The 72,089-nt window shown below is 35.6% G+C and overlaps 3 protein-coding genes across 3 annotated transcripts; 1 reads left to right on the forward strand and 2 right to left on the reverse strand.

Moving 5' to 3' along the window:
* The first annotated feature begins 10,916 nt into the window (after nt 1-10,916).
* LOC122610222 lies at nt 10,917-12,152 on the forward strand. The gene is made up of 3 exons (XM_043783215.1): nt 10,917-11,397; nt 11,547-11,748; nt 11,810-12,152. Exons 1-3 carry the CDS (start codon nt 10,917-10,919, stop codon nt 12,150-12,152), a joined length of 1,026 nt encoding a protein of 341 aa, XP_043639150.1.
* Nucleotides 12,153-20,424: 8,272 nt separating this feature from the next.
* LOC122579762 lies at nt 20,425-23,710 on the reverse strand. Its single transcript, XM_043751990.1, has 3 exons — nt 23,572-23,710; nt 22,259-22,322; nt 20,425-20,709 (listed from the first exon to the last, which is right to left on the reverse strand). The coding sequence occupies exons 1-3, from the start codon at nt 23,614-23,616 to the stop codon at nt 20,483-20,485; spliced, it is 336 nt and encodes a 111-aa protein (XP_043607925.1). The 5' UTR covers nt 23,617-23,710; the 3' UTR covers nt 20,425-20,482.
* Nucleotides 23,711-25,047: 1,337 nt separating this feature from the next.
* LOC122609763 (GTPase Der) lies at nt 25,048-35,052 on the reverse strand. Its single transcript, XM_043782705.1, has 9 exons — nt 34,598-35,052; nt 34,264-34,504; nt 33,682-33,906; nt 32,041-32,300; nt 29,734-29,951; nt 29,377-29,502; nt 28,154-28,327; nt 26,229-26,366; nt 25,048-25,514 (listed from the first exon to the last, which is right to left on the reverse strand). Exons 1-9 carry the CDS (start codon nt 34,719-34,721, stop codon nt 25,176-25,178), a joined length of 1,845 nt encoding a protein of 614 aa, XP_043638640.1. The 5' UTR covers nt 34,722-35,052; the 3' UTR covers nt 25,048-25,175.
* Nucleotides 35,053-72,089: the final 37,037 nt, after the last annotated feature.

Consider the following 72,089-nt stretch of genomic DNA (forward strand, 5'->3'; position numbering starts at 1 on the left):
TTGTTAAGCACACCATATCCTTCAGTTTTTCCACTACCATCATTACCAAAAGTCACTGTCGGTCCATTTTGGACAGTGAACTCTTCCAGCAGGGGCTTACATCCTGTCATAGTCCGTCCAGCTGCGCTGTCCAGATACCAGATATGCTTCTTTCGATCGCCCTGCACACCCATAAAATTATTAGTTGTTTTTGTGAACCCATCTTTTCTTGATGGGTTCACTGGACTTCACTTGAGAAGTCACAGCTGATTGTTGAAGGGTGGAACTGGAGGTTGAATCTGGAGTTTGTTCGATTACTTCAGATCCATGAGTAAAAACAATTGGTACTTGGTATTTACTTCCCTTTCCATTTTCAGTTATGTTTTCAGATACAGCCTTTTGTTTTTGTTTAGACTTAGAAGGGATTTTTACATTTAGTTTCTCAACTGAAGGAGAAGAGGCTCCTTCCAGATTTTTGATTCTGGCAGTACAACTCTGAACCTGCCTAGACAAAAGTTGGAGTTGACTGTCCAGTTTCAATAAAATGTCATTTTCTCCAGACACCTGACCCTTGGACTTGGGTTCAGTTTGATTCTTGCTCTTAGGATTCTTGGGCTCCTTTGACTTTTGAGGCAAAGGCTTTTCACAAACAACCTTTTTAAGTGGAGCTTTAGCCTGATTAACTCCAATTTTAACCTCAACTGGGGTGATTTTAACAGATTCAGTTTTGAAATTCTTAGGTTGATCATAGGGTATTTCAACCTGAAGAAATGAAGGTAATGCATGGAGATCTGGTATGGCTGCTGCCATTTGAAGATCTCCAGATTTCCATGCATTCTTTTGGGCATCAATGGTTCTTGAAAAAGCATCATAGTTCTTCTCAGATGCATTAACCCAGGACTTGATAATCTTTTTTTATTTCTCAAGATCAGATTTCAAACTTTGATTTTCAAGTTTTAATGCTTCAATTTTCAAAACTGATTCCTTTAAAGCCAATTGGACACTCTGCAAATCATTCAACTGGGGTTTTACATTGTTTAATTCAGTTAAAATTGTTTCCAGATATCTTTCACTATCAGTTCTTACAGTTTCAACAAACAATAAATCACCATTGAGTGATTCAGCAATGTCCAGTTTCAATTCAGGGTCATCCTAAATGTCGTAATCTCATACCTTTTTAAGAATGATGTCCACCCATCTTCCTGCAATGACATCATCTTTCACCAGATGTTGCTGTTGATCTTCGAGTGCCATAAAACACATATCCCTAATCTCTTCTTCATCATCAGATGAGTCATCAGAGAGTTCCCACTTCCCTTCAGTGTCTGCCATCATGCATTTATTCTTTTCTTTTTCCTTTTCAAGGGACAAGAGGGCAATTTGTGCCTTAAGCTTCTTATACTTAGTTTTATAATTATCATCAAACACATTGTAAGTTGGGATAAGGGGACCAGATTGATTGTTCATTTGACTAGACCTGCAATCCTTCATAAAATTACCTTTCTTACCACACTTATAGCAGGTTATTGACCTTGTCCAAAGAGTTGGAGCTGGAAGAATTGTTGGAACCATTGAATCGATTAGATTTGTGCTTAAACCTATTAAAGGTTTTGGCAATCATGGCTACCAGGTCATCATCGTCAGTTTCATCACAACCAACACTGGTCTCAGTGGTTAACCCAGAGTTCAGTAAGTTACTCAACATCTCCTTCATAGAATGTAACTGGACATTCTCCGAAGAAATTAAAGCAGCACAAGGTTGTCCAGTAAAACTGGTTCCCTTGGAACTTTGAGCATGGTTTATGGCATCCTGTTCAGCCACAAGTCTTGCAGCATTGTTATCCTTAGTGAATCTAAAGGCTCCATAGAGAGATGCAAGAGTGTGACTGTGCAGGGTTTTGCCTTGTCTTAGGACAAGAATCATGTTTTCCCATTTGGATGGAAGAACATCACAGAATTTCTCAAGAAGAATGTCTTTGTCTTTTTCAATACCCAACCCTCTTAACTAATTGATAAGACTAGTGAATCTGGTGTAAGTGCCAGTTAGACTTTCATTGGGTAAAGCAAAGAAGGATTCATACTTCTTGTTCAGAGCAACCTTTCTAGTGACAATGATGTCCTCACCCCCTTCAAACTGAATAACTAATTCATCCCACATTGCCTTGGCACTGGGAAACAACACAAGTGTTGGAATTAAGTCTTTAGGGACAGCAGCAAGAATCATGTTTTTAAGTCTGGTATCCAAATCTACCAGTCTGCGATCCTCATCTGACCAGTGGTCTTCTGGTTTTTCTCTAGACCCTCTTCTTCCAGTTGGATCAAGAAGAGGACTTACCCCAAGAGACATGGGTATATAGGGTCCATCCTTAAGGATTTTTAACATATACCTTTCAATCCCTCCAAAATGAAGCAGCATTCTGGCCTTCCATGTCCCAAATGTTTCACCATTCCCATCAAATTTGGGAACAGGAGAATTTGAGTAGTGAACATGGACATGGTTTGGGGCATTGGGAGGGGGAGGAGGAGGATTGTTATTAGCATTTTGATTAGGTATGGTATTGTTAACATTAGTGTTTTCATCATTTCCAGGACCATTCTCACCTTCAGTAGTAGACATCTTAGCAGATCTAGGCAATTATGTTAGCCTTCTGCTCTGATACCACTTATAAGTCCCAACTCAAGAGATGGTACTAACTGAAGACACCTCTATGTCAATGGTGAGAGTTCTTTGCAATATAAACACTGAACTGGAGACGACCAGTTGCAGTGATTGTATACCAAGTCCTTGAATAGATTACTTAGGTGAGAAATAGAAAGACAATGCAATAAGTAATTAAGTATAGAATAAAAAGGTGAGACCAAGTTGTAATTTTCAAATGTATTTTATTTATTGGTACTAAATAAAATACAAGGTTGTTGCGGAACCAAGATAATACATAAATGTAAATATCCTAACAACCTATGAAATACAAATTATCTATACTCTAAAATTCTCTTTCAACAATCGAAACACTTAAAGTTGTGAAGTGTTCCCTTTTACGATTGAGAGAATATTGCACAAGTACACCAAGAATATTGCAAAAGTCTGAATATGCAAAGTTGTTTTCTTGTTGTGCAAAAACCTCTATTTATAGACAAAGTTGTCATTGGGAATCCAACTTTGTCGTATAAATATGGTTGACAGCATTTAAGGAAACTCAGTGAGTTCCTTTGAAATGCTTGATAAGGTAAGTCAAGACATTACTTTATCTAACCTGCTTTATGCACTTTTGTACTTTAATCATAGACAAATGATATTGTTTGTATAAAGCTGCAGAAAGTAAAAAAGGTCTTCCTCGTAATCAGTGTAAAGCATTGTAAAGGCATTTACACTGAAGGATCTCCAGTTGATTGATCTGGTGAAATGTCAACTGGGCTTCGCTGCCATTGACATTTCCTTTCTTCCACTTGTTGTCTTCGACTTCAACTGGAAGGTCTTCAGATTTAAGTCTTTAGATCTCAACTGGAGGAAGTCATCAGTTGCTTAAACTGTACAATGCAACTGGACTTCTAATATTTCGGACAATTCTTCATGCTCTCCAGATGCCGCTGGAGAGCTCCAGTTTATAGCTTAAACTGGACCTAACAGTGTTAATTGTCGTGGACTTTGATTGTGCTTGTCGTGCTCGTCCGTTATACTTTCATAACACTTTTCAAGTGAGTTTCGTAGCCCCTCTTTTTACAAGTTTTGGGGTGGAAAGTATACTTATTTTTCAAACAGTTTTGTCGATTCTTGTTTATGTTCAATACGGAGCCTGAGCGTATAGAGTTACTTGTGCCATTTGACGTGCTTGATTTTGTTTAGATGTGTGTGATTTATGTGTTTATTGTTGTGATTTATGGTTTGGACGTGCTTATTGTATGAGTTTGAGACTTGGACTAAGGCAGGTACCGTAAGGCCGGACTTTGATACATTGGCACTTTGGGACATTGAGACTTTGAGACATTGAGTCTTCGAGACATTTACTCTTCGAGACATTGAGTCTTTGAGACATCGAGACTTTGAGACATGAGACATAAGGCATGAGACTTTGGACATATTATGGCGTAACTCTGCTCATTATGTATTGAACTAATACTTGTTTAGACTTTAAAGAATCGACAAAAGACTTATTTCTTTGACCAGACTTTTTGACTAAAACCTACGAACTCACCAACCTTTGTGTTGACACGTTTTAGTATACTTTTCAGGTGCTCAGGCTAATCAGGGATAAAGACTGCTATGCTAGGCTGGATTTCGGAGATTACTGCTCCTTATTAATTGTCAGACTTTAAGGCTACATGCCTTGTATTATTTCTTTTTGAGCTTGGTTGTAATAAGCTATTTTAGCACTGTCATGACTTGAACTCATTCTTTTGGGAATATATTTATTATATTCTATTTCATTTAGCAGTATCTATGTAATTCCATGTCGTGCTATACTTTTCATGACACCTCATGTTTCTGCCAACAGTGGGGTGTTACATTAACTGCCAGATATGGGTCGAGCTCGACCTGGTTGAGGTCGACTTGGTCGAGTTAGACCTGGTTGAGTTCGACTATGGTTGAATTCAACCATATACAAGCCTATATAAACTTGATCTTTCATTCCATCAAAAGGGTTTACACACATAAGATTTCTTTCTAAGGTTTTCTTTGAAAAATACCCTTTCTTCACAAAAAATTCAGATTTCATAGACAATAAGAGAAAAGAGTTTGTCTTTCAAATCCTCTCTTAAATCAATCTCTCGATTTCGGTTCCAAACGCTTTCAATCAATTAAGGCTTCGATCTTTTATCAAGAAACAAGTTTATATTATCATTCTCTTCATCAAAAACTTGTGTAAGTCCTGTTCTTAATCTCTCCAATTCGTTTTTATATATATATATATGTTTACTCTTTCGGTTCTTATCAAAAGCTAAGCGAATCATGTCTTTGATTGTTGATTTTGCAATTTCGGTTACATTTGTGTCTAAGAAACGAAATGAACCTTGATTAAGGCTTTGATTTGATACATTATGCACTCATGTAATTTGGATTTTGTGCAAGTACAAGAATTGAAGATATCATTTACTTGGCTAAAAGACTCTAAAACTAGTCGATTCCGTATCCAAGATTAAGGTTGTGCAATTGTCGATCACATGATGTATGAAATCAGTAGAACTTCACCCTTTTTGTACTGATTTGTGACACTTTTGTGCAATCAAGACTCATGGGTATGAATTGGCTAGCCTTAGATCTAGTTATTTTAACTAAATCGCTTCAAAATCGTTCGTTTTGCTCAAATCGCGTATGAATCCGAACCCGGCCAAGTCTAGCTCGACCTAGGCTAGTCTAGCTTGACCTCTACCTGGTCAAGCTCGACCTCTGGTGGTCTAGGTTGACCCTCTGTTGACTTTTGTCGCTTAAACGGCTCGTAAGGTTCCTAGTTTGACCCGAAATGACTTATTTTAACCCTCGGACCTTTAAGACTTAGAAAAGAATCATTTTGAAATTTTTCCAGGTAAAACTAAACCTTCCATGGTCGAGTTCAACTACTTCCCTACTCATATAATCGATTTCATTAGCCTATCGTGTCCATACGCGCTTATTCGGTTCTTAAACTTGACTAGTTTTCTCAAAAGGTGTAGTTTTGGTCCAATTGGCTAACATATGAATAAAAGATTTTAAAATAACATATTTGGGCTTTAGTTGGTCGAGTTCAACCATTAGGTTGAGCTCAACCTCTTCTCTTTTCAGTTTCGTAAGCTTTTCGGTAAAATCTCCGGTTTCGTCTAGTTTTGATTAAAATTCGAGTGAAACTTATTTTGAACTATAAAATGATTTCAAATGAGGTTGTATTGATATAATAATGTGTTTGAACTTAATAAAGGACTTTGTTGTCAAATCCAGACTCTTGTTCGGTTTATTCGAATTTTGTCAAACGTCGTTTTAGAAGTGAAATAAAGACATGTGCACTTAAAGGCATTTCTAATAGGCTAAGACTTAAGACCAAAGACTTTCATTGTGACTTGTCATGTATTATTGGTAGGTGTTGATTGTCGTGGACTTTGATTGTGCTTGTCGTGCTCGTCCGTTATACTTTCATAACACTTTTCAGGTGAGTTTCGTAGCCCCTCTTTTTACAAGTTTTGGGGTGGAAAGTATACTTATTTTTCAAATAGTTTTGTCGATTCTTGTTTATGTTCAATACGGAGCCTGTGCGTATAGAGTTACTTGTGCCATTTGACGTGCTTGATTTTGTTTATATGTGTGTGATTTATGTGTTTATTGTTGTGATTTATGGTTTGGACGTGCTTATTGTATGAGTTTGAGACTTGGACTAAGGCAGGTACTGTAAGGCCGGACTTTGATACATTGGGACTTTGAGACATTGAGACTTTGAGACATTGAGTCTTCGAGACATTTAGTCTTCGAGACATTGAGTCTTCGAGACATTTAGTCTTTGAGACATCGAGACTTTGAGACATGAGACATGAGGCATGAGACTTTGGACATATTATGGCGTAACTCTGCTCATTATGTATTGAACTAATACTTGTTTAGACTTTAAAGAATCGACAAAAGACTTATTTCTTTGACTAGACTTTTTGACTAAAACCTACGAACTCACCAACCTTTGTGTTGACACGTTTTAGTATACTTTTCAGGTGCTCAGGCTAATCAGGGATAAAGACTGCTATGCTAGGCTGGACTTAGGAGATTAGTGCTCCTTATTAATTGTCAGACTTTAAGGCTACATGCCTTGGATTATTTCTTTTTGAGCTTGGTTGTAATAAGTTATTTTATCACTGTCATGACTTGAACTCATTCTTTTGGGAATATATTTATTATATTCTATTTAATTTAGCAGTATCTATGTAATTCCATGTCGTGCTGTACTTTTCATGACACCTCATGTTTCCGCCAACGGTGGGGTGTTACAGAATGGTATCAGAGTCATGGTTGTAGAGAAATAGGTAGAAAAGCCTAGACTATAACCTAAGAACCCCGTATAGCATTTACGATAGGAATCATAGATGCATTCTAGACATGCTAACGTCGCTTACATTTGAGTTCATATTCTGTTTAGACTGATTATCCCTGTGTTAATGTTGACTATGGCTATCATTTGGTGACTGTGTGCTTTCGGTGTTATTGTGACTATTTATGTGTATTAAAGCAAGATGAAGTGATGGCGTTAACTAGTATCGCATAGCGATAATCAGAGAAAAGCCTGATCAACTGTTCTATGATTATCGCCATGCTCTGCGACAGTTATTGACATCACGAATTGCACTTGTAGTGAGAGTGTGGTAGCAACCCTGGTCTGCTTAATGGGTGTTGGTTAGGTGGAGGGTTAGCCGCTGGTACACCCTGTATACATACCAAGCCAATAACTAGAGAGCATACCAGTACCGCGATCCAACGTTGCATTAGATGTACTAGGGGTGTGGAGGGATAGCCGCTGGTACACCCTGTATACATACACCACTAGTGCAACGGATGTAGGTGTTGGATTCGGACCACATTTTAACTGCGATTTAGGGCTATATAGTCTTAGTATATATATGTATATGTATATGTATTTCATTGACTTGGACTGCATGACTAGTTTAAGTTCTTGATAGCATCCCTTAGACTATTAGACGAGAGAGCTTACTGAGTGTAACATGTGACATAGGCATTGACATTTTCGAGTGTTTCTTCGCGAATAATGTTCCAAAGATATACTAACGTGTGCGGAATAACGGTGAGATGAGAGCTACTGCAAACATAGACGATTGCCGCAATTACTCAAGTCATCAATGTTGTCCTGACACGAAATGCGAAGAATGAAGGGACGACTTATAATGAAGCTGAGGATGCACAGGATGAGGAAGCAGTGAATGAAGAGACTAGTGAATACTATGAAGATGCTGATGAGAGAATTCATATAGGAAATGTACTAAGAGAGACTAGAAGTGGTGTCAGATGTTTTACTTACAAAATCGTCAAGGAATGTGGCATGCAAGATTATGTGGCAGAGGTGGAGCAGGCATATTTATTCAATGATTAGATAGACGGAAGCTGTGATTGACATTAGTGAGTGTACACCTGGTCAAAGGTTCAGATATACAGGGAAATTTCTTTACCTTGGATGCGTTGTCTTGGTGGAATGGTCAATGTTGAGCCAGAAGCAGAGTAGTGGCCAAAGCGATGTCTTGGTAAAATTTTAAGGAGTTGCTGACGAGAAAGTTCTATACGACAAATGAACTGATAAGCTTTATCAAGAACTTTTGGAGTATAAGATGATTGGTGCTGATCATGTTCGTTACGCTACATGTTTGAATGAGTTGTCAAGGATGGTTTCACGATTGGTTAATCCGAGAGCAAAGGCATCGAGAAGTATCTTTGTTGATCCCTTGGGTTACGTCGATTATGGTTCTTGTTCATCAGCTTACTCTAGAAGAGGCTATATTGAGATACTAGGCTATGACTAATGAGTTGATTTAGTGTGGGACTCTTACTGTTGTTAGGACAAAGACAAAGGAAAGTAGTCGGGCAAGTAGTAGTAAGAAAGTTTGGCGGTCTGATGGGAAGAGACAGAACAGGGGCAAGGTATTCGCAGTGACTAACGTTGGCAAGAAGGAATATGTAGGTCCTCACCCTTAGTGTACAAAGTGTAATCTTTATACATACGGAGAATCAAATTGCATGACATCTTTCAACTGCCATAAGACTAGGCATTTTGCAAGTTACGGTAGGGAATTAAGAATTCAGAGGGCACCGTTCAATGGGTTATCATTGAATCAGAGGAGACTACTCTAAACACATGTCCTCAGAGGCAATCAAGTTCTAGTTGCTAGAGGTCATGCGTATGTACTAAATGCAACAGAGACTCGTAATGATTCGATGGTGCTACTGGGACTTTCTTCTAAATGATCTTTATGCTAATGTTCTTTGACTCGAGAGCTGACTATAGCTTTGCCGCGACTAGTTTTGTTTCCTTATTGAATACTAGACCGAGTCTTATGTATATATATTTTGACGTACAAATGGATACCTGAGAGCTAGACAGACGAGACCGGGTCATTCATTCATGCATATTAGTTCTTAATGACTATGCTTTCTTTATTGACTTAGTACCTTTTTAAAAGGGGAGTTTTGACGTTATTGTTGATATGAACTGGATGTCATTGGTCGATGCGACGATACTATGTACTACAAAAATTAATATAATTCCCTTTTAACTTTTGATTCAGAAGATTAAGTTCCAAAAGGTCGTAACTTTTACCATTTCCTTATCTTTATCATGCTCTATGAGATATCAACGCTAAGGTTTTTCTTTATAACCCACTTTCTTATTCCTACCTAATGGCAAGATACTGGAAGTTAAGAGCGAGAGATCTGAGTCTTTTGAGGGTGGTGTCATGAGTGCATCTATAAATGAGGTTAGCTTGACCAATGTCCATGTCGCTCGTGACTATCAGGATGTTTTCCCTGATGATTTACCCAACTTATCTCTGTCTCGACAACTTGATTGTTGTATTTTTCTTGTTCCTAACATAGCTCCTGTAGCAAAATTTCCTTAGAGACTAGCGACGACTGAATTACAGGAATTGGTCGTACAACTAGAAGAACTTCAAGACAAGGGATTTATTAGACCTAGTCAGTCACCGTGGAGAGCGCATGTTTTATTCGCACGTGTATTGACTATCGTGAGCTGAATAAGCTAACAGTGAAGAATCTTTATCCTCTTCCTAGGATTGATGATCTATTTGACTAGCTCCAAAGTGCAAAGTGTTTCTCAAAGATTGACTTACGTTCAGGGTATCACCAATTACGTGTACATGAGGACGACATACCAAAAACCGCTTTTAGGACAAGATACGGACAATTCGAATTTACAGTGATGCCCTTTGGATTAGCTATCGCTTCCGCAATGTGCATAGACTTGAAGAATAAAGTGTGCTGACTGTATTTGGACAAGTTCCTTATCGTGTTTATTGACGAAATTTTGAACTACTCAAAGACAAAAGAGGAACATACTGAACACTTGAGAAATGTACTGGAATTGTTGAGGAAAGAAAAATCGTATGGAAAGTTCTCTAAATGTGAATTCTAGCTGAATGAGGTACACTTTTTGAGACATGTTGTGAGCAAGGAGGGAATACATATAGATCCTAGCAAGGTTCATTTAGTTAAGAATTAGAGAACACCTGAGACGCCGACTGAGGTTTGACAGTTCCTTGGTCTGGCGGGCTATTATAGAAGTTCATTGAAAAATTTTCTAAGATTACGCTACCGCTAACGCAATTGACACAGAAAGACAGACCGTATGTTTGGGGCGAGAAACAAGAAAATGCGTTCAGATTTTGAAGGATAGGTTGTGTAGTGTATCGATTTTGAGTCTACCTGAAGGGTCAGATGATTTTGTAGTGTACTATGATGCATTATGTCAAGGATTAGGTTGTGTACTCGTGCAAAAGAGCAAAGTGATCATGTACGTTTCACAACAATTAAAGGTCCATGAGAAGAATTACACAACTCATGATTTGGAGTTAGGAGCGGTAGTCTTTGCACTACAGTGTTGGATGCATTATTTGTATGGGACCAAGTGTGTAATTTATAATGAACACAAAAGGGTGCAACATATCTTTAGGAAACAAGATCTGAATATGAGGCAAATAAAAGAGATGACTTGAGTTACTTAGTGATTACAATTGTGACATTCGTGATCACCCGAGAAAAGCGAATGTAGTGGCTGACGTTCTGAGCCATAAGGAAAGGGTTAAGCCTAGACGAGTACGTGTTACGAGTATGCAGAGGAGTGCTAGAGATCAGATCATAGAAGCACAGTCAATGGTTGTTAATGATGAAGAACTTCTTAAGAAGGAATTACGAGGCATAGGTTGGAAAAGAGAGACGATGGCGGTTTGTGTTTTGTGGACAAACTATGGGTTCCTTTCACTGGCGAAATGCGGTCATTAATGAAGCATATAATTCAATGTATTCGGTACATTCGGATACTTACAAGATGTACCATGACATACGTGAGTTGTATTCTTGGACTGACATGAGAAAGGATGTTGCTGTGTTTGTAAGGCAATGCTTGACGTATTTACGAGTGAAAGCGGAACACCGGAAGCCTGTTGGGTTACTCGGACAACCAGAGATTCCTGAATGGAAGTGGAAGTGTGTGACTATGAATTTTATTACCAAATTTGCCAGGATGAAGGAAGGTCAGGATACGATTTGGGTGATTGTCGATAGATTGACAAAGTCTGTTCATTTCTTGGTCATTCGTGAAAAAGTCTCCACAGAGGAATTGGTGAAGAAGTATGTAAAGGAATTCATGTCGAAGCATGGTATACCAGTTCCGATCATTTCAGACATGATACTCGTTTCAATTCTCATTTTAGGCGAAGATTTCAGAGGTCTTTCGGAATTAGGATAGACATGAGTACGGCGTACCATCCTCAGACCGATGGTCAAAGCGAGTGTACGATTAAGACTTTAGAAGACATGTCGAGAGCGTGTGTGTTATGCCTTGGTGGTAACTAGGATGATCACCTACATTTGATAGAATTCTCTCACAACAATAGTTATCACACAAGTATTAAGATAGCTCCTTTCGAGGCATTGTATGGACGGAAGTGTAGATCACTTGTCGCGTGGTCTGACTATGGCAATAGCCAATTGGTTGGGCCTGAGCTTATTGAAGATACTGCCGAGAAAATAATTCAGATTAAAGAGCAACTCAGAGTAGCACGAGAACGACAAAAGAAGTATGCTGACGTCAGGCGTAGACTTTTAGAATTCAGTGTCGGAGACCGTGTACTTCTTAAGGTTTCTCCTTAGATTTGTTGTGAGCGGAAAGCTCGGATCAAGGTACACTAGACCGTTTGAGGTACTGAAAAGAGTTAGTAAGGTGGCTTATCGATTGAGACATTCGGGAGAGCTTGAGGGAGTTCACTGTGTATTTCAATTGTCACATCTTCGAAAATGTCAAGCCGAAGAGGAACGTCATGTGCCTATGGACGAAATCCAAATTGACAATAAGTTGAATTTCGTTGAAGAGCCTTTGGAGATTGCAGATCGTAAGGTGCGGAAATTCAAGAAAACCAAGTATACCCTTGTTAAGGTTCGTTGGAATTTAAAGCGTGGGACTGAATATACTTGGAAACGATAAGACTATTTTAAGATCATTTCATGGCAAAATACCCCCAGTTCTTTAATGAGATGAATGCGAGTTGAATTTCGGGACGAAATTCTTTTAATGGGGTAATGCTGTGACAACCGTCACCTAAGCGTTCGTTTGCCTATACTTTTCCGTTTGTAGAAGGTCATTAACTATCAATTTAAGTCTTTAGACGTGTGGCTATATGGATTAGAGTATGAATAAGACAAGACATGTTTATTGAGTACTAGTGCCTTTAACTTTTTAAGACTTGGAGCAAATGATTGAGGAAGACTAGTTGCCTCATAGAAATGCCAAATAAAGTTAAAATGAACTTTCAAAACATTAAGCGAATCAACGGATAACATTTACCTTTGCCGTATATGGCGTCGTTTTAATTAATTAAACGAATCGACAACAGAAAAACGTATTGATTTTGTTTTCGTCATAACTTTCAAACCGTAACTCCGTTTTTGACGATTCAAGCGGCCACGTTTTCGTAAAAGAGTCTAGTTTACAGATATGGGTCGAGCTCGACCTGGTTGAGGTCGACTTGGTCGAGTTAGACCTGGTTGAGTTCGACTATGGTTGAATTCAACCATATACATGCCTATATAAACTTGATCTTTCATTCCATCAAAAGGGTTTACACACATAAGATTTCTCTCTAAGGTTTTCTTTGAAAAACACCCTTTCTTCACAAAAAATTCAGATTTCATAGACAATAAGATAAAAGAGTTTGTCTTTCAAATCCTCTCTTAAATCATTCTCTCGATTTCGGTTCCAAACGCTTTCAATCAATCAAGGCTTCGATCTTTTATCAAGAAACAAGTGAATATTATCATTCTCTTTATCAAAAACTTGTGTAAGTCCTGTTCTTAATCTCTCCAATTCGTTTTTATATGTATATATATGTTTACTCTTTCGGTTCTTATCAAAAGCTAAGCGAATCATGTCTTTGATTGTTGATTGTGCAATTTCGGTTACATTTGTGTGTAAGAAACGAAATGAACCTTGATTAAGGCTTTGATTTGATACATTATGCACTCATGTAATTTGGATTTTGTGCAAGTACAAGAATTGAAGATATCATTTACTTGGCTAAAAGACTCTAAAACTAGTCGATTTTGTATCCAAGATTAAGGTTGTGCAATTGTCGATCACATGATGTATGAAATCGGTCGAACTTCACCCTTTTTGTACTGATTTGTGACACTTTTGTGCAATCAAGACTCATGGGTATGAATTGGCTAGCCTTAGATCTCGTTATTTTAACAAAATCGCGTCAAAATCGTTCGTTTTGCTCAAATCGCGTATGAATCCGAACCCGGCCAAGTCTAGCTCGACCTAGGCTAGTCTAGCTCAACCTCTACCTGGTCAAGCTCGACCTCTGGTGGTCTAGGTTGACCCTCTGTTGACTTTTATCGCTTAAACGGCTCGTAAGGTTCCTAGTTTGACCCGAAATGACTTGTTTTAACTCTCGGACCTTTAAGACTTAGAAAAGAATCATTTTGACATCTTTCCAGGTAAAACTAAACCTGCCATGGTCGAGTTCAACCACTTCCCTACTCATATAGTCGATTTCATTAGCCTATCGTGTCCATACGCGCTTATTCGGTTCTTAAACTTGACTAGTTTTCTCAAAAGGTGTAGTTTTGGTCCAATTGGCTAACATATGAATAAAAGATTTTAAAATAACATATTTGGGCTTTAGTTGGTCGAGTTCAACCATTAGGTTGAGCTCAACCTCTTCTCTTTTCAGTTTCGTAAGCTTTTCGGTAAAATCTCCGGTTTCGTCTAGTTTTGATTAAAATTCGAGTGAAACTTATTTTGAACTATAAAATGATTTCAAATGAGGTTGTATTGATATAATAATGTGTTTGAACTTAATAAAGGACTTTGTTGTCAAATCCAGACTCTTGTTTGGTTTATTCGAATTTTGTCAAACGTCGTTTTAGAAGTGAAATAAAGACATGTGCACTTAAAGGCATTTCTAATAGGCTAAGACTTAAGACCAAAGACTTTCATTGTGACTTTGATTGTCGTGGACTTTGATTGTGCTTGTCGTGCTCGTCCGTTATACTTTCATAATACTTTTCAGGTGAGTTTCGTAGCCCCTCTTTTTACAAGTTTTGGGGTGGAAAGTATACTTATTTTTCAAACAGTTTTGTCGATTCTTGTTTATGTTCAATACGGAGCATGTGTGTATAGAGTTACTTGTGCCATTTGACGTGCTTGATTTTGTTTATATGTGTGTGAGTTATGTGTTTATTGTTGTGATTTATGGTTTGGACGTGCTTATTGTATGAGTTTGAGACTTGGACTAAGGAAGGTACTGTAAGGCCGGACTTTGATACATTGGGACTTTGAGACATTGAGACTTTGAGACATTGAGTCTTCGAGACATTGAGTCTTTAAGACATCGAGACTTTGAGACATGAGACATGAGGCATGAGACTTTGAACATATTATGGCGTAACTCTGCTCATTATGTATTGAACTAATACTTGTTTAGACTTTAAAGAATCGACAAAAGACTTATTTCTTTTACTAGACTTTTTGACTAAAACCTACGAACTCACCAACCTTTGTGTTGACACGTTTTAGTATACTTTTTAGGTGCTCAGGCTAATCAGGGATAAAGACTGCTATGCTAGGCTGGACTTCGGAGATTAGTGCTCCTTATTAATTGTCAGACTTTAAGGCTACATGCCTTGGATTATTTCTTTTTGAGCTTGGTTGTAATAAGCTATTTTAGCACTGTCATGACTTGAACTCATACTTTTGGGAATATATTTATTATATTCTATTTCATTTAGCAGTATCTATGTAATTCCATGTCGTGCTGTACTTTTCATGACACCTCATATTTCTGCCAACGGTGGAGTGTTACATTAACTGCCAGTAAGAACCACCACGGACCACCAGTAACAAAAAAAAAAGTAAGCATAAAAACGAGACAAAAGCGTTCTTATTGTCAGAATAAAAGCCACTTTCATTGTGTGTAATTAACTCTCTTATATTGAAGGCTTTTTGGTAGGTCTCTACACCATTGTCGCCGTCATCACCTCCTTTTGAACACCGCCTTCTGCCGACCACTTCCTTACCGTCTCAACTTCATCACTTCCGGCTGGTCGTTGTCTTCCACCGGCCACTTTCTTACCGTATCAAATTTCAAACAAATAACATCTACTGCTATATTATACGAGTAATCATTAACAACAACGGTTCAAAATAATTGTAAGAAGAATCTGGTTATGAAGTGGTAGCAGCAACATTGTTAGGTGGTGGTAAAAAATGGGATGTTTAACCAAGATTGAAAAAAATGGTGAAGGAAAATAACTGAAATCAAGTAGGACTGATAGATATTGATATATACATATATACAAGTAGGACTCATATATATTGATACATACATATATACAAATGGATATAAAGAAGATGATGATCAATTATACTATCAGATTTTCCTTTGTAAGTGATTCAGATCTAAAGGGGTGAGTATGGGTCGGTTTGGGTCGGTTTTTGGCTAAAACCGAAATCCGAACCGATCCATTCGGTTTTTAGAAAACCAAAACCGTTGGATTCGGTTTTTGTTTGGTTCAGTTTGTCGGTTTTCTGGATCGGTTTCGGTTTTTGTTTGTTTTTTTTTATAATTTTTTTTTTACTTTTTTGTTTATTATGTTATAAATTTAATTTTTAATTGGTAAAAAGAAAAAGTATGATCTTGTAACTAAAATATAGAGATGTTTTTTATTAACTAATTATATACTTTTTAGGCGTTAAAGTTGATATAATTTTTATAAAACGAATTGATACTATTATACGTTTTTATATAAAACATACAATTTATATAGATTTGTACACTAAAAAGAGAAAAACTTTAAGTAATAAATATAAATATAATATGATATAAATATAAAATAAATTAAAATATATTTGTTCGGTTCGGTTCGGTTTTTGATCAGTTTTTTGGCATATGAAACCGAAACCCGAACCGATCCGTTCGGTTTTTAGAAAACAAAAACCAAACCAATTGATTTCATTCGGTTTTTTCGGTTCGATTTTGTCGGGGTTTTTTTTCGGTTTTTGGTTTTTTGGTTCGGTTTTTGCTCCCCTTATTCTAAACATAAAATACAAAAATTTGGAGAAAAAGTTAAAAGTAAAGAGATATACTCACTAATAAGATAGTCAAAAGAAAATGAGAAACTTTTATATAAAGAGAGTCAAAGGGGTAGACCGGTAGTAGACAAGCCACATAATTTTTATCACCAGATACATATGGTGGAGAAATAAACTGGGTTTTAATGAGGGGGAGGGAGCCGAACCCTCCAACCATTTCATCTCCCTTTCAATAACCAATCAAATTACTCCACCTCATTTCAACCCTCCAACCTTTTTTCAGCCTTTTTTTAGTGACAACCGAAACTCCCAACCTTTTTTCACATTTTAATAATTTATCCTTAACATTATAAACTTTACATAATTAACCCTTTTAAATATAACTTACCATATATATAAAGAAAACACAGACATTTCATTTAACTATTAAAAATTTACAGATACAAAACATAAAATAAAATAAAAACACATACATTTTATTACGAATAAAAATAACTTAATAAATAAATCTGCAATCTATGTTGGTTGAGCCGCCGGGTCGTCGAGACGGGATAAATTTAGTCTCCACGTGCTCTGTAAGATCATATCTGGAGGGTTGCCGAAGATATTTGTTCGGACGACGATGATGATGAAGATGATGAAGATAATGGATCCATATGATGAAAATATGTTAACATTTGTGTTTGAAATGAGAAATATAGAGTAAAAATGGTGTTTGGTTGTGTTTTTTGTAGTATACATTCGGCCCTTTATATACAAATTTAAAAAAAAAAGAAAAGTTTCCCAGACTTGTCACAAATGGTCCCTGGAGCGTGTAAAGTTGCACCGACAGTCCCTAACGGTCATATGACCGTTTCAAAATTTTACACTTAGCCCCCCTCCCGCCTAAAGGTTCTCTTCAACCTTCAGCGAGATGCAAGCTCGCTCCGCCATCTCGCTTCCTATCTCGCGCAGCTGGCACCCGAAGCCTTTCCATCTCGCGTGAGCTCGCCACCATCTCCCTCCCATCTCACGTCCGACTCCCTCCCCCCCTGAGGTTTGGATTCCACATACAACTATTTTAATGAGCCATAATGCATATCGGTTATCTTTTTTAAAATGCAATTTTTTTTCAATGCATTTATAACTTTATATCATAGTAATTAATAGCTGATAAACATATAAATCGATCGATTGTAATATGGTTTTTAACTTTTTTTTTTTTTAATAGTTGCCTATTTGTTTAACCATTTGTTTATAGTATTATGATTATGATACCTATTAGCATATTAAAATTTGTAGTTTGGTTGTTATTAAAAATGATAACAGTTAATTAAAAATGATAAGGTCGGTCCTTATATCGGCATCTAACCCGCGACCGACGTCAATCCCCTTGCAGACGCTAGTAGCACGGGCGGCGTCCACCCTACGTCCTGATCATTTGTTCCAAATATAGATGTAGTTCTTGCTTACTAGTGGGTCCCGAACTCAAATTTTTCTTGCTTTTAAAATTGAAAAAAAAAAACTTTTTGTAATTTTGTATGGAGTGTATGTTAGTGTGTGTGCAGAATATATATACATTATGTATGTAGTGTTGTGTAAGTGTATGTGTGTGTGATGTGTGTGTAGTATATATATATATAGGTATGTATATATATATCATAGGAATAAGACTATGCTCAGTATTACTCATATATTAATATATATATATATTAAAAACAAATGTACGGAAATGCGTACAGAGAATAGTAACGGGCCATTTTATTTCTTTGGGTCCGTTTTTACTTTTTTAATGGGCCAACTTTATTTTCTTTTGCACTCATCTTATATTCATAATTTTAGGCTTGGCAAATTATGTTTTGATCTTTTAAATTGTTTACTGTTTGATTACAATGATCACTTATTTTAATTGCATATTATTTTTTTTTAAGTTTGTAACATTTTTAAGATTATCTCATCCTATTATAAGTGAACTATTACATATATATATATATAAATAACAGTAAGGTGTATGTTTTGAATATATACACCTAACTATCTCCCAAAAATTTGTTTGCAATACTTATTAGTTTCAATGTTATTTCGGTTGATGTTTTATTATTATGAATTATTTTGTTTCACTTTCTATTTTCAATGATTTGGCAAATTAGCTTTAATTATGTTTGTATTATTATTTTGTATTTTTATTTTAAATATTCTACTTTCATACTTATTATCTTTTAGAATTTATATATAATATTAATCTATTATAAAATTATCCTATCGATTTTTTTAATTTATAATTGGTTACTCATTAAAAAAAAATCAATATCAACTCAGGTTTGAGCAATATAATGTTACCAAAAGTATGTAGTAATTTTTTAAATAGTACGGAACACAATAAATATAATGTCTCTCGGGACAATGCCAGGGTAACGTATTTTGTTATAATATATATTAAAAACAAATGCATGTATTTGTGTGCAAACTACAGTGATGGGTCAATTCAAGTTTTTGATTTTGGGCGTTGATCTGCTTGAGAATTTTGTTTCTAAATTTGGGCCTCAAGCCCTAAGTGCCCATCTTTTTAAAAATGTACGTACACACGTTAAAAGTACTACCATACTTTTTCATTCTGAGATGTAAACATTTTGAATACTTTGCATCACAAATAAAATCACTCAACATGTGAACTACATAGTATTTTTTTTCTTCTAATATTTATAAAAAACTCTTTTAATAAGTTGTTATATTTGTGTTTATGGTTGTTTCTAGATTTTTCTCATTTTTACGAATAACGTAAGTGTCCGGGACAATGCCCGGGTGACCTAATCTCGTTATATCTATAATTTAATATTTATTTTAGTTTTAACCCCCCAACTTTAAGTTATTTACTAAATAAGTTCTATAATTTTAAAATTTTACTTTTAAACCCTAATTTTCTATATGAGATTTTGTTTAAAATTATATAAAATTTGATATTATTATTAATAAATGTTTTACTTAATTTTTTTTTTAATTTAGTTTAATTTTATGAAAAAGAAAAATGGAATAATAAAATAATGAATGAATAATGGAAAAAGTGGGTAGTATAAGAAGAGAGGTGTTCTAAGAGAGAGAAAGCTGATGAATAATGGAAGAAGTGAGAAAGAAGTTTCGTATAAAGAGAGGCCTTACAACTTTTTTTTGTCAAATGTATTACCTTTAAATGCTTTTGAACAAATAATTCTTACTAGGCTTACGTGTTTTAAACAGCGGAACTTTCTTTTTCATTCCAATACTACGTTAAAGAATTCGTAACCGCGGCCTAGTAACCATTATTAGCCGTTTTGAATACATAAACAAAATATAACTCTCTATTGTTATCTTGATTTAGGATTTAATGAATCTTGTAACCATAACGTCTAACGTGGAATCTATTTCAGGCTTTGTTTATGGATATTGTTCCTATGCTTCTTAAGATTACATAATGAATCGTTTGGTTAATTCTTTGTTTTTATGTTAAACGGCAGCTAAATGGTTCGAACCTAACATCCAAGGTGGTCATGCTAGCAGTACCCACACCCACAATCCTTGATCTTATGTTGAATCTTTTTATAGAAAGCACATTGTTAATTCTTAATGTAATCCTCACTAGAATCTTGTCCACTTGGTTCCTATTTTAAAGGAAACCAGTATATCAGTGTCATGGCAAACGAGACGTTGAGTCATCTTTGGATTAAAACTAGAACTAAGCTCACTGACTTATTTGGGAGGACCAGAAAGTTTTCAATGTTTCACTTGTTTGTGTCTAGATGTGTTTGGAGCTTCTGATTATGAATGGATGTTAATTGTAAATGTACTCTATTGATCCTAGTTTTTCCACTAGACCTCAGTTAATGAAATTATATTGTTTGTCGCTACAAGAAAAAAAATATTCACACTTTTTAACTTTGGTTGGTGTGATCACTAATTCACTACCATATAACACATCCCATTGGACGGCACAGATTTAGTAATAACACTCTACGTTCTCGAACTAATACCTGAACCAAATCTTGATATGAAGTCCGTAGATAATCCAGACCAAAGATGGCACATTTTTAACTATAACACTCTCTACTTTGTAGACAAAACTTCTGAACCAAATCTTTACAATAAGTTTGGCGGTTCTATTTATAAGATACTTCGCTGACTGATGTACCTATAATTCCAAGTCCTGCAGTTTCACCAACAATCATATACCTAGTTTTCATCATTAAATTAAGAAAATAACTAAGATCTTAGAAAGTATCATGTATTTGGTTCATGGTAGCTTCAACAAAACCCCAACCATCCTCAATATCAGGTCCCATCCAGAATCCAGATATCACCCTAGGAATACAAGATACATAACAGTCAAGATGAATAGCTCCACAATATGTCCTCGAATGTGCTACAGCATGGTTATGATGCCGCTTCAAAGCACGTTGTTCTTCACCCCATGATTTGGAAGCTCGGAGAGGGTTACCTTAAACATAGTAATGTCTATTATAATAACCCCAGATATGGCAAATGAAACACAAACATAATGCATAGAGGAAAGACAATACTTCAAGAAAAAATTGCTACGGTAATTCTGTATACGAGCGATATACAGGAAAACTGTTATTAGTAAGTATTACCAACGAGCTGGCCTGTTGCTTAGGAGTATACAAGGTGCATCTACAATTACCCAATCAACCAAGTGGTTATCAGTTCAAGTCCCTACTGGGACAAGAGTGAAAGTGTGTGAGTTCATCCCACAAAAACAAAAGCCAGAATTACAAAATTTTCATCAACCATCTTTTTGTTGCAATCTTTTATTTCTTTTCTTTGCAGCAAAATATTGTTCTATTTATCCTTGAAGTGTATACTTTTTGGGTTGAGACCCACTCAAACACAAAGCAATCACATATCAAAACTAAGAGAATACAAAGAAACTAAAGTCAAATCGCCTATTTATACAAAGGGATAAGGACCTGAGAATGTAATGAACTATGCACAAATGTTTATGTTATGTAATGAACTACTTGATGTTTATTGTATGTAATGAACTTTCAAATCCAGGTTATTGGATGTATTTGACCAATCAAAAACTTACAAGTGACAGCTTATATGGTTGCCACATATACCCAGGTACATCCAATAACCGGGATTTGAAAGTTCATTACATACAATAAACATCCAAGTAGTTCATTACACAACATAAACATTCGTGCATAGTTCATTACATTCCCAGATACTTATCCCTTATACAAATTAAAACAAAACACAGGCATTAGCCTGCAGATTATTTGCTGACCAATTAAGATGACATATGACCTGTGATCCGTAAACAAACCGAATAAACCCAACATACTTTAGAACACGTTAAACATGGGATTTAACTTAACCATTTGTTGGTGCTAATCTTATACGACAAAATAGAAAATCATTTAAAAATGATTTGATTCATTTATTTAAATGTCAGAGCTGTTACCGAAAGAAGGTATACAACAGTTATGATTCAAACATTTATACTTGGAATCTCCGCATACTAATCTTTAACATGTGCAGTGTTCAAACAATTACGTTTCCCTATTCATATGAACACAAGATCAGATGTATATCCTTATAAATACATACATATTAATACAAATATGATCTGCGTGTATGTAGTATACCCGTATGAAACAGTATGATGTGCATTTTATGTTCATGTAAGTTCATATACACCATAGACAGGGAATAATAATAATAAGAGCAAATGCAGTATCATAGATGGAACATGGCCACCAAATACGAAGTGTGTCAACTTTGTTTCAGGATCCCTTGTGAAACAAGATCCAGCCAATTAGCATGGTAGAAAATTGGGGGACTTAATCATATTTTTCATATTATTTATTTACATTATCACACAGACGTCGTGCTTAATTGCTAACGGCACAGGACTCAAATTTACGGGACAATGTCTTATAATATATGCCCTATATATATATATATATAATATTACATATGCAAACAGTAGATCACTTTGTAGAAAAGAATGAAGGACATACCTCGTAAGCAAGTTGATGAACTTAGAAGCAGCCTGCAACGCCCTGTTGTCGGCGCTTGTAGATTCTTGGAACATAAAAAAAAAAAAGAATTTAAATCAGGCGCCCTTTAACATCAGATTGAGTCATCTATGAAATGAGCTGCTGTGCGCCTGTGCCTATAACTCATGATGCAAGATACTAATGCAGCCCAGTATCTATTTCTATTTCCCGGAAATAGATTGTTTTATGAATATGTAATTGCTTTCAATGAATTAACAACTGGATTATTGATAAGCTATGCATTCTTCAATGAAAATTTAGTACTTCTGTTAGGATGAAGCGGAAATTTTCACTATGGCTAGAACCTAACACTGACTCTCGGAAAAGCGTAGAGTGCATATGAATGCCGAAAAGTTTCTCTAGTTATTCAGTGTTCATGAAAACAAATATACTTTCTTCATTTTTAGAAAACTTTTGAACTTTTACAAAATTCATCAAGTTGTTTCTATTTTCAACTTTGGTGGGGGATTTCTATCTTTGAAATAGAAAACAATAAAGATTGAGTTTTCCAAAGTGCACTTATAACTTACAAAAAAGTGAAAATTTTGGAAAAATTTTAATTGATCATGTTTAAAGGACCAGAAATCAAAGGTTCGATCCTCACTCTTTGCAAGGACGGACGTCCTTTTCTAGCTTAGGTAGAACATGGAAGCAGCCTCTCTACATTAGGTAGGAGTTAGGTTGTTTACATCTTAGTCTCTTCCATACACCGTTATAGACGATATTGAGACCTAAAACCTACGAAAGACAGCACTGGGTGTTACTTACTTTATTATTTGAACATGTTTATCTTTTACAATGCCGGGGATCCTTCTGATTTTTGCTGTTGGGTGGGGGTAAGATTTTCTATTTTTCACCTCATTTAAGGCGAGATTGGTATCGTTGTAGTTTTTTCTTTAACAAGTTTGTTTTTAATGAAAATTGCCATCTTTATGGAAAACACTTACAGTTATCTACAACTAACATGTCCTCCTTACGATTTTCATATTAACAAGATTCAATGATACACAAAAAAAATGGGACTAGTAAATAACATTCATGTAAGCCAACTCTATTGTGAATCTAATTTATTATAATAATCATCTTATCTAAATAACTAATTAAGGATTATGGCGATCTTTGACAATCAATTTACAACATTTTGCATCCAACAACTTCCAAACTCTTATAAACTTCTTAAAAAACAATTAATCAATTTAATTGATGTAGTCATATAGATATATATACATAAGTAACAGGAAAAAAAAATAGATAGAGAGATATATGATTATTACCTTAATAATTAATAATGTTTGAGGTGAAGTGAAAGACGCCGCCATTGAAGTCTCCGATAATTGGTCGCCAAGGTTTAGTTGAACTTTAGAGGCAGGGTTTCGGAGGTAAATTGGTAAAACAGTAATAACATTACTAGATGCTCGAAACTTCAAAAATTTTTTGTTTTGAACAACATTCATTTTTACCCTCCGGTCATAAAGAGATAACATTCGAAAAATGTAAAACGTTTAGTTATCATATATACGAGTATCAAATAATAATAATACTGTATTAAACTACATTGACTCAAAACTTTAAATGAGAATGTTTTGTGTTTTGATTTAATTTCATATATATCCCTCCTAAAGCATGAAATATCATATTTACCCAAACATTGTTTTACGACCATTGTACATCTTACATTGAAAACTTGTTTTCTAAGAGGTTCGAGTTCAAATTTGACCATAACTACATAAGCATTTAATTAATTTAAGATGTCTATGTTATTGTTATTGGATTAGTTTAATGAAACTTGTGAAATTTGTGGTTAAAAAAACGGATTTTATTGAGCCTAGAATCAAAGTTATTAAACATACTAAAGAAGGCCCAAGTTGAATAAAGCTACCAATTTTATTTTATTTTTCTTTTTCATATATGTTAAATAAATAAAATCAAATACATAAACATAAGACATTTCAATAAAAGTTAAGAATACCTTAAAAACACATGAAACTTAAAAAGAACTTAAAAACACTCTATATAATACTTAATTATAAAAATCCTTTAAATTAAGATTCCTATCAAGACAGAAACTCAAAACAACTAAAAATTACGTGTTTTTGAGCTAACACACGTTTTTGGTCAAGAACGTATGCCAACATAGCGTTGTCGAGAATGTAATCATGGGGCTACATAAAAAACTTTGTGCTCGTTGTTTGTTCTTACCCGACAACTTATTAGTCAATCAAATTTCTCTATTTCCCTAGATTGGACCTTGCTTAGTTCATTAATCTTTTTACAATTTAACATAAAAATCCTGATAATCTACTATATTACTAAAAGAGAGTTTTCGGTGATAAAAGAGCTAATTAGGCGACATATGAGGCTTTCCACATCTCTTATACTAATACTAATATGTATACAAATTCGTATATACAGTAGGGACACGGGTTTTAACGTATGTATATGAACTCTACTTTTCGTTACGGTTTTGAATTTTGAGCGGTTTGTTCGAACTTCAATTCTTTGCTATTGCCCCGAGTATATAATTGATGCTTTCTCTTTTCATCTCCCACATTTCCCAAAAATCTAAATGCATTCTCTTCCAAAATCTGATACATATTTATCCGTTTACAAGGAGCCTAAAATTAATGGTTGTGTACAGATAATTATTATACAGTATATACATTAAAGCATTTTTTATGCAAAATGGTCGTGTACGGATCATTACCTCTAAGAACATAGTAGTATACTAGTATGCATTGCTAACCATCATGTTGAGTAAAATAAATGACAAAATATCGACTGAAAGGGAAGAAATGCCTACAAAAAACGTTGGAATAATTCTGTAATATCCATTTCTAATTTTCTATGTACAAATGATTCTCAAAAGAAAAAAATTTCTTCAATGCTTCAAACTTGTTTCCACAGTGAGTTCCCTCTTGTCAGATGTCTCTTCTGCAACATGTTTACCAGTATATTTTCTGCTTTTGTTATTGCTATTACTATTTCCACTGGTATTTGTATCCTTTTTCTCCACAGTACGCTGCAATATGCGAACAGGAATCCCACCCATATCAAAATCTTCCTTTAAAGATCTTGCTAAGAACCTTAAATCTGTGTCTGAAAGTCTAGTCTTCCCAGTAACAAAAGCAACAAAAGTTGGTGGCCGGGCTTTGACTTGAGTGAAATACTTGACTTTGGGCTGAGCTGCTAGATCTTTCCAGGAATGTCTGCTCATAACCTATGTCATATTCATTAAATTTTATATTATATCAGAGAGCTTACTTAACATTAATAAATTGTATAACATCCATTACTAGCCTGCATTCAAATTCTTACAGTGTCCTGGGGTAGTATATTATCAATAATTTGTCATGCTATTGTCATATATAAAATATTTAGCTAGCAAAAATACAGATCAACTTGATTAAGGTCACACAGGGAAAAAGTTACCTATCCTGCATTCAAATTCTTACAGTGTCCTAAACCGTTGTATATTGCAGAAATTATTGTACTACTGAAAAAATATAGTTCTGTTATCATCTTTAATGCAGCAATACTTTACCAATTTATAGACTACAAAAAAATGGCCCTGCAGGACCCGGTAGGCGGCACATCAGATTTTGACCAGTAAGTCAGTAACTCCAAACAACCATTCATTTCACAACTCCCTTTGCACAACATCCACTGCATGGTAGAACTCATTAACCAGAAGTCCAGAACTATTCTGAAACTTTTTGTCGCATCTCTTGGAAAGGATATACACCATTTAGAGACCTCAGCTTAAACTCGATGCCAATATATATGTTGTTCAGTATGATACATATGATATCAGTTGTCTATAGCCTGTACTAACTCCATGTTTTACATGATTTTTCATTGTATGATTCATAATTAACGGCGCTAGAATAACACAAATACAAGGAACTGCCAAAATAAAGAGGTGAGGGTTTACCTTGCGTAGCCAACGGTTAAGGCGAGCTGTTGATAATCTCAAACACCACTTCTTGTATGTTTCGATTACCTGCTGCATCACATCTATTCTACCTTTTCCTTCTAGCGCTGACACGAATACAACAGGTACCCCTATCACCTGGCAATAATAGCTATATGTTAATATATGGGATAAAATTAACTATTATTCTAGATTAACATATTGCTAGAGAATATCATTAGACATAAAACCACTCAAAATGTTTTTACTTTAACTCGGTGTGCATACTCTAACCATTTGGCCCGTGTATAATACACGGGAGTATGGGACTAAAACCTAGTTCACACTGAGAGATATTCATTGTGTGAAAACAAGAAAGGCAGGGCAGTTTTTGCTAGAGTTTTGGTTGAGTTTAACGCATTGAGAGATATTCCTATGTTTGCTGAGGCTGAGATTCTAGATTCTGTGAGACGGTTCAGACTTGAGTATCATTGGCTACCCCCCATGAGTTCAAACTGTAAGATTTTCGGGCATAAATTTGATGATTGCAGTGTGAAACCAAGGACACAGAAAGAGATGGAAGCCCGGATGGCTTCTGCAGCTCCGGCATCACAGGTAGGTCCATCAAAGACCAAGGTAGACCCAACAGGGGCCCAACAGGCTACTCCAACAGAGGTTCAGGATCAGAATGGGTTTCAAAAGCCCAAGAGACGAAAGAGGAGGCCCAAAAAAGCCTCTATGCCTAAGCCCAAGGTCATATATGTCCCTAAAAAGACAAATGACTCAAAGGGTAAGGCTCCCGCAACAGCTACTTCTACTCCAGCCACTACAGATTCATCAGCTCCAGTCAGATTTCCTGTTGCTCCAGTTCCACAGAGACCACTCCAGATTCATACAAATACAGTTCCAAACACTTACTCAGGTACACAGGCTCAGACAAATCATGATTCTATTCTTACACCACCTGGTCGTGCTGTTGAGACTAGGAACCAGTTTGATGTACTATGCCAGATTAACAATGATGATGTTAGTATTCCCTCGGTTGAGCCTTCTTTTCATGCTACACATGCTGCTGAGGATGATGATGATATGTATGCTGAAGAAGATGTTGAGTCAGATGAAGGTTTTGGTGTATACATGAAGATGGATGACTAGCACTGATAGTTCTACTAGCTCTGTGTTATACTCTTATTGTTTAGATTGCTAGTTTGATTATTTATTGGGTTTCTGGGCCTGTCCAGTTACCCAGTTGGTTCATTTCCTGCACCATGGGTCCTTTTTATCTTATAATGGGGGACCCGTGGGGGCATTACTTTGTAAATGTTTATTGCATTTATAATACGCTTTCCTTTATCCAAAAAAAAAAACCTAGTTCATATTTTGTGCCCTAATAACTAAATCAAATGCTATTAATTAATAAATGCAACTGCAACCTGTGTGTCAGTTAAAGATGAAATGAAGTATCAATTTGATATTACTTCCAAAAAACATATTTTTATACCTTTTCACATTAGACCAAAGGGTAACTTCTTTATAGATAAAACAGCTAACAAGTAGTTTTTTAATATTAATGTTAGCTTTTTTTTCTTAATTTAAACTACATGTATAGAAAATAATATTGAAAGATAGACAGAAAGAAAAGTTAGCGGTTAATTTATGTAGTAAGATCTTTGCAGTGTAGCTATCTACTGTAGCACTGGATATTAGTTCTTCCACTCTCAGAAGTAACAAATTGAACCGTTTAAATAATGGGTCAATGTTGGTTATGAATTATATCTAACAAGTGAAATGGGTTAAACCAAAGGATCAGTCACCTAACGAAAAAAAAAATGGATCAGATGGGTTGAAATAGTCAAGCAGGTTAAAGTCATCTTAAATGTATTCAGATATAAATACCTACTAATCACTTTATTTTAAAAATATAATGAGTTTCGAAAATAACAAACCTGAGGGATGATTGACTTGATCTCTTCTGGTACAGCTTTGAGAACCCGTTCATATAGTCTTTCTGTTAAAAGATCCATTTTATTCACAACAACGACCAAACCCCGCCCTTCTTCTATAGCTCGTCTTGCTATCACTACTTCATCATGCGTCAAGCTTTTTCTAGCTTTCGAAACCTGCTTACCATTATAAATAGCAAACAAAGGCATTAAAGATACCGAGGCACTATGAAATAAAACTCCAATCAGTCTAAAATAGAAAAAACATAATATTAATAAATAAATCAGAACAAAATATTTGAAGTAATGGAAGTGAATCAGGAGACAATACAAGTAGTATGGAAAACTATTAGATGACATCCAGTTTGATATGGGTTTATATAATATTTTGAATGGGCCAAATGGTTATAATTTAAAAATCCAAAAACAGAAACGGGTCAGATGGTTTGAGCAGGTAAAACGGAATGAAAAATGCATACAACCTCCAATAGAACATGCACAAAACTTCTAAATCAGTTGTTTTTTTTTATAGAAAAAGGTAGTATATTGTTGAATTAATACAAGTTTATGATATCAGATTGATACAATGGGAATTTTTAATAAACAATAATATTTGTTGACAAGTGTTCCAGTTCTAGCTGATTAATACTGTTTCATGTTGTGCAGTTTAAAAAATAAAAAATATTGTTTCGAGTTGTACTAAAATTATCAATTTTTACACAAACCCAATCAAACCACCCCTACCACTTTGCTACATTCGATTATATTTATCCAAAACTTAAAATACAGAAACATGTAACAAGTTCTCACTCTATCACATGGTCAAACAAAGATAAAAAGTTCAGAAAGAGTATAGGTGTTAAAATGCATGGCCTGACTAACGGATTAAAGGAAAACTTTTTCAAAGGGTAATAACAGATCAAGTCAGGTTAGGTTGGCCGGTTGGGTTGATCAAACACACTTTTTATCCAAATTGGTGAACTTGGAGAAACTAATGAGAATCAAACATAAAGTACTTATAATGAAATGATCATATATTATTAATCTAATAAAATCATTCAGATTTTATGAGTTGAAATCATAAATAGGGTGACTTCCAACCCATTTGACAAGCAAATGGGTTAAAATAATGCCACTTCTAGAAGTCATCTCCAACATGTATACAACATATTAGACTAGGTGAACCTAGGGGGACTGGGGAGTAACCAGAGATATATTGGACCCACCTCTTCACCATCAAGAACTAAAGCAATGACATGAGCCCTCATCAGGTTTTTCTTTGATTGTACAATGCTCAGGGATGATGCACCTTTCTCTGACCTTGTTCTCTGCAACCAACCAGCTGTGTCCACCTACAATACAAAAACTAAAATTTCAGTAAGATACTTCTTTTACAGCATAAATATCATGGTTTCAAACTTAGAGATACAGGTACCAAGCCCATGTGTCGCTACAATAAGTTGATAATAAATGAACTCATATTATCATAAAAACATAAATATAAGTTCATGTAATACGCTTACATCAAGTATCAATAAAATAATTATTTGTTCGGAATTCTGAAATGTAAAAACTTGCATTACCATGTATATCGTTCTTCCTTCATATTCAAACTCAACTCTAACTGAATCTCTTGTTAACCCAGCCTCTGGACCCACCAAAACACGATCTTCCTGCAGAATTGAATTCAACAAGGTTGATTTCCCAACATTAGGCCGTCCCACGAAAGCTAACTGCAGTGGTAGCTTTAAGTCTTCTTGCTCACACGACTCACCGTCTTCGATAGTTTCATTGGTAGAGTCTGTTGGAAAAAAAGATATTCGGTAACACATTTGTATGAGTTTTATATTTAAAAAAGAAAACAAAAATCTTTTCGTTTCACTTTAAATAATGCGAGATAATATATCTCAACTAGCCAAAGGGAGCATCCTCTATGACTAGCAAGTGATAGTAGCATTAACTATCAAGGGCTTCACCAAATCATGCATGGATCAATTAACTTCCAAAACTTGTGTTAATTAATCAACTGAGGTCAACTTGTAGGAAATGTCCCTAATAAGTTCAGATATCAGATATAACTAATAATCTTTTAAGTTCAGACAATAAAGATAACAAATTTTATACACTGAACGAAACCACTGATGATTCCATTCAAGCCATTACCTAACCCAAAATAAATAAACGCAGTAATGCTTACAACTTGGAGAAGTAAGTGATCTCCCAATGACAAAAGAGTTGATTCAATTCATTTATAATAATATGACAATCACTAATGCCTTATTTGTATAGATCTAAGACGATACATATCCTAATATAGCCCTAACACCTCATCTTCATATATAATTTAAGCTAAGTAGTCAAGGACATAAATTTCGGTGTTTCGGTCACGGACTGGTATACGACATATCGTTTTTTTCGGTGGTATTTCGGTAATTCTAATATTATATATGTATTTATATATATATACATAAATAAGAGTAAAAGATAAAACCTGCAAGTGCTGAAACAGAATTCACCGAAATTTCGGTAATTTCGGTGGTATTTCGGTCAAATTTCGGTCAAAACCACCGAAAATTTCGGAAACGATATATAAACCGAAATTCAATACCGAAATTATGTCCCACCACCGAAAACCGAAATTTCACCGAAATTGATAACATAGAATTTAAGATGTATCAACTAAATAATACGACAATATCAAATACTAGTCCAATAATAATAAAACTTATTTAGTAATATTAATCCTATTATTTAGTTTGTATCATAATTATCTTTACATATCCACGAAGTAGTAGCTCATTCAGCCATCTATGTTGAGTTAAGGCCTTCTAAAAACTTCATATGGTTATGAAATATTTCATACCATCTCCAACAAAAAGCACACATGTATTTTTCTACTATTTCCCACAGAATAGTAAATCCATATTAGTAAGAAAAATAAGTAACTTTCAGAGTTCAGTACCCACATAGGTTGGGGTTTGAAGTGATGAACAAGAGAGAAATGTTTATAGATTCTTAAGATGTACTCATGGTAGGCTTGTTAAGCATTTAAGAATGACGAAAGTTTATTAAAGTGTTGTCATGACTAAAACATAATTTGGAATCCCGAAGACCAGCATTGTGATTCATTGCAGTTTCATTGAGTCATTTCCATCCAATATGTCGAGGGCATAGGTACAAAAGTCTTATTGTGGCATGAACCGACTATAAGTTAATGAATAATCCTTCAGCATTGTCATTGCAACCACCAACTACATAAACCTTAATCGAGGCCAAATTCATGCACCGACATAAACGAGAACTTTCAGTTATCTAAAAGCAGGAACAAAAGACCCAACATAGAAAGATAACGTGAGAGATCCACCACCAGCTATGGGTGGATTCACAGACCCATTAATAACAAATGAAACTTCTATTTAAACTTTTAAAGGACAAAGAAAAGCTCAAACAACATGAAAGAACAATAACTACTTAGACCTCAAATCTACTTATTGTAATTCACATTATTTCCTAATTATGAGGGAAAAAACCTGGTGAACATTATTCTCACCAAAATGAATGTTAACAAATCTAAAGTAATTTCTAAAGCTACAATTTTGATCTTCATTATTCTCCATAATATTTTTAAAAAATCTCTACTTCACATCTTTCTGGATAAGTAGAAACCACAAGCCAGTTTAATGTGATTCTCCAGATCTGAAGCAGCCACTAGAGCTTTTCTAGGAAAACAAAAAAAAACTTGCGACGAAAGATGCATTATCTATATACAGAGGAAGTTTTAGGGCCTTAATAGTGAAGAGATGAAACAAAATAAGTTGATTAAAAGGTGATGTTATTTCAAGAGCAGAAGAGTAATCCAGAACTAAGACTGAATGTCAAAGTAATCTTACCATCAACAATCTGAAACATATGATCCTCAAGCAGTGGCCTGAGAGCTTCATATAAATCATTCATCCCCAACCCAGTTTCAGCTGAGAGAGCTATAGGATCTCCAAATCCCAAGGTACGCGCTTCACCAGCAGCAGCAGCAACCGAGCCAAAACCATCATCAAGTGATTCGGCCTTATTCATCACCATGATGATCTTGATGCCAGGAGCATGCTTTCGAAGCCACTTTCCCACATCCAAATCCATGGGCTGCAATCCATCTCTACACGACACATAGAAAAATCAGAACATAGCTTATGCCAACTATCAAACAAAAGAAACTTGTTGGTGTCTTGGTGGTGACATAAGTGAGTCCGAGGGGTTGGGTAAGGAGTCAAGTGATATGATCCCACATTGGCCAAGTATGCCAGTATGGGATTGGTTGGTGGTTTATAAGTCAAGGTGTCCCCTCCTCCTTTGAACTAGCTTTTGGGAGTGAGTTCTACACCTAACTTATGGCATGATACGAGCCTATTATGGGATGGGTTTGTATCAATTGGTGCCAATGGGTTGGTGGCCCATTGGTAAGGTCTTTGACCTTGGGGAAATCCACCAGGGTTCGAATCTCACTCCCTACATTTGTAGGAGTGGATTATTAGGGGGAGTTTTCGAGAGTCTGGGTTTCATCACAGGCATGCGTGGTTCGAGCTCCGCATACTACCTAATTGGATGTCACTGTGGTGTCTCGAATGCTAACAGCTAACTGCTAACTACTAACTCGCTGTTCAAAAAAAATATATATATTGGTATTACAGCCAGCCCTACCTTTCGAGTAACCAACACTCGGAGTGGAGGGGACACCTTGACTTATAAACCACCAACCAATCCCATGTGAGATCATATCATCAAGATCAGCCGGCCCGTTAAACTTTCTGTCCATTTCTTATCACAAACAAATTTTACAGATAAATCCAATGTTTTAAGCATTTGATGATTGTTTTCTTGAACTTAATCCATCTTAACCAGATGACCCGTTTCTTTTTTAGGTAAATTTCATACTTAACTATACTCCCTTATAAAGCAAATCACCCCTTCCCCATCTTTTAACTTTCAGCCTTTGAAATACCTAAATTACCCCTCTTTTTTATTCACTAATTTACACATCTCCACCTAATATATATATAATACCCTTAATAAAATTAACTAATTTATATTACTCCTATTAAATCAATTACTTTTACATTAATAACCACATCGCTACCCCACCGTTGTCACCGCCATCGGCGCCACCCATCGTCACCGCCATCGGCGCCACCCATACCGCTGCCGCCGCATTGCGCGGGTAACCTTCTAGTACTTGTTGAACTAGTGGATATTGCTTATAAACCTAAATCGACCCAATCTTAGGGCAACTGGACGAAATTGCAACCTTAAACAAAATGCTGGACAAAGTTCTTGCCATGAAGATATGTAAAACATGTTGGATCTCTAGGAACTAAGCAGATAAACAAAGAAATGCGAATAAACTTATAAGCGTTAATCTCACATGTAGATAACGAAACCTAGGATTTACAATAATTAGCAGCTGCACCTAAATCTTTCTAAGTCCACAAACAAGCGCACATACAATAGATATATTAGCATGAACAACTTATGAAACTAACCTTGCATCTACAAGAAATAATGCAAAATTGGACCTCCTCAACACATTTGCTGTCATTTCTGCAGTCCTCCCAAGAACAGAACCAGAAGAAGCCTCAGCTTCTAAACCAGCTGAATCCAAAACCTTAAATCGCAAATCACCCAACTTGGCAATCCCTTCTCGTATGTCCCTAGTTACATGATCGTTGGGAGTGTTGTACACAAGTGCCTCTCTTCTTCTAATCAAACTATAACGCCATATCCAGAACCAAAAATCAGAATTTAATTACAACAAAATGAAGAAACTTTAAGAGAAACTTTTATGCATACATGTATATAACTTAGTGGTGTCATCTATAAATCTCTAACAGGCTGAAAAACGCAACGCCAACTGTATTTTGATTGTATATAAACCCTCCTGACACATTATCTATTAATGAAAATACGAAGATTATTACTGGAAATGTTATAATATCCGTAATTATATATGAAATGAAACTAACGGTTACCCACATTGACCTGTCACCCAACCCGCTCAAACAACCTAATTCGAAACCTATGGCAACAAAAGACGCTAAAAACATAACGCATACACCAAAACTAACCGATTAAACAACGCAGACTTGCCAACATTGGGTCGGCCTATAAGAAGTACAGTTGGAAGCAGGCGGGCATCTACTTTGTTAAATTCAACAGGTTTCCCCCTTTCAAACAGGGTGGCAGTGACATCATCACTTACATCATCATCATGGTTCCAACCGCTAACCGTAGAGAACGACCTCGTATTTCCAAAAATGGCAGAATGATGGAAATGCGAAACTAAAAACGTCGTCACACAGCCACCAGCTAGCAACAACATTAGCAAGTCAAGGTAACGTTTTTTCTTCGCATTGTTTGAATCGAGTTAATTACATTTCAAAAAGGATTAAAAAAAAATACCTTTTTCGAAGCCTGAAGTTTCGGTTTTGAAGTAATTGGGGATCAAATTCCTCTGTTTTAAAAGCGTAGCAGTTTTTGAGAGGGTTTTGTAACGTGAAAGAACACGAACCCGTGAAAGTGACATCACCAATTATTTGCTGACCTAATTGTTTGTGTAGTTTCTCATTTCGTGGGGTAAATAATACAGTGTTGTTAAGCGTGGGTCGATGGAAAGGTAAAAAAAATGCGAATTGAGTTTTTTTTTTTTTTTAATCTCTGATTGGGTCGATAAAAGTCAGCTGCTGATATCGTCGACAATCAACAACCAGTTCGGGGGTTTCAGATAATATAGACGATGGTGATTCTTTTTTTAAAAAAAGTTTATAAACAAGTAAACAACAAGTCGGAGGGAGGTCGAGACATGGTTTTAGCCTTTAGGTGTTAAGGGGTTTTCATTGCTATGTTTTTAGGGTTTTATGGGTGTTTGGTAATAGAGAATTGGAAATGTGATCCAAAAATGTAAATAGTAGGAAAAAAGTAATTTTAAGAAGCATACATATTTTTTACTTCGTGCTTGTTTTGGTAAGGATATTTTGGAGATTTTCAAGAACTTAAAACTTTCGACCTTTTGAAAAAAATAAAACTTTTGACCTTTTGAAAAAAAAAAAATTCTTAAAATTATAGTTTTGTTTGGATATACATTTGAGATAAAAAAAAACACACTTTCAACCCAAAAGTTCTAAAAACCCTAAAAAATCTTTAAAACAAGAGATTAAAGGGTTAAAATAAAAGTCTCAGCTTTAAACCCCTCACTATAAGCCTCAACTTGAAACTTATGTGCCAAATATATCCTTCTTATTTGCAATCTCGAAAAATGAAATAAATTAATGTCAATGTTAACAAGAATGATGAGTGACCATTTAAAATGAAACAAAACTAAATCAAAAAACCAATTACAACCAAAAAATTTTAAAATAATGTGTTATAAATAAAATATGATGTGTTAAAAATATAATATGGAGAGAAAAACATGAAAGAGAAAAAAATAATTAATTTAATTGGTTCATCTCACATGACAAGTGAGTTTGTAAATATATCGTTGTACATATTTTTTCAATCTATAATTCACAATAGGTAATTCGTTTTCTTCACTTTCTGCCTGTTTTGGTATGGGTATCTTGGGTCTTTTCAAGAACTTAAAACTTCTGAGCTATTGAAAAAAAAAAAACTCTTAAAATGATAGTTTTGTTTGGAAATGCGTTTGTGAAACGACAAGACTCGATAAACTTAAAGACACAATTTTTTTTATATATATATACACTCACTGCGCCGCAGTGAGGTCAAGTACACCCACTGCGCCGCAGTGCAAAACTTCGGACCAAAGCTGGAAGAACCTCCACTGCGTCGCAGTGGGCTTGGCACACTCCCACTGCGCCGCAGTGGGAAGAAAGGAAATTCTGGCCGTGGGATTCCACTGCGCTGCAGTGGGGGACCCCCCCCCCCACTACGCCGCAGTGGCCCAAAACCCTGCAACATCAAACTTTGCCCACTTTAAGATTTAACCAAAACCTTCAAACCACAAACAAAATTATAAGCAAGTTACATTCCAGAATTGATAGTAAGAGAGTTAACCCGAAAATATTCATATTTGTCAAATTCGTTTGATCCATGATCGACCACGCAACCATATGGGTCGATTACCTATTTGACATCTTACAACCAAACCAACTATCTTTATCAACTCCAAAAGACATGAACATGACCATTTACAAAACATATCAAAATATGACCAATAACAACCAAAATGTACCATGAGCCAAAGTCAAGAGGGACAACTAGGTTTCTAACCAAATCATGCTATTCTTCCGAGAATAGCCAAGGTACCTTCCAACTATCTACAATCCCTAGCAACTTCGTTCTCTAATCTTCAAGACAAGCAAACCTAGTTCCTTCTTCCGGAACCACCTATAAACAAAATGGTAAACATCCAAAAGGTAAGCGAATGCTTATTGAATATGCTTGCATAATATCATATAAACGAAGGAAGGCAATGCTCAAGGGACTGTTGCATATGGACTATGACACCGTCGTGTCATATCCATAATACTCACCCTTGGGCTAGGCATTACATGGATCCATATAAGCAAATGATTACAATCACAACAAATATAACATTACCAAATGCTCCACATGAGCCTGTGGCCACCAATTAGGCCTGTAATCAAACTCAACCATAAACATGGGACTTAACGCCAAATCAATAAACACCATGGACTCACTCAACATGATTGGTAATTGACCCGACGAATATACCATATATGCAAGTATACTCACCTCCTTCGCGAAAACAACAAATAATCAAGATAACCGCAAAAGCACAATATCAAGCTTTCAACCTATCACAATAATCAAGATAACCGCAAAGAAGATGTTCACTTTCCTAGCTATCTCAACATAGCTCAACAACCCTTTCACTAGCATTCTAACCTCTAACCCATTTCACTAAGTCATCAACATTATTTCAATTACTAATAAAATCACCATTTTTCATAGTTGGAGTTTCACTACCATTATTCTCATTTAATCAATAACCAACTCATTATATACAATAATTTGGGGGAATTTCATACATGGACTTATCACTAGCAAAAACCCCCCAATTTCCTATTCTCAAAAACCCTAATTCCTAGTAAAGAAGGGAAATTAGGGTTGGAAGTGATTACCTCAGGGAACACAAGACCAAATCAATACTTGAATTCACAAATTTCTCCTCCCCTTTTTCCTTGAAATAGTCGACCACCACCGCCACTAACTAACCCACACCCTAACTTGTAAATTCTTGAATGATATTAGATTATGGTTCTTGATGAGTTTTTTTGATTTGAGATTAGAAGTCAAATTGCATGAATTGAGATTGGATTGAAGAATCAAGGAGTATGAAGAAGATATTGGAGTAAGTTAGGTGATGGAAGTGGAGTGGGAAAAATGGTTGGCATTCTAATGTGATGCCACGCCCCCTTTTTACTTTTGTGGGTATTTTACCTGCTATCCGCTAAAGTTCCAACTAAGTTAACCCCATATCCAAAAATAAAATATTAGGAACTTATTTTAATGTCAAAACTACAAAAAGGGTTAATTTATTACCTTAAAACTATTGGGGTGTTACAGTTTGAAAAAAAAAACAAACAAACAAACCTCCAGTCCCAAAAAGGTTCTAAGAGTCCCGAAAAATCTTTAAAATAAAAGCTTATGTAAGAAGGGTTGAAATAAAAGTCTCGGCTTTAAACCCCTAACTATAAGCCTTAACTTGAAACTTTTGTGCAAAACATATCCTTCTTAACTGCTATCCACGGAAAATGAAGTAAATTAAAGTCCCTGTGAAACAAGAATGATGAGTGGCCATTTAAAAAGGGAATTGATAATCGTGCCACAGCTTTTGATAAATCCACCACCATTATGCATTATATACTTGTACTGTGTGTTATTTCAGTTGTACAGTGTGGTAAATTAATAAAAATTTATGTTACAAATATGAACTCCCATTTAAAATGTAACAAAACTACATAAACAAATAAATTACCAACAAAATTATACAAAATAATGTGTTAAGAATAAAAAATGATGGGTTACAAATATAATATGGTAAAAGAAACATGGAAAAGAAAAAAATAATTAATTTAATTAGTTCATCTCACATGAAAAGTGAGTTCGTAAATACAACGTTGTAATTTTTTTTTTCAATCTAGAATTCTTAAAATGTAATTGGTGTTAAAAAAAATATAAAAAAAAAAAAAATTAGTTAATTAAAGGTATTTTTTTTAAAACACAAATAGTAATTAGAGTTATTTTAATTTTAGATGTAGACTAGATTCTTAACCGCGGAAAAACCGCGGTTTCGTTTAGAAGAATTGTTTTAATAAAATTGGGTAAGAATTAAGTAAGATCATTAAACTTAATTAAATATTAGAAGAAATTAAAGAATTATTAAGAACAAATTGATTTACAAAGTTAATGTCAATTACAACAAAAATTGAAAATGGACAAAACTGTGTTAAAGCCAAATTTTCTCTAAGTTTGCCATTCAAAAGCTTGTCACAAAAATAATACAAATTTAAAATTGAGTAAGAATTAAGTAAGATCATTAAGTTTAAAAATATAGTTATTTCTATATGCAATTATACAGTTTAAAAGAAATTAAGTTTTTTTTAGTACGCTTCATAAATATAAACTTCCACCCATAATTCTATTCGACAAAACAATGACCAAAAAGGTCAACTTTGCAAAAAACCATTATATTTCAATAACTGATTCTAAAAACTCCTGCCATAACACTCCATATTCTACTATATATATTTGACAGTATACATTTTATCCATACAGTAACACCAAATGCTAAACAAACTCCTCCATAAATATACTAACTGTCATGAACCATTGACTTCCGGAAGTCAAAACTGAACTTCTAATAATATGAAGTAAATCTCCATATTTCAAAAACCACTTCTAAAAAGAAAAACAACCCCATTAGTCATTCATTAGTCATTCCAAAGCTCTTTCAAAAGTAGATTCATTCTTCTTTTAAATTGAAAAAAACCCCTTTAAAGTGATGAACTTTTAAAATTAATATACAAAAATTGAAGTGATATGTCTAGGAATAGGCGAATAGCTACATCAAGATGAGTTTTATCTTACAAAAATTGGTCAAAGGAAATTAGCAAATTATATCATTTTCATTAAATGATCAGACATGATGTATTAAAAACAAATGCCATATAAGAAGCTAAACTAAGAAAATATGTTTTACATTGACCAAAGTACTTCACATTGAGCTATTGTATATATATATATTGTTGAGTCCCAATGCTATTTGTAAATTTGGGTCAGACAAATATATATATTGATGACAAATCTGATATATAAACATTTAGTAATCTTTTGGTTCTTGTAATCTGATCTAGGTCAGACTAAGCTGACATAACTTGCGATCTGTAACTGACCCAGATCATGCTTCATACTTTGTGATTGTTTATCTTATGGAAGCAAGTGTTGTTCAAGCTGCATCAAATTGTCATAGCATTTAGTCCAAGTCGAACAGGAGGATTGAAGATAGAAGACCAAGCAGATAGTGGAAGTCAGCTTGGGATTAGTAGTCTGCTTGGAAACACTTAGACAGATTTGCTCTTGACAAAACGAGCAATCTGTGTCTAACAATCAAGTGAAGAATGACAACCTAGATTTGTTGATAAGGATAAATGACCTAAGAAGGTTCCTAGAATCTAGGTTGGTGATAGATATACATATGCGTGTCCATATTCTTATTGGAGTATCAAAATGACGTGCTGCAGGTTTTGGGACCACAAGTACGATGAAGGCACGATTAAATATTCCTTTGATCGTCCAACAGAAGAAAAATACATGGCTTAATTGGATACCAAGAGAAGAATGGTTTTCACCTATAAAAGCCACATTCCTTATATGCATATGTGTGGCATTTCCTTAGAATCATTCTTTGTTATAAGTTCTCTCTGCTCTTACACACAGCTTAGCCTGTAAGAAGTCAGCTTGGGCTGCTTCTCTTAAGCAAGAACTTATTGATTGTTGTTTGTCATTTCAGGGGTTGTTTAGATATTGTAAGTTATCTTGTTTCCGCAACAACCCTGTAATTCTTTGTATAGATTATATCTTAATAAAGGATTACATTTGAAAACCACAATCTGCGTTCAAGAATTGTTTACTGCTTTACTGTTTTACAGATTCTAGTTACTTAAAATTTATATTTTGCAATCTGAGTCTTTAAAGCTTTATTTCAAAAGATAGTTAAGAATTAAGGAAAAGTTGTATTCACCCCCCTCTACAACTATTTGTGTTCACTATACTTTGGTATATTGATACACTTCTGGGACATAATAAGTGGTATCAGAGCAGGGGTTAAGAATTAACTTGACTTGATCCTTGCTTATTTTCCTTAAAAGTAAAGCATAATGTCATCTTAGGTAGATAATGGTTCTTCTACCCGACCACCCATGTTTGACAAAGATGATTTCAGCGGGTGGAAAGGTCAATGTCTTTGTTCCTTGAATCCATCGATAACAATACGCCTGATATCCTGACAGATCGTCCTTACATTCCTACAAAGACTCTTATTGTAGATGCAGTGGTCAGAGACGGTCAACCAACCATTCCTGCCACAATTAAAACCATTGTTAAGGATAAGGCAGATTGGGGGGATGAGGATAGGAGACTTGCAAACTTGGATGTGAAGGCACGTAACTTCATTGTCCAAGCTGTGCCTAAAGACATTTACTATTCTATTATAATGTGTTCAACTGCTAAGAAAATGTAGGGTACCTTGACTATCATGTTTGAGGGTTGCTCTACCTCCATGGAATCCACCATCACTACTCTCACTAGGAGGTATGAGTGATTTTTCTCTTTGAGAAATGAATCCTCGACTGACACTCATACCCGCTTTAATGCATTGGTTAATGATCTAGCTGCTGTTGGTATTACTAAGAAAAATGAAGTTTTGAAAAGCAAATTTTTGGATTCATTACCACCAAAGTGGAACAATTATATTTCTTCTGTGAAACTAAGTTCTGTGTATCATGATCTTGATCTCCCTGGACTCTTTGGTTTGCTCCATAACCAAGAGTGTTCAGAGGCTGAAAAATTGATAGCTATGGGTGATTCTTATAGTCAGCCCCCTACTACACTTATTGCATCCATGACTGAACACCCCAGCTCAATATCAAATGAGATCATTCCGTGTGTCAATGAATCTGTTCCTGTGATTTCTAACACTAACTCTGTTTGTTCTGAATCTGAATGTGACGAATCTGATGGTGAGGAGATAGCCAATGAAGTGGCTATGTTAGCTGACAGGGTAAGAAGGAGATCTTTTGCTAAGTTTAAAGGAAAAGGAAATAGTGGACAAGCTGATAAGACCAAGAAAGCTTATGATATGTCCAAAGTCACTTGCTATAAGTGTGGTAAGACTGGACATATGGCTGGTGATTGTAGATCCAAAGAGTCTTCACAAGTTGTGTCATCCAAAGGTGGAAGAAGTGAAAAATACTCAAAACTCAAGACCAAATACAAAGCTCTTAAAGCACAAGTGACTGAGCCGAGTAAAAAGATTGAGAAAGATGAGAAAAGTCTAATAGCCAAAGATTGGGCTGAGAGTGCTACCTCTTTAGATGATGAGATGTACAAAGATGAGAAGTGCCTCATGGGTAAAGAAGCTACTCAAAAGTTTGCAGAAGATCTTGTCAGATTACAAGAGCAATCTGAGTCAGCTCACAAAGCATCTACTAGTCAGATTGCTCCACTTGAGGTAACTATCTTTTCCAATCTGTGTGATAATGAAAAGCTGTCAAGGTTAAATAGACTTGGTGATAAGGTTCTGTTACAAAAACATTTTAATCAAGAACTTAAGAAGGAAGTTTCAATGTTAAAACAAGAAATAAACTCAAAGAATTTCACCATTGAAAAGTTAGAGTCTGAAGTAAAAGCACAAAAACAATTGAACTCAATTCTGGTCAAAGAAGCTAAAACTTCAGAAGAAAAGTTTTTGAAAATAAAACACATAACTGAGTCATGGTGTACCAATTCTAAAAAAGCTGCAAAATGTGTCAATGTACAAGTTCCTCATCAAGTTCAAGCTATCTTTGATGGTGACTATGATAGAGCTATTGCTATCAGTGAAGTCTGTGCCATGGAAACTTGTTATCAGCCTCCTTCACCACCCAAGATACAAACCAAGGGAAAGAATTCTAAACCAATCAAGTTGGTTCAGAAATCTGGTATTGGGTTTAATGATCCTGAAGTTATTGGACAAACCATTGCAGAAGCTATGTCTGAATCTGATAGGGTAATTGAACTAAAACCTGAGGAAACTCTTGATATGTCAAAGTTAACAATTACTCAATCTGTGTCAAGTCCAAAGTCTAAGACAAAAAATGTCTCAAAAAGAAATAAAAGGAAAGTTAGAGATCAAGGTGTTCTAAAAGAAAAGAGTAAACTGTTGAAAAATGAGAAGTCTGGTCTAAAGGAAATTTGTCACCAACAAAATCTGTGTCTAATTCAAACCACCTTGAGTCTGACTCTGACAAAATGATTTCCATTTATGTTGAGTCAAGAAAAGGTGAGATTTCTAATGATAATAATTTACTTGCTAAAGTGTTTGATCCCAAAGTTGTTGATCAAAGTAAATTAAGATCTGAATGTAAAAAATCTGGAATTGGCAAAGGTTTTGCTCAAAAGGAAACTCTGAATGTTGCTAAAAAGAATTTAAAATCTGGGAAGAGTCAGATCAAGCAACAATGGGTTTCAAAATGTGATAAGAATGTCAGTTCAGTCTCCCAATCTGAGTCAGACCCTATGGTCAGCTCTGGGGATGGGTTCCCAAAATGAACTAATCTCTTATTGTAAAATGCAGGGCTATCATGATGCACATACCTGGCACTTGGACAGTGGGTGTTCCAAGCATATGACCGGATGTAAGTCCCTGCTGTGTAACTTTAGGACAAGTGCTGGTCATAGTGTTACATTTGGAGATGACTCCCAAGGAAGAACTGAAGGATTTGGAATTTTGTCAAATGGTCCCCTTACTTTCAAAAGGGTTTCTTATGTGAATGGTTTGAAGCACAATCTGATTAGTGTGAGTCAATTGTATGATGCTGGCTATGAAGTAAGATTCCGAGCTGATAAGGGTATCGTTCTGGATTTAGAAGGCAATGTGGTGTTGATTGCAAATAGAGATGATTCCTTGTATTCTTTTGATATGAGAAATGCTACTGTGACAAAAGAAGTGTGTTTCATGTCAAAGAATCAAGATGAGTTGAATTGGTTGTGGCATAAGAGGCTGTCTCACATGAACTTCAAAGACATCAACAAGTTGTGCAAAAAGGAGTTGGTGTCTGGTCTGCCTGTGATCAAGTATGAGAAGGACAAGCTGTGTAGTCCTTGTGAGAAAGGAAAGCAACACAAAGCTTCCTTCAAGTTAAAGACATGCTCAACCATTGACAGTTGTCTAGATTTGCTACACATGGATCTGTTTGGACCAATAAGTATTCCCTCCTTTACTGGAATGAGGTATACTTTGGTCATTGTTAATGAATTTTCAAGATATACATGGGTTTTCTTTTTGAAGCATAAGAGTGATGCTGACAGTATTATTCATTTTATCAAGCAAGCTGAAATACTTTCTTAAAGGCCTGTTAGGCAGTTGAGGAGTGACAATGGTACGGAATTCAAGAATGTCACTCTCAATTCATTTTGTAGTGAGAAAGGTATTTTACAAGTGTACTCAGCTGCAAGAACTCCTCAACAAAATGGTGTTGCAGAAAGAAGAAATAGAACCCTTATTGAAGCTGCCAGATCCATGATGGCACAAAACAATGTTAAACCTCATTTTTTGGCTGAAGCCATTCACACAGCCCGCTTCACTCAAAACAGATCTCTCATTGTGATAAAACACCAGAAGACTGCATATGAACTTCTTAGGGGGAGAAACCAGAAATTGGTTTCCTAAGAATGTTTGGTAGTCCTTGTTACATTTTGAACCAGAAAGACCATCTTGGAAAGTTTGATGAAAAAGCAGATGAAGGTATCCTACTTAGATATGCAACAATTATGAAGGCCTACAGAGTGTACAACAAAAGAACTAAAACAATTGAAAACTCTGTGAATGTGAATATTGATAAAGATTGCTCTAAGTCAGTTTGTGCACATCCTAAAGATGAAGACATTGACTTTGAAGAACTGACTATTCCTGAGAATGAGCCTCCCTCTAATCCACCTGTTGAAGACAAGAATGCTCAAACTCAGGGGGAGCAAATTATTGAAGAAGAAGAGCCTTCCTTTCTTTGATTGTGAGCAAGCTGATCCTATTCCTACTCAAGAAAATATTCAAAATCAATTAAATGACTCCCAAGCTGACTCAGATCCTGTTCTGGTACAAGCTGATCTACATGTTCCTCAAGCTGATCAGGCTGGTCCTTCTAATCTGAATCAGCCCATTGTCTAAGAAACCAACACTGCACAACATGTTACTAAATGGACAAGGAGTCATCCCATAAATCAAATCATTGGTAATCCATTATCTGGTGTCAAAACAAGAAGAAAGGCAACATGCAATTTTTGCATGTTTGTTAATTTTGTAAGCAAAATGGAACTCACTGAGGTTGATGAAGCTCTGGCAGATTCATCTTGGGTGAATGCAATGCAAGATGAACTTACACATTTTGAAAGAAACAAGGTTTGGGAACTTGTTCCAAGACCACATCACAAGATTGTGATTGGAACCAAGTGGGTCTACAGAAACAAAATGGATGAAAGGGGAGTGGTGACCAAAAACAAGGCAAGATTGGTTGCTTTTGGATACAGACAAGAAGATGGGATAGATTATGATGAAACCTTTGCTCCTGTGGCAAGATTGGAAGCCATCAGAATGTTCTTGGCTTATTCTGCTCACAAAGGGTTCAAGGTTTATCAGATGGATGTGAAGAGTGCATTTCTTAATGGGAAATTGGAAGAAGAAGTCTATGTTGAACAACCTCCTGGTTTTGAAAGTCCAAAGTTTCTTGATCATGTGTTCAAGCTTGATAAGGCTCTCTATGGCCTCAAACAAGGTCCAAGAGCATGGTATGATACTCTGTCTAAATTTTTGCTAGAAAACAAGTTCAAAAGAGGTAATGTTGACAAGACTTTGTTTGTGAGAAAGTATAATGGTGATATTCTGCTTGTACAAATATATGTAGATGATATCATATTTGGGTCTAGCAGTGAAAGACTTTGCAAAACGTTTTCTGAATTAATGTTTAAAAAGTATGAAATGAGCATGATGGGTGAACTTAACTATTTTCTTGGTTTACAAGTCAAACAAACTAAACATGGAGTTTTTATAAACCAAGGCAAATATGTTAAAGATCTTTTAAGTAAATTTGGTTTCAGTGATTGTGCTCACCTATGAAAAATCCTATGGGAACTGGTGATAAGCTGAGTGAGGATAAAAGTGGGAAACCTACTGATGTCACAGCTTATAGGGGTATGATAGGCTCATTACTTTACTTGACTGCTAGTAGACTTGATATTATGTTTGCTACATGCCTTTGTGCAAGATATCAGGCTAATCCTAAAGAATCACATCTTAAAGATGTGAAGCGAATCTTTAGATACCATAAGGCAATCTGGGTCTTTGGTATCCCAAAGACTCAGGATTTGATCTAATTGGATATTCAGATTCTGACTTTGCAGGCTGTAAGATAGACAGAAAAAGTACTTCAGGAGCTTGTCAACTGCTTGGCAACCGACTTGTAAGCTGGTCTAGCAAGAAGCAGCATTCAGTTTCCATTTCCACTGCAGAAGCTGAGTATGTTGTTGTAGGAAGTTGTTGTTCACAAGTCTTGTGGATGCAATTTCAATTGCAAGACTATGGTGTCACTGCTTCAAAGACTCCTATCTTTTGTGACAATACAAGTGCTATAGCAATCTCCAACAATCCTGTGCTTCATTCAAGGACTAAGCACATTGATATCAGATATCATTTTATTAGAGATCATGTGATGAAAGAAGATGTTGAACTCAATTTCATTTCAACTGAAAATCAGCTTACAGACTTGTTCACAAAACCATTGGATGAAAACAGGTTCAATTATCTTATAAGTAAGCTTGGTATGCTAAATATGTAAGAAATAGTGAGATAAGTAATGATAAATCCAACCCCTTGAAGTATTTTCAATAATTTAAGGGTAAGCTGTGTTGACCCAGACTACTCTATTTTACTTGGTGTATATCAAGCAAAAATGGGTAAGCTAAGTCTGACCCAACTTAGTAGTTGTTTTTATTATTAAATATCTCAATGCGTTTTATTATTTAGTGTATTTTATTCTGTTTACTTATTTATCTGTTTTCTGTTTAATGGGAGTGTGACACGTGTGGTGGTAACGGCCTCTTTCTGCAAAAAGTGTGCTCCACTAGGTGTTCTCTTCCAATCAAATCTTTTCTCTCTCTTCCCTCCAAACAGTTATTTTAAGTTATATATTTTAATCAACTATATATATATGTATATATATATATATATATTCAATCTAACCTAATTCCCAAATCAATTGCTTTTCTCACCTATTTTTTTCTCATCTCTGTTTTTCTAATCTATGTCTTGTTTCATTGAATCTAAAATTGTTTAATCTTTTACTTCTTAAACTTATCAATAATCAATGGCATTTTCATCTTCTACTTCTACTCAATCGAATAATAATGATAATAATAATTCTTCTTCATCGGACTCGGGAGTTCAATACCCAGCTCCGATAAGCGCTAATAAGCTTTGACCTTATGTGGTGGGAAGTGATGTAGTTGTTAGTCCGGCAGGTCTTGATGCTAGTAAAATCAAGATTGTGAATCTCGTCTGTGCCAATGTTCATCCTCCTTCTTGGGCAGAAGGATATGATGATATGGTTGCATTTTTATGGTATCATCCATTTGGCAAGATGATGATTGAGAAGCTAGACTGGGTGTTTCAAGATCTTCTTTGTGAATTTTAGGCGAGCTGTGTGGTTGGAAAAACGAAGAAGGGTGATGTTGCAATCAGAGGCACTATTCTCAATGGTAAGAAACAGGTACATATTACTGAGAATAGACTTAGGTCTACTTTTGAACTTGCCTACATGGATGAAGATGATTATGCTCAGGTTTCCACCCATACAGAAGCCAAAAATGTTTTATCACTTGTTGATTATACCGGTCCTCTGTCTTCTATTGTTAAAATGAAATTTTTAACTAGCATCTGGAATTATTTATTAAGTACTATATGTAAAACTCTTCAAATGAAGGTAGGCAGTTTTGATCAACCTAATGTCTTAGAATTGCAAATTTTTCATTCTATGGTCACTATGACCAGAGTAGATTATGCAAAATTGATTTTTAAAGACTTAGTTGGCCGAGTCACCAATAAGACTGTTATCATACCTTATGGTAGAGTTCTTGTACTTATCATAGAAACTATTCTTGATGGTGACTACAGCTTGGCAACTGGCCAAACTGTAGAATGTAAGGCCATTAATACTTATATCTTTAATAATCCCAAAGTGACTGCGCAGGGTCTGACCCAAGCAATGCAGATTTACCTTGATTTTTATAGAACAAGAGAAAGAGAACAACAAGCTTTGGAGGAAGCTACCTCTCCTTCGACGCGATCTGAGTCCAACACTCAATCTGCCAATCAGGAGAGTCAAGGTACACAAGCTTCTAAATCCCATAACTCTTCCAAATCTACTTCTTCTTCTTCTAAAGAGGGTGAAGAGTTGGCCACATCATCAGCCACTCTAGCCACACCCTCATCCACCATTTTGAAAATCCAATCTAAAAGACCCATTGTTGAGGACTTAGTACCTCACAATGCTAAAAAGATTCGCTCAAAGAGATCTGGATCAGCTTCTGGGTCGACAAATCAACGATAATTAGGATTAAAGTCCCCCAAGGTGCATTGGAAGCTGAGGAACGTTCCGAAGCTGACCCAATCACCCAAGCTGATCAGCCGAAATCACAACACCCATCTGCACTCTCCCAAAAGAGTGTAGACGAGAAAAAGGGAACAACTGCATCTACCCAACCCTCCAAACAGGGTGAAGGTATTGAAACAAAGACCTCCTCCCAAGGTCATACTATGAGTCCACCCATTTCACCATCATCAGCCTCCCAAAAGGTTGATGATATCATTAAAGGGACAACAGTGGATCCAGCCCAGATCCTATAAGAGTCAGAGTCTATGCACATCATTTCTGAGGATGATCAGCCAAAGGATGCAAATATTGAACGCCAAGGTGACACTGCTTGTATTCCCTAAGCCGGTCAGACTCCTTCTCTCTTACACTCTGAGTCTGCACAGGCTGTCAATGTCTCTCCTAGATCACAAGGAGAGATACAAGACTCAAATGTTCTCCCTCGGGATACTTTGGTGCAACAACACACCACTGTTGAAGGGTAATCATCTACCCTTAACATTACACCTGCAGGGTCTGTGTCTGCATCTTTCCTTGGACAAAGGGATCCTGTAGGTTACATGGCTCTCTTTAGGGAGGTCATGCTAGCCCCTTGTGCAGCAAAGGGAACCATTGATGGTCCTCACGATGTCAATGAGAATATAGTCACTATCTTCGGAAGTGACTCTTCATTCGATGATGTGCTTGCCCATCCATCCTCAAGGGATGTTCTGATGGAAGATGCCAGTGGAGGAGTTGATCAAAATCAAGATCAACACACTCCCACTGGCCTACAATCTGAATTACTAGTTCTCCTCAGATTGTTCAGCACATCATCCCCTTTGCAAAATCTGCTCATGAGACTCACTCTCATGAGAAAATGAGCCTCAACTTCCTTCAACTCCACCCCCTTCTATATGAACCAATAAACCCTGATATTAAGGATTGCAGGGCCTGGTCTGTTAACAACTTCAGAATTGATCAGATAAGTACAAAACTTAGTGGAGTCTTTGCTACTCCTGTAAGCTCCTTCCCAGCTGATGATGACAAAAAGGGGGAGATGAAAAGGAGTGAAGCTGAAATTGAAAAAAAAAAAAGAATTGTAGTAGAAAAAGAAGTTGCTGAGTATCTGAAGAAGTTGGATGATAGAAATAAGAAGGCTAGAAAAGAAAGGGAGGCCAATGGTAGAAGAATGGTTGTATTTGGCTCAAATGTGGAAGCTGAGATAAAAAGGCCAGAGTCTGAGGCTGGTGGCAGAAAAGGTGGGGATAAGAATGAAAAGGATTATAAAATTGATGATGTTGTTGAGGGGGAGAGTGGTGAAGTATTAAAAGATGTTGAAGAGATAAGGATGGAGGATGTTGTTGAAGTTGGAGACAAAGGGAAAACCTCCCAATCTGTCCCTGCACAAGCTGACCCAGCTCCAAAAGATGTTGTTGCTGATTCATCTTCCAGTGAAGACTAAACTACTTTGGGCCAATATATGATGAAGAAAAGAGATGCTGGTGAACGCTCAAGTGGTGTAAAGGTCCTTACTGAGGAAGAAAAAGACTGGGAGCTTGCTGTAGAGAAAGCAAAAGAAATGGGCATCTCTGTCAAAGATGCCTATAAACTACTTATGGAAGATAGATTGGAAAGATTAAAGATGTCTTCTTTGGAATCTGATCCTGAGCTGGCCAAAATTGCACAAGAGCAATGGAATATGGAAGAAGATGAAAACTTGGCAACTGTGGGATCAAAGAAGAAGGAAGTAAGTAGGAAGAGAAAGGAGGTGTACTTTGCTAAGCCATCACAGAAGGTTAAGGATGTGTAGCTAAGTGCACAAGCTCATGCTGGATGGAAAGCTCTGGGTAGAAAGAAAGTAAAAGACAGACTGAATTACAGGAAACACCAGAGACCATCTTTCAGGTCCAATTGAAAAAGAAAAAGGCACAACCCATACCAAGCATCAGATGCACAAGAGAAGGATATGAAAATGCCTAGGAAACCTATGATCTAAACCATTTGTTTGATCTAGGATATACTGAATGGGTTGAACTTCATGATATTATTTTCAACCAACCTGGCATTCATAGAGAGACATTCTTGGAAGCTCTTGAAAAGAAGCTTAATATCATTGTGAAAAACATGATTGATGTGTCAAGTCTTCCAAGACCCAAGCATTTTGATTTGAAAGATGATGAGTCTGAAGAGCCTCTCAAGAAAAGAAGAAGAAAACAAGTCAAGCTTGATGGTCCTAAAGGTGATCACACAGATTTCATCAAACAATTGAACCCTTCAGAACTACTTGAGCAATTGGCACCAGAAGCTCTTGATAAGCTTCTTGGCCATCTGAATCTGACTCTGCCTACTGGTGTACAATATGTAAGATGTGGATTGCACATTACTGAGCCTGAGCATGGGATGTATTTTGTAAATGCAAGAGGGCAACTAGTCTTTCAGAGAACTGCAGAGATCAAGCAGGTACCTACAATGCACCTATTTACCTTGTACAGATTTTGTGTTAACTTTGGTGAACAAGGTAATGGGTATGAGCAGTTTCTGATTGATGAAGGATTAGATAGAAATATTGATGTTAAGGTTGCCCCTTCATTTGAAGTAAAACAAGAAACTGTTGACATTTTAGGAGGTTGATATGTCGTATGTTATACCCATTTCCCATAGCTTAAGTAGTCGATTATCGATGTTTAAGATTCGTTTTTCGTATACATTTGGTACGTATATGGTATTTGTTAGTGTTTTAGGTTGATAACAGGTACCTAAGCGATAATCTGAAGAAAACGAAGTTTTTGGAGTAAAACAAGTGCTTACAGACGTTTTACGAGCCAAGAGAGTGTAGATTAGAAGAAATTCAAAGAAGTCAATGCTGGTCAACGCAAACTGCGACGCTGTTTGGTTATGCGTCGCAGTAATTCTTGTCGAGGTTAAAACTGCTTCGCAGTTACACGAAACTGCGACGCAGTTAGACCATATACGATAGAGCACCAGTCAACGAAAGTCAAGTCAACAGAAAAGTCAAAGGCAGGACTGCGACGCAGTTTAGCACTGAATCTGCAGATTTTGGGCAGCATATAAATTTTGCAAAAACATTCTTGAAACCCTATCTTCACTTTCCAGACGATTTTTAAGTGCTTTTTAAGGGGTTTTTCTTGTATTTAACCATTAGGAAGGATCTTAAGCTCGATTGGAACCATTTCATTAATTGTTTTCAATTCCTTGTATCCGGTAAAGATGAATTCTTCTATTTTGATTTATTCTTTCATATTTAATATGATTGGCTAATCACCTTTTCATCCATCTTGATGGAGTAAGACAATATGTAAGGATTGCACAATATTTTATAATTCAAGTGATTTGATTTAACGTTGTGTCGTGATCTTAATCTATTTATTCTTTGTCATTTAATTATTGTTTGCGGATAATTTGTATTCAAGCTTAGTGGCAACTAGGGTTGGGTAGAAGTTATTTTGATTGCTTGGTTAGGAGCAATTGGTTCTATGACGGGTGCGGTAGAAAGTAATTAATAATTAATAAGAATTAACGGATTAATGGTAGGGTACAATCAATAGACACAATTGTTATCTGAAATGACCAAAACCAATGTTGAACTAGAAAAGTTATAAAAAGGCGTCTCGGGGTACCGGTCTTAATAATGGAACTAGTTTATACAAGAGAGTCAAATAAGTTGTTAACTTGACGGGTACGGGGTTGAAGATGAATTTGAGTCTCGGTCATTTAATCAACTAATTGAATTTGAACTTCATCAAATGTGCAATCTTAACATGTTGTCAAGCGAAATCAAGATGGGTGACCTTTAAATCCTTGTTTTAAACAACAAACTTTTCTTTCGATTAATCCTAAGGGATTACTAACTAATTTTACTAAATACTTGCAAAGTGGCAATTCGGCCACAAAACCCCCATTTTACTTGAATCACTTAATAGTTACAATTGCTTATAAAAGTCCTTGTGAACGATCTCGGCTTACCAGTTTTTACTATACTACATGCGATCAGGTACACTGCCTATGAGTGTGTAGTAGTCAGTCTTTTGGTAATTCGTGTTTATAAATTTTATTACTAGATTTCACACATCAAGTTTTTCGCGCCGCTGCCGGGGACTTAATTTAAGTAGTTGTTCGTTTTGTGATTCGATCCTTCCTTGCATTCATTTGTGAGGAAGTTATTTGTTTTAATAGATAGATTTTATATTTATTTTAGTTTTATTGTGTTAGTTTCTGTTGCGGTTAACGATATTTCTTGTGGTGTGTGTGCAGGTTCTTTTTAGTTGATGAACACAAGAGCCTCTGGTAGACCTTTGCTTAGTCCTCAATCTAATCCAGGGAAAGCCAGAAGACGCTTAATTAGATCAAACAACACGGATCCCTCAAACACCGACAACATAGATTCAGGTACCAAAAACCGTGATCCCCCGGACGTAGACTTGGATCAACATTACTCAAAGAAAGGTTCAACGTCCGAGGTGCACTAGTGACAGCTCAGAGGAAGAAGATAATTAGGATAAAACTCATCAACCAGATTCAACAGAAATTCCTAGAGCAAATCTTCAAGTAACTCAACCAGTTAGAGCAAGGAGAATGGGTGATCAAGAACCGGTAAACCCCAATAACCATCTTTACGGTGACCATAGGAGAAATGTACCCACTAATAGGGGTACTCCTATTCGCCTTCCAACCACCGGAGTTAACTTTTCTCTTAAAGGAAGTCATTTGAAAAGTGTGGAGGAAGAGAAGTTTGATGGGGTAACTAACAATGATCCGTATGGCCATTTAGAGAGGTTCGAGAAGATTTGTAGGTTTTACCACTATGGCGCAAACCAAGATGATAATGTGAAGCTTGAGCTTTTACCACTCACTTTATGTGGAGGAGCTAAGGCGTGGTTCAAAGAACAACCAGATGATTTGTATACCACTTGGAATGAGCTTCGTGTTGGGTTTATTGGTGAGTTCTATTCTCTAAGGACTCAAAGACAGTTGGAAAACAAGATCCGGTCATTCACTCAAGATCCAGGGGAAGATGTAGTAGATGCTTGGAAACGATATAAGGAGATGATCGGGAATTGTCCAGGAAATAATTTGAACACAGAAGCAGTGGTTGAAATCTTCTATGATGGTGTTCTCAAGAGAACTCGAAGGGAATTAGCCGGGGCATTTGGAGGTAGTTTGAACAATGTGACCCCGGCTGAAGGTTACAAAATCTTAGATGATATGGCTAAGGAGTTTTCGGATCGTGAAGAGCTTGTAAGTAAGAGAACTGGTAGTAAGACTGTGGCAAAGCTAGAGAGTAGTAAAGAATCAAGCTTGGTTGCTGAAGTCAAACCCTCACAAAGCAGATGAACGAGAGGTTTGACAACCAAGATGTGAGATTCAAAAGCATTGAAAGGGATGTTAAGGTGATTGCTGATGGGTGTGACTACTGTGTGTTAATTGTAGAAATATTCGTGTTTTGATGCGGAAGTTTATGTGATCAACAATGGTGGTTATGGTGTGTTAGTGTGTGTTCTTTAGAGAAAGGTGTGTGTGAGAAAATGATATGATTTCATATATTACTGGAATGATTTGTTAGCTTACAAAAGGTTATTAGGAATAAAGGATTGAGGGGTTTATATATCCTAAGGAAACTTACAAAAGCTCCCCCTCAACCCTACAATTATTACATAAAAGTTCATAAAGTTAAATACAACTAAGCACTATTTTTGTATCTCTAACATTCTCCCCCTTAGTGCTTGGTTGTGAGCTTGGTAGTCCATCATTTCTTCCTTTGATATCTTCTCCTCATGCTTGCTCTCCTTTGCTTGTTCTTTCTTTTCTTGTAACTTTGAGCAGCAGTTGATGTTGATGGTTTGTCAATCTTAGCACTCCAGAAGGCTCTTTTCTTGTAACTATTCCAAGTGTCTTTCCAAAACTTCTTGGGAATGAAATGCCAGTTATCTCCTTCAGGGCGTTCATCTGGCAATCAGATATTGTCTTGGAAATTCACTGAAGAAATGTTGTGAGGACCATGCTTGTGACTAGGATTCCAAAGAACCCATGAGCCTGTCTCAGTATGTCTCACTCCTTCTTGCGCTTTGGGAGTCCTTTCAACAATAAGATCTCTTACTCTTTGACGTATCTCAAGAACAACTTTGATACGTCTAATATGATTTCTCCTCTGAGACTTGATGTTGTCATCTTCTTCATCACCAGCATCTTCATCTATTGCACCCAGAATGGACAAGCAGTAGTTCAAAGTACCATCAGAGTACTTTGGAAAATCTGAAGCACAAATGAAGATCTTTTTCTTTAAACGATTAATGAAGATGAACCCATCCAAGTCTTCAATCACATCTCCAATTTGAAATGAATCTAGCTCATAACCTCCAGCTCTTTGATTTGGTTTTGTAAGGTTAATCCTGCTAGTTCTTCTCTCTAAGCCGATCTGAAAGTCATTGAATTCATAAAATCTGATTATAGCTTGAATGTGGCTTTTCAATGCTTTATAGGCTTGAAGTTGATCTGGAGTCTTAATAATCAGATAAGCATATTGATTGTAGAGGAACAGAACGTCTGAGATCTTCAAGTGTTGAAATGATTCTTCTTGAACCATATATATACAACCATCTGCTCTACGAACTTTGAATCTAACAAGTCTCATGTTGTGAGACATCAAAGGAACAAACAACTCTAGCACTTGTGTGATTGGTCTTTCAAACTGTCTATACCACCATTCTTCTCTCACCGAACTAACAACATTCATCAACTCCATGTACTTATCTCTTTGATCTTTATGTCTGAAAAGAAAGAATGCTCTCAACCGATTCAATGTCATGTTCAATCTTTCAACATGTGTGCAGTAAATCTGGAAAGCTCTTTCTTCAAGATATCTAGCTTTGCACACAATCTCATCGGGTTTTGTGCTTAGATCCAGAATTTGCTCATAATTCTCAACAAAATACCCTTCATTGATCTGCCATATTCTGCTTCTTGAGATTCTTGGATGTCTGACTTCTTGTGCAAGCTCACTCGGAGTCTCAAGATTCTCTGGGTTTCTCAAATGATATATAATCTCTTCAAATATATCTTTCCCATATGTTTCTTGCTGAGATTGTTCACTTGTTGGAGCATTATCAGGATCATCACTTGAATCGGATGAATCAGACTCATCATCTTCAGGTTGAAATAGATCAGGATCACTTGACTTGTTAGAAGTTGTGGAGTAATAATGTGAAATATTTTTGACAAGTGGGGGTAGATCATCCAAATCCAATTCATAAACATGAGTTGTAGAAGCTTGAGCTTGTGTTTGATCTTGATTGGTTTGTTCTTGATCTTGAATCATATCTTGTACATTTTGTTCTTGACCAACTTGTTCTTGAGTTTCATGACCCTCTCCGATATCTCTTATATTCTCCCCCTCGGGTTGATCATCAAGATCTTGATCATCCCAACTCCTGGAGATATCGGTCAGTCTACATTGTTGATAAAGTTCACAAACTCTTTTCTGAAGAGCTTGTTGAGCCTGTTTAGCTTGTTGAGTTTCCTGATTTGACATGTAAGCAAGAAGTGAGTGAAAGATTGATCGTTTGTGAGAGGTGAGATGTGGTTCTTCGGATCTCAACCGATGCATGAGTGATACAATGAGAGTATCGGTTGATAAACCACTGGTGGCAATTCGGTTTGGAGAACAATCACTTAAGTATTCAGAATCAGATGATTTGGAAGAAGAAGAACTAGAAGAATGATGCGGTGAACTAGGATCAGGAAACGATTGAGTAATTGGTGTTGGTGTTGTTGTTTGTGGAATTGTTGAAATTATCGGTGTTGATTGAATTGGTGTTGATGGAATTGTTGTTGTTGTTTGCATTGTTGTTGTTGGTGGTGTTATACGGGAAGGCAATGAAGATGCTACTGGAGTACCAATGCGTAAAGCACTTCCAGTACGCAATCTCGGCAATGGTGAAGTTGTTTCGGTGGCTAGTAGTTTTCCGGTGATAACATTTCTTGCCACAAGGAGTTCACTTCTCTGACCTTCTACAACTCCTTCAACAAACTGAGATACCAATCTTTGAGCTTAAATCGGTAAAGGAATAACAGAATCTGGCACTTCAGTAGCCTCAAGTGAGTCTACCGAGTGACCCGAAGACATCATTACTGTCTCAGGATTTCCTGTTGATTCAAGATTATGAACAACAGTTGATGATACGGCTTCATAACCTGAATCTTGTGGGAAATGAAGGTGAATAACTCCGGAGTCACTTAGACTTGCCGTTATGCCTAAGGCACGAAGAGCTGACACAACAGATTGAGCTCGAAGGAACTCAGACTGTCGCACAACCGATCTAGCCACTAAGGCGCCTTCGTTCAAAGCTGGCATGTCGTTAGCAATGGAAGGACTTCCAAACAATCCTCGAGAGGGCACAATAGCCAATCTCTCTATGTTTATTCCGGCAACATCACCTAGATGTGCAAATGGTATTACAATCGGTGCCATTGGTGTCCTAAGTGGGGTTCTAGACAAATGTCCAAAAATGAAGTTCAAGAGAGGAGCAGATGTCTCTTGTGTTTCAACATTCACAGACTCAGAAGGAGAATGGAATGGAGTATGTGGATTTTGCTCGTGCATGAATGAGACGTCAGTCTGTAGAGAGACTTTCGAATGGCTTATGGAGGTTTGACCTTGCAAGAGTTGGGAGCTCTCGACTTCTATCCTAGGGCGAACCCGGCGTTTATAGATGTTTATATCTACGCGGAGGCCAACGTTTTCTTTTTGCCTTTCTCCTAGCCCGGACCTCTCCTCTTCTCTGGTATTTTCAACCCCTCTTTCATTTCCACCTTGTTCCTCCGGGATGTCCATGACATCATCTACAAACTTATTTGCATTCTCAGAATCAGACTCAGCATCACTGGAATAATGTGCATCTTCTTGTGTTGTTGATTGAAATCGATCATATCCAAAGCGAGATCTTTTGAATTTTTTGCGAATATTGACAGGGATCGATTTCTTTCGGCCATGAAAATATGTAAGTGGAGGAGATCGAGGAAATGATGATGATGAACGAATTTGTGAAGCAACGATTTGAGGTTGGTTTTGTTCCATTGTTGGTGGTATTGGTGAGATGATTTCGGGAAGTGGTGATGATTGATGAATAGGTGTTTGAGGTGTTTGTGGGATGATGATGAAGTTGATGATCTTTGAGGTGACGGTGTTTTGGGTGAAGATGATCTCAAAGTAGTTGTTTTTGGTGGTGGAGATCTAATTGGATTTGGAGACCCAGCAACAGAAACTGTCTCCTCAGAAGATGCAGGTGAAGAAGGTTCAGCTGGAGTTTTTCTCTTCAATTTCTTTGACGAACTCCCCTTCTTCTTTTTCTGAAAAACTTGCTTACTTAATTTCAACTCAAACTTTTGACCTTTCACAATCGTTCTTCTCTTAGGCTCACTGGAACTGGATACACCCTCACGCTCTTTTCTTTTTCTCTTTGACCCCTCACTTGGTGTCCTATGCACAACTTGGGCAGGAACCGGGAGGCTTTCCGGTCCCAGAGTTGTTCTAATCCAGTCCAGGTAAGCTTGATAATCCACATTATTCTCAGAAACCAAATCCAGCAAATGAGATGGGATCAAGTATGTATAACTTGCAATTCCAGAGTCTCTTACATACTTATACTGATGGAGTATCACTTTTGTATCATCATGAAGTCTCGGAAGACTTTTCTCATGTTTGATTGCTGCATATACAATTACTGTCAGAAATCTGATGAATGGAATATACTTCTTGGGAGCCGAGATCTTGCCATTAACCAATACTATCAACTGGTCCCACAGAAGTTGAGCGATATCATAGTGTCTATTAAAGACAACACCTTAGAATATATGCAGCATGGGTTGAGTCAGATTGTCCATCCCTCTGGTGTATGGAGTTAATGAATTTCTGAGGATGGAATATACATTATACCATATCTTGGGTAGATTCTTCAGCTTGAAGTCTCTAGTCTTTGTCAATTGACCTTCATACCCAAAAGAGATCAAAGCAGCAAACATGATATCATTTGACTCAAACTCATCAAAATTAGCATGTCCATTAGAATCAGCTTCAGGAAGCATCAAAATTCTTCTGAAGTCATCAAGGTTGAACTCAAAGTCATACACTCTATCTTCAGAGCTCAGTTGGTAGTCAAAGAAACCTTGACGACGAAGTTCGGGAGATTTATGTTTTGGTTTTGATCTTGAAGTAGAAGGATCTTGAGGCTGAACAAAACTGATGGTTCTCCACATCTCAAACAAATAAACTTCAGGTAAGTCTCTTTCGACTGTAAGAACATATGAGAGTGGATGGTTGTGAAGTATTCTCGGGACAATTGGGAATCCCGGAGCAATAAATGGATCTGATAAAGCCTGATTGTTTCTCATGTTATTTGAGTTGCCAGTAATAAGAATTTCTTCTATGGATTCATTCAGGGCAATCTCTTCATCATGTTGGATTTTTTCTTGATGATCCATTATTTTTTATTTTCTGATTTTAAAACAGTTTAACGCACACATAAAACAATGTTTGAATAGCAAATAATAAGTTTCATACAGATTATTTATATAGAATACAAAGAGGTTCACAAAGGCGATCAAGTCAGTCTATTTCATACAAATAACTTGATATGAGAAAATAAACACAGAATAGTTAGATACATATTTCCATATATAAATATAGCAAGGAAGTACACAAAGGCGTTCAGTTCCTTATATTTTTATATATAGAAATATATATATAACTTTGAAAAAATAAGATATAATCATATAAGTACAAGATATTTGAGAATAGCAAGAAAGTACACAAAGGCGTTCAATTTCTCGTATTTCAAATATATTGCAATTCTATGACTATATAAAGCACTTTGTCACACCACACAAAAATTAGGGTTTTTGAAAAAAAATTCTAAGTATGGAAAAATCTTCTAAGTATGGGAACCAGGACGATCTTGATGAGGTCGTCCTGAGTTTCAACTCAGGTTATGACAACAAGACGATTATGGAAAGATCGTCTGAACCTTTGAGAAAAAGTTTTAAGTATTGGACACAGATAGGTGGGACGATCTTGATGAATATCGTCTTAACATTTGAAAAGAATGTTAAGTCTTGAAAGATCAGTTGGACGATCTAGTTAAGATCGTCTCAAAGTTTATGTTGAAAAAATTTAAGTATGGAAAAATAAATAGGACGATCTTTGAGAAGATCTTCTTAAGGTTTGTTGAGTTGAAAAACGAATAAGTATGGAAAGGAAAAATGAGACGATCTTGGTGAAGATCGTCTTAAAAACCTTATTGAAACTCCTTTTGAAGTGAAGGAATATTGAGACGATCTTGGCAAGATCGTCTTGGAAATTAAGCGACAAAACACTTCACTTCAATTTTGAAAAATTCTAACACTTAAAAATATAAGTTGAAATTATGTCAATTTCTGGGAAAAATTGAGCATAATTTCCCTTTATATTTGAAAGTATTAGTTTTGAGCAAAACCGATTTCTTTCGAAATCAGTTACCCATTCAAGTGATTTCATCAAATTCTTACAAACCACACAGCGTACAGACCCTAAGACGATCCTAACAAGATCGTCTTGGTCTTGGTCTCAGGGGTTATAAAAGGAAAAAAAAACATATAAGAGAAAATAAGACGGTCTTGGCAAGATCGTCTCATTTCCAAGTCGTTTTGGAACCAAGACGATCTTGGTCAAGATCGTCTCAGAACCAACCCAGACTTGAAATCAGGAGGATTTTGCCTAGATCGTTTTAAATCCAAGCAGTTATCACTCAACAAATGTATCACTAAATGATTCAAAATCAACATCAAAGCTCATTATAAACACTTATTACTTACACAAATCACAAAGATCATCAAAAGTGAGGCAGACCAAATCGAAGACCATTCTAGGTCATCTTCTCCACTGAAACAGGGGTATATATTTTTGAATTTCCAAAAGCTCAATTTTAGGCATTTAATCATGTAAAACTAATACACACATAGCCTAAACATGCTTCTAAATTATTCCACATACACAGAAACATTAACAGATGCAAGAATTTCGAATTAAAATGAAAATATGAGATCTACATTCGAGTTCAAAATCTTACTTGAAGATGGAATTTTCTGAAGATGATGTTATGGAATGAAATGATCAGCACGAAAAATACAATACAACCCTTAAATTGTTTCAATGATCAGCCCGAAATGTTTTTTGAAGTGATTTTGCGAGAGAGATCAATCAAATGATTGTTTTTATGGGAAAGTGGAAATGGGATAAAATGGATTTTCCCTCCTCCTTATGGAAGAAGGCATCGGTCGGGTTTGACCCGGTTTAAAACGGTTTGGATTAAACAGATTGTTACTGGGCTTCAGAACTGGGCTTTTTGAAATTTTTTCAAAAATTGGGCTTAACATAACAAAACACATAATAAAACAAGTACTAAACAACTAAACAAAAATATCAAAACAAATAATGAAGTAACATAATCGAAGACAAATTTTGATTTTTTTTTGATTTTATCATTTTTATGTATTTTTCATTTTTCAATTTTTATTTGTTTTTCTAAAGAATTAACAATAAGTTTCTCTTTAAATAGTGCAAATACACCAACTCCCCCTAGTTACATGAATTATCCTTTTTCTCCCCCTCAAACATTGCATGATGTTTAAGCACATTGCACATAAACATAGCATGAATGTTTGACTGATAATGAATAGAAGAAAAAGATATGAAGGATTTATACAAAACATGCATAGGCAAGTAAGTGCATTGGTAATGAGCACTTATTCGAGATTGTTTCTTTGAAAAGAAACTCATTCCAGGATCATGTGTTGAATAGCATCCAGGATGGGAATGCTAAACACAGACCTTTATTACCTGCAAAACATAATTAAGTCTTTTTAGGTATCCACTTTTGAATGGGTCCTTTTAGGTTAGAGGAAACATTCAAGGTATACAAATGGGGTTTTCGAACAAGAGGTTTATTCTTAAAATTCATCACAATCCCCTTAAAATCAACAATCAATGGTTTAGAAATCACAGTAGAAGATTTGGTATTTATTACAGACCATGGTTTAGCTAAATTACTCGAATTTGAATCAAATTTCCTATTAGGAACTTTATTCTTGTAATCATTAGCTATCTAACGTCTGCTAACTGGTGATTTAACAGCCACTTGTGTTTTAGCATAGCTAGTAGATTTCAACAATGAAGATTTAGAAATCCACTTATGGTTACTAGCCAAACTCTTTTCTCTTGTAACAAATAAATTTTTAGAATTAGTTCGAGGAGTTAAAAACACATTTTGATTGTTGGTTTTCTTGGAAGATTTGATGTTCTGTTTCTTTGGGTTACCAACAGTGAACCAACCATACTGATCTCTATACCTGGTTTTACCATTAGATGTATCTGTGATTAGAAAATCTTTGTTAGACTTTGACATCTTAGGTAAAGATCTAGATTGTGAGTCATCTTTAGGAGCAGTGGTTCTAGATACAGATAAAGTATCAACCTTGGTATTTGGAATGGGCTTCTTACCTTTGACAGCTGGTGCATGCTGACCTTTGGGTGAATAAAATGAAGTTGGAGCAATTTTTGATTGATATTCCTTCTTTGGTGCCATCTTAGGCGTTTTGGGTGACATTTTTCCAAGTTCTTTTTCAACTTCTGGTGCAAAAACATGATCAGTATCCAAAAACTTATCAAGTTCTTTAACAGTAAAATCTGGAACTTTTATTTGAACTTCTGGTTTGAAAACAGTTTTGTTTGTTAACTTTTCAATTAATGTTTTTGCTTTAGCCTTAAGATCTTTAGGAGTCTCAATCTTTTGCTCTAAGTTCACTTTATTTTTGTCAATAGGGATAGTCACAGGGGTATCAAAGGAAAGTATCTTCTTGACAGAAGCAAGATGTTTAGCTTTCAAAGCTTGAACTTTCTCTTCAATTTGGAAGAATGATGATAGCATTGAAGTAGACATATCATGAATCTCTTGAGGAGAGATTTTCTCACCCTGCACAACTTTGTTAGAAATCTCACTCTTTGGACTAAGTGGAGCAATCAGTAGAATTAAACACATGCAACATTTTGGTAGGGGTGGTCTCACTTACCTCTGGAGTAAGGTTTCCAATTTCATCTCGAAGTTCTTTTATCTCACTTCTAAGCCTCACATTCCCAGCTTGAAAGTAGGTAATTTGTTCTTTCAGTTTGACATTCTCAGCTTGTAATGTGACTACTTCCTCTTGAAACTTTACATTTTCAGTTGCAATCGAATGAATCATTAACTTCATTACTTGACAAGGAGTTATTTCAGATTGCGAAAAAGTAGTCGTACAACATGAGCACAGTCCACCTTTATGAAGTTTTATTTCAGATGAAGTAGGTGTCTTGGGTGAGGAAGTTAACCAAAAATTGAAGACGTAATCATTTTTGACCGAATTTGAGATACTTGAACTTGTCATTTTGTTGAGCAAAGGTGGAAAGAAATGAAATGATATTGTGTTTTAAATTGAAATGAAAAATTAAGAATTGAAAATTTTTGAATTTCAGGTTTCCCTCCAAATTTCGCTACCGAAATATGTTCTTATGAAACTTTGAATTTCATGTAAACTTTGGATATCATGATCATAGGAAAAATTTGATAATTTCTAAAAAATTTTCGCCAAAACCACGTCGAAAATGCACAAAAACGGACCGAAAATTTTTCGAACGCTAACAAACTTCAAATCTCCATGAATCAAGCCGTTTTAAGATCATGGGCAATTTTTTTTTTCTTTTTTTTTTTTTTGAATTTTTGGAATTGGAACGATCCTGTGAAGATCGTGTTAAGAAAGGAAAGGTAAGACGGTTTTCAATGTAACTGAGACGGTCTTGAACTGAACTGGGAAGTGGGACGATCTTGAAGTGAAATGGAAACTGGGACGATCTTGAAGTGAAATGGAAACTGGGACGATCTTGAAGTGAAATGGGACGGTCTTGGCAAGATCGTCTTATGTTCAGTGGTTGGGACGATCTTGGGCAAGATCGTCCTAGTATCTGTCAATGATTTTCCAAGGATCAAACACTTTCCAAGTGTTTAAATTGACCAAACCGATCCAAAAGGATTAGTTAGCCACAAACAAACACTTCACACCACACAACACTTGTCAGAACGATCTTGAGAAGATCGTCCTACAAGCCACGAAGCACAAGAATGAAAATATGAAGTCTCAGACACTAAGACTCCATTAACGACTTAATAAATCTTCAATAACTTTTGATTTACTAGGAGTTAGAACTTGAAATTTCTTGCAAACTGATCGTTTTCACCTTAGCTACAAATCTACAAACAAAATTCAACACAAAACACAACAGATTCGAAACCCAAATTTTGAGCAAATGTTTTTGAATTTTCGAAAAGTAAATCAATGATATCTCCTTCGTTTCTCAACGGATTTTGATAAATTTTATATCAATGGAATCGTATTAAGAAGATGAATCGACTGGTGTACAAATTTTGAGGTAAAATCAACTGTAGAAAAATCCCACAGTTTGATCAAAAACTTTTTTTTTTTTTTGAAATATAAACTCGAAAATTTGATTAGAAATGCACAAAATCGAGCTATGGATCGTTCAGATTAACTGATTGTGCTTTGATACCAAATGTAAAGTATAAATTTAAGCTTGATTTGTGCAAAAATGGTGTTAGTGTGTGAAAAGGTGTAAGTGTGTGTATGGAGGTTGAAGATGAAGGTTAAAGAGAAAGTGTGTGTGTGTTTTATTAATTATGATGTAAAATGTGTCAAAAGGTTACAAATCTCATGTGGAAGGGGGTTATTTATACCTTAAAGCTAAGTTTCACTAATGCCCCTTCCACATCTAAAATACTTACATTTTAACACCATTTTTATCTCTAACATTCTGAAGCCTCACCTCAGATCAAGATCAACATGTCTGAAGACGTTCAGACTGAAGTCAAAGACTGAAGACTGAAGAAGAAGATCATCTCAGAAGCAGAGCTCAGAGAGGATCTTACCATGATTGAAGATCTGAAGGCTCTTAGTGAAAAAGTATTTACAACACTTTTTCACTGATTACGAGGAAAGTCTTTTTGCAGCCTTTAACTACTTTTACCCGGTTAATAACCTTAAACCTGGGATCGGGATAGTTTTAGCAAAAGGTTGGGAATAAAGTATGTCAAGTCACATCAAAGAAACTTACATACTTTACCTTAAACAAGCATGTTATGGATTTGTCCTACAAATCCATAAATGCATCCAACCATATTTGTACGGCATATTGCCATGTCATCTAGACATGTTTGCCTATAAATATAAGACTTCTCACACTTGCTAAAATGCTTGGAACTTTGGCAATTGCAACGTGTGATATTACTCTAAGTATTCTTACGAGTAATTCCTTATCACATAGATCATTTGTATTTCTAGGGTTGTTCAGATATTTTCACAAGTGTGATTATCTTTGTTCCGCAACAACTCTTGTATTTTGTTTATAGAAATAAATAAAATACATTGAAAAATACATCTCGACTCATTGCCATAATACTTGAATATAATTAGTATTTATATAGTTTCAAGCACTTGTTCTTTATTGTTCATATCCATATCTGGATTGTGGTTCATAACTAGTCGTTATCTAGATTCGAACCACTTGCCAGTCGGGTTACTTGATATACTTGTGTTTATTATTATTAACCTATTTTATATCTTGTGCTCGTTGTACATCTTGTGTAGGTGGACTCACATGGTGCATTGTTGTAACCAACAAAGTGCTCTTGAATTGATATATCTAATTAAAATGTTTTAAGTTGGCAAGTTTGTTTAAGCCAATATTGGTTAGGTTTGGTTGAATAAGTTGTTTGATGGAGAACTTTTTGGGATGTGGACCGTTGGCAACTAATGACATGGGTTTGTTTGGACTAGACTATATGTGAAAAATTTGTTAAATGTTGTGTTAGTTCTTTGTTAACACTAATTGTTCACCCCAAATTTCCATATCCTGCTTAAATACCCTGTTTAGCCTAATGTTAAAACCCTTAAAGTCCTCTTCTGATAGACGTTATAGGGCGCTAGCGCCTTGGCGATGAAGGAACGAACCTAGTACAAGCCTATGGTTAAAAGAGTATGCATCACGACTTGGCTATTGAGTAATTATTCAAATATTCCACCCCAAAAGTAAGTTAGTTGGAGTAGGATAGGCGAGATATCACTTGTTCGTTTCATTTGTGCTCAGTCGTGTTATTAAGGCTTGTATATCAGTCAAATATTGTCAAACGTTCCAGTTTTCATTTAAGATTAAAACTGCCTAACCATTTATTCTCATTCTTGATTATGGTTGAGCTTCTTTTTGATAACTGAAATGTAGTTCCGTAATGTACCAAGGTTTGATTTGTTTTCAGCTTAGATTTGCTTGAGGACAAGCAAAGATTAAGTGTGGGGGTATTTGATATGTCGTACTTTATGTTTCCCATAGCTTAAGTAGTCGATTATCAATGTTTAAGATTCGTTTTTCGTATACATTTGGTGCGTTTATGGTATTTGTTAGTGTTTCAGGTTGATAACAGGTACCTAAGCGATAATCTGAAGAAAATGAAGTTTCTGGAGTAAAACAAGAGAGTCGAAGAGAGTATAGATTAGAAGAAAGTCGAAGAAGTCAATGTTGGTCAACACAAACTGCGACGCAGTTTGGTTATGCGTCGCAGTAATTCTTGTCGACGTTAAAACTGCTTCACAGTTACACGAAACTGCGACGCAGTTAGACCATATACGACAGAGCACCAGTCAACGAAAGTCAAGTCAACAGAAAAGTCAAAGGCAGGACTGTGACGCAGTTTAGCACCGAATCTGCAGATTTTGGGCAGCATATAAATAGCTTGCAAAAACATTCTTGAAACCCTATCTTCACTTTCCAGACGATTTTTAAGTGCTTTTTAAGGGTTTTTCTTGTATTCAACCATTAGGAAGGATCTTAAGCTCGATTGGAACCATTTCGTTAATCGTTTTCAATTCCTTGTATTCGGTAACGATGAATTCTTCTATTTTGATTTGTTCTTTCATATTTAATATGATTGGCTAATAGTCTTTTCATCCATCTTGATGAAGTAAGACATATGTAAGGATTGCATAATATTTTATAATTCAAGTGATTTGATTTAACGTTGTGTCGTGATCTTAATCTATTAATTCTTTGTCATTTAATTATTGTTTGCGGATAATTTGTATTCAAGCTTAGTGGCAACTAGGGTTGTGTAGAAGTTATTTTGATTGTTTGGTTAGGAGCAATTGGTTCTATGACGGGTACAGTAGAAAGTAATTAATAATTAATAAGAATTAACGGATTGATGGTTGGGTACAATCAATAGACACAATTGTTATCTGAAATGACCAAAACCAATGTTGAACTCGAGAAGTTATAAAAAGGCGTCTCGGGGTACCGGTCTTAATAATGGAACTAGTTTATACAAGAGAGTCAAATAAGTTGTTAACTTGACGGGTACGGGGTTGAAGATGAATTCAAGTCTTGGTCATTTAATCAACTAATTGAATTTGAACTTCATCAAATGTGCAATCTTAACATGTTGTCGAGCAAAATCAAGATGGGTGACCTTTAAATCCTTGTTTTAAACAACAAACTCTTCTTTTGATTAATCCTAAGGGATTACTAACTAATTTTACTAACTACTTGCAAAGTGGCAATTCGGCCACAAAACCCCCCATTTTACTTGAATCACTTAATAGTTACAATTGCTTATAAAAGTACTTATGAACGATCTCGGCTTACTAGTTTTTACTATACTACATGCGATCAGGTACACTGCCTGTGAGTGTGTAGTAGTCAGTCTTTTGGTAATTTGTGTTTATAAATTTTATTACTAGATTTCACACATCAGAGGTCAATAGGTTTGATTTGTAATATGCTTGTGTGACTCCTAATTGTAATGCTTTATGTAGATATAAAATCAGTTGTCTTGTAAAAAGTTGTTATCAGATAGAAACGAACCCAAAAGATTCAAAGGGTCACAATTTGTTAGTAATACTTTATTTGATTCTTTGTAAGCTGATAGTTATAAAAGTGTGGTTGGCTTTGTCATCATCAAATAGGGGGAGATTATTGAGTCCAAATGCTATTTGTAAATTTGGTGATGACAAATCTGATATATAAACACTTAGTAATCTTTTGGTTCTTGTAATCTGATCTGGGTCAGACTAAGCTGACACAGCTTGCGATTTCATACCTTGTAATTGTTTATCTTATGGAAGCAAGTGTTGTTCAAGCTGCATCAAATGGTTATAGCATTCAATCCAAGTTAAAGAGGAGGATTGAAGATAGAAGATCAAGTTGTTAGTGGAAGGCAGCTTGGGATTAGCAGTCAGCTTGGAAACACTTAGGCAGATTTGCTATTGACAAACGAGCAATCTGTGTCTGACAATCAAGTGAAGAATGACAACCTAGATTTGTTGATAAGGATAAATGACGTGACTAGGAAGGTTCCTAGAATCTAGGTTGGTGACAGATATACATATGTGTGTCCATATTCTTATTGGAGGATCAAAATGACGTGCTGCAGGTTTTGGGGACCACAAGTACGATCAAGGCACGATTAAATATTCCTTTGATCGTCCAACAGAATAAGAATACGTGGCTTAATTGGATACCAAGAGAAGAATGATTTTCACCTATAAAAGCCACATTCCTTGTATGCATATGTGTGGCATTTCCTTAGAATCATTCTTTGTATAAGTTTCTGCTCTTACACATAGCTTAGCCTGTAAGAAGTCAACTTGGGTTGCTTCTCTTGAGCAAGAACTTATTGATTGTTGTTTGTCATTTCAGGGGTTGTTTAGATATTGTAGGTTATCTTGTTTCCGCAACAACCCTGTAATTCTTTGTATAGATTATATCTTTATAAAGGATTACATTTGAAAACCACAATCTGCGTTCAAGAATGATTGTTTATTGCTTTATTGTTTTATTGATTCTAGTTACTTAAAATTTATATTTTGCAATCTAAGTCTTTAAAACTTTATTTCAAAAGATAGTTAAGAATTAAAGAAAAGTTGTATTCACCCCCTCTACAACTATTTGTGTTTACTATACTTTGGTATATTGATACACTTCTGAGACATAATATATATATATATATATATATATTGTTATACTTAACCTACTTACATAATTAGATAAATAATCATAAAATCAAAAAAAAAATGTAAATGTGTTCTTTGCTTCAACTTCGTCCAAAACAATAATAAAAGAAAGAAGTCAAAGCAAACTCATGATTATAAACAAATCCTTTTTAGGAACCCCAAATTCCCGTATCCGTTTCACCACATTGTCGTTTCCTCATCCAATATAGCCTCATAGGAACAAAATATAAATAACACAAGTAAAAGGAGTAGCAAAAAGCCTCCTTAACAACCAACAGAATCTGAGTTTTTCTTCTTTGAACAACAAAATATTAATAACACAAATAAAAGGAGTAGCAAAAAGCTTCCTTAACCATTGTCTCTATAGCACCGGTACTTAACTATCCCCTGTTCCTAGCTGTCTATATAGACAATATAATATATAGAAAATCGCAAGTGAGTTCTTGTCTGCAAAAACCTAGACTCGAAATACACAGAATAAAAACGTTTTGACTTCCAAAAACGTTTTAAAATAAAGAGCATACCAAAGTTTTGACTTCCATATGATAAATCGTAATAAAAGATGAATCACTATAATCAAGTTAGTAAATCAAACATTTTCTACCATTTTCACTTACAATACTACTTAACCATTTTGTAAGAGTTCTTAATTGGATTACTCCAAAACTTACTTTGTAGTAAATTTTAAATCAGACAAATAGTAATAAAATAGTATCAACACACACTTCATGAGCCAAAAACATATTAACAGTATCAAGTTCAAATGTTATACTATCAACCCTTAAATGTTATACAAACTTTAGAAGTGATTATTAGCCTAACTATTTTTCATAGATAATTTGACCTAAATTTTACATCAGCTTCAACATTTGTCTACTTTACCAAAAACCCAAAAAGTGAAGATTGAAAATCAGATTGAAGTTAAAACAAATAGAGAATTACCCAAAAGAACCTCAACCGAATTAGCAGAAATCTTCTAGTTGATGATTAATAGAATACTTGCAACAACAAGTCTATAGGTTGTTGACGTCAGATTTTGTTGTTCCTTCACGTCAAAGGTACAGAATTCCACTCTTCGTGTCTAAAATGACCAAGCAAGACCACATATAAAGTCCCAGCCGATGGTTTCTTGCTGCAAGTCAACAAACAAATAGAGAAACAATAATAATATAAAAAAAATAGTCTAACAAAACATCTTCTACAACTGGAGGAGGGTGAGAAAGTGGCAAGACTATATTATTAAGTTTCAAGCCTTCATTGACTCGCAGGGGAAAATTCTCTTGCATCAGACCATATTGTCAAAAAAAATTGAAATTTTTACTCACAATATATTAATGAAATGAGTATATTTTTAAATGACTCATTGTTTCAAAGTTTATAGGATTATATCCTTCAATAATATAAAGCTCACAGTATCCGTTGTTCTGCTAGAAAGACACCCATTAGCAAGAACCTTGGTCATTGACTGTCATAAGAAACAAAAACCAGAAGAACATATAGATAACGACCCACTTGAGCATTTTCGGAATCACTTCATATCTAACGTAACTGAGAATATTTGGGTTGATACCTTCAGGATCAGCTTTTAGAATCCATGATTCAACTGGTCCCTGCTTCATAAATCCCTTTAGAAGCAACATTCTAAAGGAGATCTATTTGGAACAGCATTATTACAGAAAACATGTAAGAGAACAGCTCGAATGGATAGTGATGCGGAATCATCTAGATTATTACGGAATAATCTAAATTTTATTTTATTTATTATTAGGCTCTTTAGTTTCCTATGTATTTAAATTAGTTTATTAATTATTTCGGTTTCTTGTCATGAAATCCTATTATAAATAGGGATCTAAGTTTTGTTATTGTGAAGTTTTTGATAATGAAATGAAAAGTTCTCCTTCCTCTCTATACACAATTTGTGTTTAGTGTGTGAAAACCCCTAATTTTTGGCATTCTATTTGAATCAACGAATTTTAGAAGAGTTTCCCGGCATTCTTTTGAATCAACAGGTTCAACTATCTATCCAAAGAATTGTTCCTAGGTATTCTTAGAATCAACAGGTTTCAATTATCTATCCTCTTTTTCTCGCTACGTCAGTTGGTATTAGAGCTAAAATTTCTGATCATAATGTCTCGTTGTGACGATTTAATCTATGATTCACAACCCGTGTATGATGTATACTGTGATGAGGATTGGTATCATTGGTTCGGGTCTAATGATTGTCCATATGACGAGAAGATCAATGAAAAAGATCACATGCCAACTCGGAAAATACCCAAGAATCCGTTTATTTTCGTACAACCTTCCGCAGTTGCGAGAAAAGAGGTGGTACAGATTCGTTCACCATTGGATCTCGCTGATTTTTGGATATGTGATCCAAGACTCATTGATGCACAATCTGACCGTTGGGATCTTCAATTGGAGCATTTTATAGGTAGATATTGCTATCCGAAGTTTCTACAGGTTTTCAACTTTAAAAATATGTTTGTTAAATTTATGGGTACTCCAACTTTTATCGAGTTTGATGACGAGAGGGTTGGTCCATATGAAGATGATGCATTAATTATGACCATTGATATTATGGATTATTCTAAAACTGGAAGATTTATTCAACTCAAAGGTTATTTACATGGGCGGATGCAATTCAATAGAGCAGGGGGAGAATGACCCCACCCAATTTAGCCCAAATTAGCCCAACATAAGTATTATAATAGTATTTTTACTTAGAACTCAAGCCCAAAATCAAAAAGAATATAAAAGAACCCACATTTTAAAAGTTTTTAGCAATATCAAATATCAATAAAAGTTTTTCATGGCTTCGTGTGTTTAAGTGTTTAGCAAAACTATTTGGCAAATATTTGGGGAATTCTTATGTTGTATACACAATATCAACTCTATCATTACAAGAAAGGAACTTCAATTTTACATAAAATAGTAGCATTATAACAACAATCTTCATAATATCATTGATATTTTTGTTGTTCTAAGTTAAAAAATTCTTTGCCCCCACCCTCTCAAAGTCCTGGATCCGCCACTGGTTACTTACAAGTTTCATCTAATGCATCGGATTCTACATTTAGTGAAGTGCTTCATGAAGATATTGCATTATGTGCTTTTGTTGGGCTTATCAATTATTTGTCTAGATTAAAGGCCGATGATACATTACAAAAAATAAATGTTTTAACCTATGAAGTCTACAAAGGATGTCTTGGATTGGATGGACAGACAATGGTCAACCTCAAAATATTTATTAATAACGTGGATGGTGGAAAAATGTGTGGAATTCAAAGGATTAATGTTTTCATTAGGCTATCTTATATGTATGAGTCATGTGATGTTGAGTTAAAATTATATGGTGTGCCACGTAAAGCTACACACAAGCAAAACTATGTTGGGTTTAACAGAATAATTAAAATGAATCGACATGATATCCCCTTCAACTCGGCTAGCTTGATCTAAAGGAAAACTCGAGGTCGAGTTCTTTTTAGAGTGGGGGAGAATGATGCGGAATCATTTAGATTATTACATAATAATCTAAATTTTATTTTATTTATTATTAGGCTCTTTAGTTTTCTATGTATGTAATTTAGTTTATTAATTATTTCGGTTTCTTGTCATGAAATCCCATTATAAATAGGGATCTAAGTATTGTTATTGTGAAGTTTTTGATAATTATATGAAAAGTTCTCCTTCCTCTCTATACACAATTTGTGTTTAGTATGTGAAAACCCCTAATTTTCGGTATTCTATTTGAATCAACGAATTTTAGAAGAGTTGTTCCTGGCATTCTTTTGAATCAACAGGTTCAACTATCTATCCAAAGAATTGTTCCTGGGTATTCTTAGAATCAACAGGTTTCAATTATCTATCCTCTTTTT

This window comes from Erigeron canadensis, chromosome 8, assembly GCF_010389155.1.
Source record: "Erigeron canadensis isolate Cc75 chromosome 8, C_canadensis_v1, whole genome shotgun sequence".
In the NCBI taxonomy this organism is placed as follows: Eukaryota; Viridiplantae; Streptophyta; class Magnoliopsida; order Asterales; family Asteraceae; genus Erigeron; species Erigeron canadensis.

What these genes read in the sequence shown, in the direction of transcription:
- LOC122610222 (XM_043783215.1), top strand. Translation starts at nt 10,917, where the DNA reads ATGGGTTCCTTTCACTGGCGAAATGCGGTCATTAATGAAGCATATAAT. An exon ending in TTTAGGCGAAGATTTCAGAG is followed by an intron (nt 11,398 to 11,546) that starts GTCTTTCGGAAT and finishes TACATTTGATAG; the next exon opens with AATTCTCTCACAACAATAGT. An exon ending in GCACGAGAACGACAAAAGAA is followed by an intron (nt 11,749 to 11,809) that starts GTATGCTGACGT and finishes GTACTTCTTAAG; the next exon opens with GTTTCTCCTTAGATTTGTTG.
- LOC122579762 (XM_043751990.1), bottom strand. Translation starts at nt 23,616, where the DNA reads ATGGCGGCGTCTTTCACTTCACCTCAAACATTATTAATTATTAAG. An exon ending in AAACATTATTAATTATTAAG is followed by an intron (nt 22,323 to 23,571) that starts GTAATAATCATA and finishes TTATGTTCCAAG; the next exon opens with AATCTACAAGCGCCGACAAC. An exon ending in TTCATCAACTTGCTTACGAG is followed by an intron (nt 20,710 to 22,258) that starts GTATGTCCTTCA and finishes ACTATGTTTAAG; the next exon opens with GTAACCCTCTCCGAGCTTCC.
- LOC122609763 (XM_043782705.1), bottom strand. Translation starts at nt 34,721, where the DNA reads ATGTCACTTTCACGGGTTCGTGTTCTTTCACGTTACAAAACCCTCTCA. An exon ending in AACTTCAGGCTTCGAAAAAG is followed by an intron (nt 34,505 to 34,597) that starts GTATTTTTTTTT and finishes TGTTGTTGCTAG; the next exon opens with CTGGTGGCTGTGTGACGACG. An exon ending in TAGTTCTTGATGGTGAAGAG is followed by an intron (nt 28,328 to 29,376) that starts GTGGGTCCAATA and finishes AATGGTAAGCAG; the next exon opens with GTTTCGAAAGCTAGAAAAAG.